Raw genomic sequence first — 72,089 nt, 5'->3', positions numbered from 1 at the left:
TGTGGATAAACAGCTGATCAAAGCCGCTTTTCTTGTGGATAAACAGCTGATCAAATCCACTTTTCTTGTGGATAAACAGCTGATCAAATCCACTTTTCTTGTGGATAAACAACTGATCAAATCCACTTTTCTTGTGGATAAACATCGGATCAAATCCACTTTTCTTGTGGTAAAACAGCTGATCAAATCCACTTTTCTTGTTCATAAACAGCTGATCAAATCCACTTTTCTTGAGGATAAACAGCTTATCAAATCCACTTTTCTTGTGGTTAAACAGCTGATCAAATCCGCTTTTCTTGTGGATAAACATCGGATCAAATCCACTTTTCTTGTGGTAAAACAGCTGATCAAATCCACTTTTCTTGTTCATAAACACCTGATCAAATCCACTTTTCTTGTGGATAAACAGCTGATCAAATCCACTTTTCTTGAGGATAAACAGCTTATCAAATCCACTTTTCTTGTGGATAAACAGCTGATCAAAGCCACTTTTCTTGTGGTAAAACAGCTGATCAAATCCACTTTTCTTGAGGATAAACAGCTGATCAAAGCCACTTTTCTTGTGGGAAAACAGCTGATCAAAGCCACTTTTCTTGTGGTAAAACAGCCGATCAAATCCACTTTTCTTGTGGATAAACAGCCGATCAAATCCACTTTTCTTGTGGTTAAACAGCCGATCAAATCCACTTTTCTTGTGGTTAAACAGCTGATCAAATCCACTTTTCTTGTTCATAAACAGCTGATCAAATCCACTTTTCTTGTGGTTAAACAACTGATCAAAGCCACTTTTCTTGTGGATAAAGTGCTGATCAAATCTGCTTCTCTTGAGGACAAACAGCTGATCAAAGCCACTTTTCTTGTGGATAAACAGCTGATCAAATCTGCTTCTCTTGTGGTTAAACTGCTGATCAAATCTGCTTCTCTTGTAGATAAACTGCTGATCAAATCTGCTTCTCTTGTGGATAAACTGCTGATCAAATCTACTTCTCTTGTGGATAAACTGCTGATCAAATCTGCTTCTCTTGTGGATAAACTGTTGATCAAATCTGTTTCTCTTGTGGATAAACAGCTGATCAAATCCACTTTTCTTGTGGGAAAACAGCTGATCAAAGCCGCTTTTCTTGTGGTAAAACAGCTGATCAAATCCGCTTTTCTTGTGGATAAACAGCTGATCAAATCCGCTTTTCTTGTGGGAAAACAGCTGATCAAATCCACTTTTCTTGTGGATAAACAGCTGATCAAAGCCACTTTTCTTGTGGTAAAACAGCTGATCAAATCCACTTTTCTTGTGGGAAAACAGCTGATCAAATCCACTTTTCTTGTGGATAAACAGCTGATCAAATCCACTTTTCTTGTGGTAAAACAGCTGATCAAATCCATTTTTCTTGAGGATAAACAGCTTATCAAATCCACTTTTCTTGTGGATAAACAGCTGATCAAATCCACTTTTCTTGTGGTTAAACAGCTGATCAAATCCACTTTTCTTGTTCATAAACAGCTGATCAAATCCACTTTTCTTGTGGTTAAACAGCCGATCAAATTCGCTTCTCTTGTGAATAAACTGCTGATCAAATCTGCTTCTCTTGTGGGAAAACAGCTGATCAAATCCACTTTTCTTGTGGATAAACAGCTGATCAAATCCAATTTCCTTGTGGATAAACAGCTGATCAAACCCGCTTTTCTTGTGGATAAACAGCTGATCAAAGCCGCTTTTCTTGTGGATAAACAGCTGATCAAATCCACTTTTCTTGTGGATAAACAGCTGATCAAATCCACTTTTCTTGTGGATAAACAACTGATCAAATCCACTTTTCTTGTGGATAAACATCGGATCAAATCCACTTTTCTTGTGGTAAAACAGCTGATCAAATCCACTTTTCTTGTTCATAAACAGCTGATCAAATCCACTTTTCTTGAGGATAAACAGCTTATCAAATCCACTTTTCTTGTGGTTAAACAGCTGATCAAATCCGCTTTTCTTGTGGATAAACATCGGATCAAATCCACTTTTCTTGTGGTAAAACAGCTGATCAAATCCACTTTTCTTGTTCATAAACAGCTGATCAAATCCACTTTTCTTGAGGATAAACAGCTGATCAAAGCCACTTTTCTTGTGGTAAAACAACTGATCAAATCCACTTTTCTTGTGGATAAACATCGGATCAAATCCACTTTTCTTGTGGTAAAACAGCTGATCAAATCCACTTTTCTTGTTCATAAACAGCTGATCAAATCCACTTTTCTTGTGGATAAACAGCTGATCAAATCCACTTTTCTTGTGGTAAAACAGCTGATCAAATCCGCTTTTCTTGTGGATAAACATCGGATCAAATCCACTTTTCTTGTGGTAAAACAGCTGATCAAATCCACTTTTCTTGTTCATAAACAGCTGATCAAATCCACTTTTCTTGAGGATAAACAGCTGATCAAAGCCACTTTTCTTGTGGTAAAACAGCTGATCAAAGCCACTTTTCTTGTGGGAAAACAGCTGATCAAAGCCACTTTTCTTGTGGTTAAACAGCTGATCACATCCACTTTTCTTGTGGTTAAACAGCTTATCAAATCCACTTTTCTTGTGGTTAAACAGCTGATCAAAGCCACTTTTCTTGTGGGAAAACAGCTGATCAAATCCACTTTTCTTGTGGGAAAACAGCTGATCAAATCCGCTTTTCTTGTGGTTAAACAGCTGATCAAATCCACTTTTCTTGTCGGAAAACAGCTGATCAAATCCACTTTTCTTGTGGGAAAACAGCTGATCAAATCCGCTTTTCTTGTGGATAAACACCTGATCAAATCCACTTTTCTTGTGGATAAACAGCTGATCAAATCCACTTTTCTTGAGGATAAACAGCTTATCAAATCCACTTTTCTTGTGGATAAACAGCTGATCAAAGCCACTTTTCTTGTGGTAAAACAGCTGATCAAATCCACTTTTCTTGAGGATAAACAGCTTATCAAATCCACTTTTCTTGTGGATAAACAGCTGATCAAAGCCACTTTTCTTGTGGTAAAACAGCTGATCAAATCCACTTTTCTTGTGGATAAACAACTGATCAAATCCACTTTTCTTGTGGTAAAACAGCTGATCAAATCCACTTTTCTTGAGGATAAACAGCTGATCAAAGCCACTTTTCTTGTGGGAAAACAGCCGAACAAATCCACTTTTCTTGTGGATAAACAGCCGATCAAATCCACTTTTCTTGTGGTTAAACAGCTGATCAAATCCACTTTTCTTGTTCATAAACAGCTGATCAAATCCACTTTTCTTGTGGTTAAACAGCTGATCAAAGCCACTTTTCTTGTTCATAAACAGCTGATCAAATCCACTTTTCTTGTGGATAAACAGCCGATCAAATCCACTTTTCTTGTTCATAAACAGCTGATCAAATCCACTTTTCTTGTGGTTAAACAACTGATCAAATTCGCTTCTCTTGTGGATAAACTGCTGATCAAATCTGCTTCTCTTGTGGGAAAACAGCTGATCAAATCCACTTTTCTTGTGGATAAACAGCTCATCAAAGCCGCTTTTCTTGTGGATAAACAGCTGATCAAATCCACTTTTCTTGTGGTAAAACAGCTGATCAAATCCAATTTCCTTGTGGATAAACAGCTCATCAAAGCCACTTTTCTTGTGGATAAACAACTGATCAAATCCACTTTTCTTGTGGATAAACAGCTGATCAAATCCACTTTTCTTGTGGATAAACAACTGATCAAATCCACTTTTCTTGTGGATAAACAGCTGATCAAATCCACTTTTCTTGTGGATAAACAGCTGATCAAATCCACTTTTATTGTGGATAAACAACTGATCAAATCCACTTTTCTTGTGGATAAACAGCTGATCAAATCCACTTTTCTTGTGGATAAACAGCTGATCAAATCCACTTTTCTTGTGGATAAACAGCTCATCAAAGCCGCTTTTCTTGTGGATAAACAGCTGATCAAATCCACTTTTCTTGTGGATAAACAGCTGATCAAATCCACTTTTCTTGTGGATAAACAACTGATCAAATCCACTTTTCTTGTGGATAAACAGCTGATCAAATCCACTTTTCTTGTGGTTAAACAGCTGATCAAATCCACTTTTCTTGTTCATAAACAGCTGATCAAATCCACTTTTCTTGAGGATAAACAGCTGATCAAATCCACTTTTCTTGTTCATAAACAGCTGATCAAATCCACTTTTCTTGAGGATAAACAGCTTATCAAATCCACTTTTCTTGTGGGAAAACAGCTGATCAAATCCACTTTTCTTGTGGTTAAACAGCTGATCAAATCCACTTTTCTTGTTCATAAACAGCTGATCAAATCCACTTTTCTTGAGGATAAAAAGCTTATCAAATCCACTTTTCTTGTGGGAAAACAGCTGATCAAAGCCACTTTTCTTGTGGTTAAACAGCTGATCGCATCCACTTTTCTTGTGGTTAAACAGCTTATCAAATCCACTTTTCTTGTGGTTAAACAGCTGATCAAAGCCACTTTTCTTGTGGGAAAACAGCTGATCAAATCCACTTTTCTTGTGGGAAAACAGCTGATCAAATCCGCTTTTCTTGAGGATAAACAGCTTATCAAATCCACTTTTCTTTTGGGAAAACAGCTGATCAAATCCGCTTTTCTTGAGGATAAACAGCTTATCAAATCCACTTTTCTTGTGGTTAAACAGCCGATCAAATCCGCTTTTCTTGTGGATAAACACCTGATCAAATCCACTTTTCTTGTGGATAAACAGCTGATCAAATCCACTTTTCTTGAGAATAAACAGCTTATCAAATCCACTTTTCTTGTGGATAAACAGCTGATCAAAGCCACTTTTCTTGTGGTAAAACAGCTGATCAAATCCACTTTTCTTGAGGATAAACAGCTCATCAAAGCCGCTTTTCTTGTGGATAAACAGCTGATCAAATCCACTTTTCTTGTGGATAAACAGCTGATCAAAGCCGCTTTTCTTGTGGATAAACAGCTGATCAAATCCACTTTTCTTGTGGATAAACAGCTGATCAAAGCCGCTTTTCTTGTGGATAAACAGCTGATCAAATCCACTTTTCTTGTGGATAAACAGCTGATCAAATCCACTTTTCTTGTGGATAAACAACTGATCAAATCCACTTTTCTTGTGGATAAACATCGGATCAAATCCACTTTTCTTGTGGTACAACAGCTGATCAAATCCACTTTTCTTGTTCATAAACAGCTGATCAAATCCACTTTTCTTGAGGATAAACAGCTGATCAAATCCACTTTTCTTGTTCATAAACAGCTGATCAAATCCGCTTTTCTTGTGGTTAAACACCTGATCAAATCCACTTTTCTTGTGGTTAAACAGCTGATCAAATCCACTTTTCTTGTGGTTAAACATCTGATCAAATCCACTTTTCTTGTTCATAAACAGCTGATCAAATCCACTTTTCTTGAGGATAAACAGCTTATCAAATCCACTTTTCTTGTGGTTAAACAGCTGATCAAATCCACTTTTCTTGTCAGAAAACAGCTGATCAAATCCACTTTTCTTGTGGGAAAACAGCTGATCAAATCCGCTTTTCTTGTGGATAAACACCTGATCAAATCCACTTTTCTTGTGGATAAACAGCTGATCAAATCCACTTTTCTTGAGGATAAACAGCTTATCAAATCCACTTTTCTTGTGGATAAACAGCTGATCAAAGCCACTTTTCTTGTGGTAAAACAGCTGATCAAATCCACTTTTCTTGAGGATAAACAGCTGATCAAAGCCACTTTTCTTGTGGGAAAACAGCTGATCAAAGCCACTTTTCTTGTGGTAAAACAGCCGATCAAATCCACTTTTCTTGTGGATAAACAGCCGATCAAATCCACTTTTCTTGTGGTTAAACAGCCGATCAAATCCACTTTTCTTGTGGTTAAACAGCTGATCAAATCCACTTTTCTTGTTCATAAACAGCTGATCAAATCCACTTTTCTTGTGGTTAAACAACTGATCAAATTCGCTTCTCTTGTGGATAAACAGCTGATCAAATCCACTTTTCTTGTGGGAAAACAGCTGATCAAATCCGCTTTTCTTGTGGTTAAACAGCCGATCAAATTCGCTTTTCTTGTGGATAAACACCTGATCAAATCCACTTTTCTTGTGGATAAACAGCTGATCAAATCCACTTTTCTTGAGGATAAACAGCTTATCAAATCCACTTTTCTTGTGGATAAACAGCTGATCAAAGCCACTTTTCTTGTGATAAAACAGCTGATCAAATCCACTTTTCTTGAGGATAAACAGCTGATCAAAGCCACTTTTCTTGTGGGAAAACAGCTGATCAAAGCCACTTTTCTTGTGGTAAAACAGCCGATCAAATCCACTTTTCTTGTGGATAAACAGCCGATCAAATCCACTTTTCTTGTGGTTAAACAGCCGATCAAATCCACTTTTCTTGTGGTTAAACAGCTGATCAAATCCACTTTTCTTGTTCATAAACAGCTGATCAAATCCACTTTTCTTGTGGTTAAACAACTGATCAAAGCCACTTTTCTTGTGGATAAAGTGCTGATCAAATCTGCTTCTCTTGAGGACAAACAGCTGATCAAAGCCACTTTTCTTGTGGATAAACAGCTGATCAAATCTGCTTCTCTTGTGGTTAAACTGCTGATCAAATCTGCTTCTCTTGTAGATAAACTGCTGATCAAATCTGCTTCTCTTGTGGATAAACTGCTGATCAAATCTACTTCTCTTGTGGATAAACTGCTGATCAAATCTGCTTCTCTTGTGGATAAACTGTTGATCAAATCTGTTTCTCTTGTGGATAAACAGCTGATCAAATCCACTTTTCTTGTGGGAAAACAGCTGATCAAAGCCGCTTTTCTTGTGGTAAAACAGCTGATCAAATCCGCTTTTCTTGTGGATAAACAGCTGATCAAATCCGCTTTTCTTGTGGGAAAACAGCTGATCAAATCCACTTTTCTTGTGGATAAACAGCTGATCAAAGCCACTTTTCTTGTGGTAAAACAGCTGATCAAATCCACTTTTCTTGTGGGAAAACAGCTGATCAAATCCACTTTTCTTGTGGATAAACAGCTGATCAAATCCACTTTTCTTGAGGATAAACAGCTTATCAAATCCACTTTTCTTGTGGATAAACAGCTGATCAAATCCACTTTTCTTGTGGTTAAACAGCTGATCAAATCCACTTTTCTTGTTCATAAACAGCTGATCAAATCCACTTTTCTTGTGGTTAAACAGCCGATCAAATTCGCTTCTCTTGTGGATAAACTGCTGATCAAATCTGCTTCTCTTGTGGGAAAACAGCTGATCAAATCCACTTTTCTTGTGGATAAACAGCTGATCAAATCCAATTTCCTTGTGGATAAACAGCTGATCAAACCCGCTTTTCTTGTGGATAAACAGCTGATCAAATCTACTTTTCTTGTGGTAAAACAGCTGATCAAATCTGCTTCTCTTGAGGACAAACAGCTGATCAAAGCCACTTTTCTTGTGGATAAACAGCTCATCAAAGCCGCTTTTCTTGTGGTAAAACAGCTGATCAAATCTACTTTTCTTGTGGTAAAACAGCTGATCAAATCTGCTTCTCTTGTGGATAAACTGCTGATCAAATCTACTTCTCTTGTGGATAAACTGCTGATCAAATCTGCTTCTCTTGTGGATAAACTGTTGATCAAATCTGTTTCTCTTGTGGATAAACAGCTGATCAAATCCACTTTTCTTGTGGGAAAACAGCTGATCAAAGCCGCTTTTCTTGTGGTAAAACAGCTGATCAAATCCGCTTTTCTTGTGGATAAACAGCTGATCAAATCCACTTTTCTTGAGGATAAACAGCTTATCAAATCCACTTTTCTTGTGGGAAAACAGCTGATCAAAGCCACTTTTCTTGTGGTTAAACAGCTGATCGCATCCACTTTTCTTGTGGTTAAACAGCTTATCAAATCCACTTTTCTTGTGGTTAAACAGCTGATCAAAGCCACTTTTCTTGTGGGAAAACAGCCGATCAAATCCACTTTTCTTGTGGGAAAACAGCTGATCAAATCCGCTTTTCTTGAGGATAAACAGCTTATCAAATCCACTTTTCTTGTGGGAAAACAGCTGATCAAATCCGCTTTTCTTGAGGATAAACAGCTTATCAAATCCACTTTTCTTGTGGTTAAACAGCCGATCAAATCCGCTTTTCTTGTGGATAAACACCTGATCAAATCCACTTTTCTTGTGGATAAACAGCTGATCAAATCCACTTTTCTTGAGGATAAACAGCTTATCAAATCCACTTTTCTTGTGGATAAACAGCTGATCAAAGCCACTTTTCTTGTGGTAAAACAGCTGATCAAATCCACTTTTCTTGAGGATAAACAGCTCATCAAAGCCGCTTTTCTTGTGGATAAACAGCTGATCAAATCCACTTTTCTTGTGGATAAACAGCTGATCAAAGCCGCTTTTCTTGTGGATAAACAGCTGATCAAATCCACTTTTCTTGTGGATAAACAGCTGATCAAAGCCGCTTTTCTTGTGGATAAACAGCTGATCAAATCCACTTTTCTTGTGGATAAACAGCTGATCAAATCCACTTTTCTTGTGGATAAACATCGGATCAAATCCACTTTTCTTGAGGATAAACAGCTGATCAAATCCACTTTTCTTGTTCATAAACAGCTGATCAAATCCACTTTTCTTGAGGATAAACAGCTTATCAAATCCACTTTTCTTGTGGATAAACACCTGATCAAATCCACTTTTCTTGTGGATAAACAGCTGATCAAATCCACTTTTCTTGAGGATAAACAGCTTATCAAATCCACTTTTCTTGTGGATAAACAGCTGATCAAAGCCACTTTTCTTGTGGTAAAACAGCTGATCAAATCCACTTTTCTTGAGGATAAACAGCTGATCAAAGCCACTTTTGTTGTGGGAAAACAGCTGATCAAAGCCACTTTTCTTGTGGTAAAACAGCCGATCAAATCCACTTTTCTTGTGGATAAACAGCCGATCAAATCCACTTTTGTTGTGGTTAAACAGCCGATCAAATCCACTTTTCTTGTGGTTAAACAGCTGATCAAATCCACTTTTCTTGTTCATAAACAGCTGATCAAATCCACTTTTCTTGTGGTTAAACAACTGATCAAAGCCACTTTTCTTGTGGATAAAGTGCTGATCAAATCTGCTTCTCTTGAGGACAAACAGCTGATCAAAGCCACTTTTCTTGTGGCTAAACAGCTGATCAAATCTGCTTCTCTTGTGGTTAAACTGCTGATCAAATCTGCTTCTCTTGTAGATAAACTGCTGATCAAATCTGCTTCTCTTGTGGATAAACTGCTGATCAAATCTACTTCTCTTGTGGATAAACTGCTGATCAAATCTGCTTCTCTTGTGGATAAACTGTTGATCAAATCTGTTTCTCTTGTGGATAAACAGCTGATCAAATCCACTTTTCTTGTGGGAAAACAGCTGATCAAAGCCGCTTTTCTTGTGGTAAAACAGCTGATCAAATCCGCTTTTCTTGTGGATAAACAGCTGATCAAATCCGCTTTTCTTGTGGGAAAACAGCTGATCAAATCCACTTTTCTTGTGGATAAACAGCTGATCAAAGCCACTTTTCTTGTGGTAAAACAGCTGATCAAATCCACTTTTCTTGTGGGAAAACAGCTGATCAAATCCACTTTTCTTGTGGATAAACAGCTGATCAAATCCACTTTTCTTGTGGTAAAACAGCTGATCAAATCCACTTTTCTTGAGGATAAACAGCTTATCAAATCCACTTTTCTTGTGGATAAACAGCTGATCAAATCCACTTTTCTTGTGGTTAAACAGCTGATCAAATCCACTTTTCTTGTTCATAAACAGCTGATCAAATCCACTTTTCTTGTGGTTAAACAGCCGATCAAATCCACTTTTCTTGTGGTTAAACAGCCGATCAAATTCGCTTCTCTTGTGGATAAACTGCTGATCAAATCTGCTTCTCTTGTGGGAAAACAGCTGATCAAATCCACTTTTCTTGTGGATAAACAGCTGATCAAATCCAATTTCCTTGTGGATAAACAGCTGATCAAACCCGCTTTTCTTGTGGATAAACAGCTGATCAAAGCCGCTTTTCTTGTGGATAAACAGCTGATCAAATCCACTTTTCTTGTGGATAAACAGCTGATCAAATCCACTTTTCTTGTGGATAAACAACTGATCAAATCCACTTTTCTTGTGGATAAACATCGGATCAAATCCACTTTTCTTGTGGTAAAACAGCTGATCAAATCCACTTTTCTTGTTCATAAACAGCTGATCAAATCCACTTTTCTTGAGGATAAACAGCTTATCAAATCCACTTTTCTTGTGGTTAAACAGCTGATCAAATCCGCTTTTCTTGTGGATAAACATCGGATCAAATCCACTTTTCTTGTGGTAAAACAGCTGATCAAATCCACTTTTCTTGTTCATAAACAGCTGATCAAATCCACTTTTCTTGAGGATAAACAGCTGATCAAAGCCACTTTTCTTGTGGTAAAACAACTGATCAAATCCACTTTTCTTGTGGATAAACATCGGATCAAATCCACTTTTCTTGTGGTAAAACAGCTGATCAAATCCACTTTTCTTGTTCATAAACACCTGATCAAATCCACTTTTCTTGTGGCTAAACAGCTGATCAAATCCACTTTTCTTGTGGTAAAACAGCTGATCAAATCCGCTTTTCTTGTGGATAAACATCGGATCAAATCCACTTTTCTTGTGGTAAAACAGCTGATCAAATCCACTTTTCTTGTTCATAAACAGCTGATCAAATCCACTTTTCTTGAGGATAAACAGCTGATCAAACCCACTTTTCTTGTGGTAAAACAGCTGATCAAAGCCACTTTTATTGTGGGAAAACAGCTGATCAAAGCCACTTTTCTTGTGGTTAAACAGCTGATCACATCCACTTTTCTTGTGGATAAACAGCTGATCAAATCCACTTTTCTTGTGGATAAACAACTGATCAAATCCACTTTTCTTGTGGATAAACAGCTGATCAAATCCACTTTTCTTGTGGATAAACAGCTGATCAAATCCACTTTTCTTGTGGATAAACAACTGATCAAATCCACTTTTCTTGTGGATAAACAGCTGATCAAATCCACTTTTCTTGTGGATAAACAGCTGATCAAATCCACTTTTCTTGTGGATAAACAGCTCATCAAAGCCGCTTTTCTTGTGGATAAACAGCTGATCAAATCCACTTTTCTTGTGGATAAACAGCTGATCAAATCCACTTTTCTTGTGGATAAACAACTGATCAAATCCACTTTTCTTGTGGATAAACAGCTGATCAAATCCACTTTTCTTGTGGTTAAACAGCTGATCAAATCCACTTTTCTTGTTCATAAACAGCTGATCAAATCCACTTTTCTTGAGGATAAACAGCTGATCAAATCCACTTTTCTTGTTCATAAACAGCTGATCAAATCCACTTTTCTTGAGGATAAACAGCTTATCAAATCCACTTTTCTTGTGGGAAAACAGCTGATCAAATCCACTTTTCTTGTGGTTAAACAGCTGATCAAATCCACTTTTCTTGTTCATAAACAGCTGATCAAATCCACTTTTCTTGAGGATAAACAGCTTATCAAATCCACTTTTCTTGTGGGAAAACAGCTGATCAAAGCCACTTTTCTTGTGGTTAAACAGCTGATCGCATCCACTTTTCTTGTGGTTAAACAGCTTATCAAATCCACTTTTCTTGTGGTTAAACAGCTGATCAAAGCCACTTTTCTTGTGGGAAAACAGCTGATCAAATCCACTTTTCTTGTGGGAAAACAGCTGATCAAATCCGCTTTTCTTGAGGATAAACAGCTTATCAAATCCACTTTTCTTGTGGGAAAACAGCTGATCAAATCCGCTTTTCTTGAGGATAAACAGCTTATCAAATCCACTTTTCTTGTGGTTAAACAGCCGATCAAATCCGCTTTTCTTGTGGATAAACACCTGATCAAATCCACTTTTCTTGTGGATAAACAGCTGATCAAATCCACTTTTCTTGAGGATAAACAGCTTATCAAATCCACTTTTCTTGTGGATAAACAGCTGATCAAAGCCACTTTTCTTGTGGTAAAACAGCTGATCAAATCCACTTTTCTTGAGGATAAACAGCTCATCAAAGCCGCTTTTCTTGTGGATAAACAGCTGATCAAATCCACTTTTCTTGTGGATAAACAGCTGATCAAAGCCGCTTTTCTTGTGGATAAACAGCTGATCAAATCCACTTTTCTTGTGGATAAACAGCTGATCAAAGCCGCTTTTCTTGTGGATAAACAGCTGATCAAATCCACTTTTCTTGTGGATAAACAGCTGATCAAATCCACTTTTCTTGTGGATAAACAACTGATCAAATCCACTTTTCTTGTGGATAAACATCGGATCAAATCCACTTTTCTTGTGGTACAACAGCTGATCAAATCCACTTTTCTTGTTCATAAACAGCTGATCAAATCCACTTTTCTTGAGGATAAACAGCTGATCAAATCCACTTTTCTTGTTCATAAACAGCTGATCAAATCCACTTTTCTTGAGGATAAACAGCTTATCAAATCCACTTTTCTTGTGGTTAAACAGCTGATCACATCCACTTTTCTTGTGGTTAAACAGCTTATCAAATCCACTTTTCTTGTGGTTAAACAGCTGATCAAATCCACTTTTCTTGTGGTTAAACAGCTTATCAAATCCACTTTTCTTGTGGTTAAACAGCTGATCAAAGCCACTTTTCTTGTGGGAAAACAGCTGATCAAATCCACTTTTCTTGTGGGAAAACAGCTGATCAAATCCGCTTTTCTTGTGGTTAAACACCTGATCAAATCCACTTTTCTTGTGGTTAAACAGCTGATCAAATCCACTTTTCTTGTCAGAAAACAGCTGATCAAATCCACTTTTCTTGTGGGAAAACAGCTGATCAAATCCGCTTTTCTTGTGGATAAACACCTGATCAAATCCACTTTTCTTGTGGATAAACAGCTGATCAAATCCACTTTTCTTGAGGATAAACAGCTTATCAAATCCACTTTTCTTGTGGATAAACAGCTGATCAAAGCCACTTTTCTTGTGGTAAAACAGCTGATCAAATCCACTTTTCTTGAGGATAAACAGCTGATCAAAGCCACTTTTCTTGTGGGAAAACAGCTGATCAAAGCCACTTTTCTTGTGGTAAAACAGCCGATCAAATCCACTTTTCTTGTGGATAAACAGCCGATCAAATCCACTTTTCTTGTGGTTAAACAGCCGATCAAATCCACTTTTCTTGTGGTTAAACAGCTTCTCAAATCCACTTTTCTTGTGGTTAAACAGCTGATCAAATCCACTTTTCTTGTGGTTAAACAGCTTATCAAATCCACTTTTCTTGTGGTTAAACAGCTGATCAAAGCCACTTTTCTTGTGGATAAACAGCCGATCAAATCCACTTTTCTTGTGGTTAAACAGCCGATCAAATCCACTTTTCTTGTGGTTAAACAGCTGATCAAATCCACTTTTCTTGTTCATAAACAGCTGATCAAATCCACTTTTCTTGTGGTTAAACAACTGATCAAAGCCACTTTTCTTGTGGATAAACAGCTGATCAAATCTGCTTCTCTTGTGGTTAAACTGCTGATCAAATCTGCTTCTCTTGTAGATAAACTGCTGATCAAATCTGCTTCTCTTGTGGATAAACTGCTGATCAAATCTACTTCTCTTGTGGATAAACTGCTGATCAAATCTGCTTCTCTTGTGGATAAACTGTTGATCAAATCTGTTTCTCTTGTGGATAAACAGCTGATCAAATCCACTTTTCTTGTGGGAAAACAGCTGATCAAAGCCGCTTTTCTTGTGGTAAAACAGCTGATCAAATCCGCTTTTCTTGTGGATAAACAGCTGATCAAATCCGCTTTTCTTGTGGGAAAACAGCTGATCAAATCCACTTTTCTTGTGGATAAACAGCTGATCAAAGCCACTTTTCTTGTGGTAAAACAGCTGATCAAATCCACTTTTCTTGAGGATAAACAGCTTATCAAATCCACTTTTCTTGTGGATAAACAGCTGATCAAAGCCACTTTTCTTGTGGTAAAACAGCTGATCAAATCCACTTTTCTTGAGGATAAACAGCTGATCAAAGCCACTTTTCTTGTGGGAAAACAGCTGATCAAAGCCACTTTTCTTGTGGTAAAACAGCCGATCAAATCCACTTTTCTTGTGGATAAACAGCCGATCAAATCCACTTTTCTTGTGGTTAAACAGCCGATCAAATCCACTTTTCTTGTGGTTAAACAGCTGATCAAATCCACTTTTCTTGTTCATAAACAGCTGATCAAATCCACTTTTCTTGTGGTTAAACAACTGATCAAATTCGCTTCTTTTGTGGATAAACAGCTGATCAAATCCACTTTTCTTGTGGGAAAACAGCTGATCAAATCCGCTTTTCTTGTGGTTAAACAGCCGATCAAATTCGCTTTTCTTGTGGATAAACACCTGATCAAATCCACTTTTCTTGTGGATAAACAGCTGATCAAATCCACTTTTCTTGAGGATAAACAGCTTATCAAATCCACTTTTCTTGTGGATAAACAGCTGATCAAAGCCACTTTTCTTGTGGTAAAACAGCTGATCAAATCCACTTTTCTTGAGGATAAACAGCTGATCAAAGCCACTTTTCTTGTGGGAAAACAGCTGATCAAAGCCACTTTTCTTGTGGTAAAACAGCCGATCAAATCCACTTTTCTTGTGGATAAACAGCCGATCAAATCCACTTTTCTTGTGGTTAAACAGCCGATCAAATCCACTTTTCTTGTGGTTAAACAGCTGATCAAATCCACTTTTCTTGTTCATAAACAGCTGATCAAATCCACTTTTCTTGTGGTTAAACAACTGATCAAAGCCACTTTTCTTGTGGATAAAGTGCTGATCAAATCTGCTTCTCTTGAGGACAAACAGCTGATCAAAGCCACTTTTCTTGTGGCTAAACAGCTGATCAAATCTGCTTCTCTTGTGGTTAAACTGCTGATCAAATCTGCTTCTCTTGTAGATAAACTGCTGATCAAATCTGCTTCTCTTGTGGATAAACTGCTGATCAAATCTACTTCTCTTGTGGATAAACTGCTGATCAAATCTGCTTCTCTTGTGGATAAACTGTTGATCAAATCTGTTTCTCTTGTGGATAAACAGCTGATCAAATCCACTTTTCTTGTGGGAAAACAGCTGATCAAAGCCGCTTTTCTTGTGGTAAAACAGCTGATCAAATCCGCTTTTCTTGTGGATAAACAGCTGATCAAATCCGCTTTTCTTGTGGGAAAACAGCTGATCAAATCCACTTTTCTTGTGGATAAACAGCTGATCAAAGCCACTTTTCTTGTGGTAAAACAGCTGATCAAATCCACTTTTCTTGTGGGAAAACAGCTGATCAAATCCACTTTTCTTGTGGATAAACAGCTGATCAAATCCACTTTTCTTGTGGTAAAACAGCTGATCAAATCCACTTTTCTTGAGGATAAACAGCTTATCAAATCCACTTTTCTTGTGGATAAACAGCTGATCAAATCCACTTTTCTTGTGGTTAAACAGCTGATCAAATCCACTTTTCTTGTTCATAAACAGCTGATCAAATCCACTTTTCTTGTGGTTAAACAGCCGATCAAATCCACTTTTCTTGTGGTTAAACAGCCGATCAAATTCGCTTCTCTTGTGGATAAACTGCTGATCAAATCTGCTTCTCTTGTGGGAAAACAGCTGATCAAATCCACTTTTCTTGTGGATAAACAGCTGATCAAATCCAATTTCCTTGTGGATAAACAGCTGATCAAACCCGCTTTTCTTGTGGATAAACAGCTGATCAAAGCCGCTTTTCTTGTGGATAAACAGCTGATCAAATCCACTTTTCTTGTGGATAAACAGCTGATCAAATCCACTTTTCTTGTGGATAAACAACTGATCAAATCCACTTTTCTTGTGGATAAACATCGGATCAAATCCACTTTTCTTGTGGTAAAACAGCTGATCAAATCCACTTTTCTTGTTCATAAACAGCTGATCAAATCCACTTTTCTTGAGGATAAACAGCTTATCAAATCCACTTTTCTTGTGGTTAAACAGCTGATCAAATCCGCTTTTCTTGTGGATAAACATCGGATCAAATCCACTTTTCTTGTGGTAAAACAGCTGATCAAATCCACTTTTCTTGTTCATAAACAGCTGATCAAATCCACTTTTCTTGAGGATAAACAGCTGATCAAAGCCACTTTTCTTGTGGTAAAACAACTGATCAAATCCACTTTTCTTGTGGATAAACATCGGATCAAATCCACTTTTCTTGTGGTAAAACAGCTGATCAAATCCACTTTTCTTGTTCATAAACAGCTGATCAAATCCACTTTTCTTGTGGCTAAACAGCTGATCAAATCCACTTTTCTTGTGGTAAAACAGCTGATCAAATCCGCTTTTCTTGTGGATAAACATCGGATCAAATCCACTTTTCTTGTGGTAAAACAGCTGATCAAATCCACTTTTCTTGTTCATAAACAGCTGATCAAATCCACTTTTCTTGAGGATAAACAGCTGATCAAACCCACTTTTCTTGTGGTAAAACAGCTGATCAAAGCCACTTTTATTGTGGGAAAACAGCTGATCAAAGCCACTTTTCTTGTGGTTAAACAGCTGATCACATCCACTTTTCTTGTGGTTAAACAGCTTATCAAATCCACTTTTCTTGTGGTTAAACAGCTGATCAAAGCCACTTTTCTTGTGGGAAAACAGCTGATCAAATCCACTTTTCTTGTGGGAAAACAGCTGATCAAATCCGCTTTCCTTGTGGTTAAACAGCTGATCAAATCCACTTTTCTTGTCGGAAAACAGCTGATCAAATCCACTTTTCTTGTGGGAAAACAGCTGATCAAATCCGCTTTTCTTGTGGATAAACACCTGATCAAATCCACTTTTCTTGTGGATAAACAGCTGATCAAATCCACTTTTCTTGAGGATAAACAGCTTATCAAATCCACTTTTCTTGTGGATAAACAGCTGATCAAAGCCACTTTTCTTGTGGTAAAACAGCTGATCAAATCCACTTTTCTTGAGGATAAACAGCTTATCAAATCCACTTTTCTTGTGGATAAACAGCTGATCAAAGCCACTTTTCTTGTGGTAAAACAGCTGATCAAATCCACTTTTCTTGTGGATAAACAACTGATCAAATCCACTTTTCTTGTGGTAAAACAGCTGATCAAATCCACTTTTCTTGAGGATAAACAGCTGATCAAAGCCACTTTTCTTGTGGGAAAACAGCCGAACAAATCCACTTTTCTTGTGGATAAACAGCCGATCAAATCCACTTTTCTTGTGGTTAAACAGCTGATCAAATCCACTTTTCTTGTTCATAAACAGCTGATCAAATCCACTTTTCTTGTGGTTAAACAGCTGATCAAAGCCACTTTTCTTGTTCATAAACAGCTGATCAAATCCACTTTTCTTGTGGATAAACAGCCGATCAAATCCACTTTTCTTGTTCATAAACAGCTGATCAAATCCACTTTTCTTGTGGTTAAACAACTGATCAAATTCGCTTCTCTTGTGGATAAACTGCTGATCAAATCTGCTTCTCTTGTGGGAAAACAGCTGATCAAATCCACTTTTCTTGTGGATAAACAGCTCATCAAAGCCACTTTTCTTGTGGATAAACAGCTGATCAAATCCACTTTTCTTGTGGTAAAACAGCTGATCAAATCCAATTTCCTTGTGGATAAACAGCTCATCAAAGCCACTTTTCTTGTGGATAAACAACTGATCAAATCCACTTTTCTTGTGGATAAACAGCTGATCAAATCCACTTTTCTTGTGGATAAACAACTGATCAAATCCACTTTTCTTGTGGATAAACAGCTGATCAAATCCACTTTTCTTGTGGATAAACAGCTGATCAAATCCACTTTTCTTGTGGATAAACAACTGATCAAATCCACTTTTCTTGTGGATAAACAGCTGATCAAATCCACTTTTCTTGTGGATAAACAGCTGATCAAATCCACTTTTCTTGTGGATAAACAGCTCATCAAAGCCGCTTTTCTTGTGGATAAACAGCTGATCAAATCCACTTTTCTTGTGGATAAACAGCTGATCAAATCCACTTTTCTTGTGGATAAACAACTGATCAAATCCACTTTTCTTGTGGATAAACAGCTGATCAAATCCACTTTTCTTGTGGTTAAACAGCTGATCAAATCCACTTTTCTTGTTCATAAACAGCTGATCAAATCCACTTTTCTTGAGGATAAACAGCTGATCAAATCCACTTTTCTTGTTCATAAACAGCTGATCAAATCCACTTTTCTTGAGGATAAACAGCTTATCAAATCCACTTTTCTTGTGGGAAAACAGCTGATCAAATCCACTTTTCTTGTGGTTAAACAGCTGATCAAATCCACTTTTCTTGTTCATAAACAGCTGATCAAATCCACTTTTCTTGAGGATAAACAGCTTATCAAATCCACTTTTCTTGTGGGAAAACAGCTGATCAAAGCCACTTTTCTTGTGGTTAAACAGCTGATCGCATCCACTTTTCTTGTGGTTAAACAGCTTATCAAATCCACTTTTCTTGTGGTTAAACAGCTGATCAAAGCCACTTTTCTTGTGGGAAAACAGCTGATCAAATCCACTTTTCTTGTGGGAAAACAGCTGATCAAATCCGCTTTTCTTGAGGATAAACAGCTTATCAAATCCACTTTTCTTGTGGGAAAACAGCTGATCAAATCCGCTTTTCTTGAGGATAAACAGCTTATCAAATCCACTTTTCTTGTGGTTAAACAGCCGATCAAATCCGCTTTTCTTGTGGATAAACACCTGATCAAATCCACTTTTCTTGTGGATAAACAGCTGATCAAATCCACTTTTCTTGAGGATAAACAGCTTATCAAATCCACTTTTCTTGTGGATAAACAGCTGATCAAAGCCACTTTTCTTGTGGTAAAACAGCTGATCAAATCCACTTTTCTTGAGGATAAACAGCTCATCAAAGCCGCTTTTCTTGTGGATAAACAGCTGATCAAATCCACTTTTCTTGTGGATAAACAGCTGATCAAAGCCGCTTTTCTTGTGGATAAACAGCTGATCAAATCCACTTTTCTTGTGGATAAACAGCTGATCAAAGCCGCTTTTCTTGTGGATAAACAGCTGATCAAATCCACTTTTCTTGTGGATAAACAGCTGATCAAATCCACTTTTCTTGTGGATAAACAACTGATCAAATCCACTTTTCTTGTGGATAAACATCGGATCAAATCCACTTTTCTTGTGGTACAACAGCTGATCAAATCCACTTTTCTTGTTCATAAACAGCTGATCAAATCCACTTTTCTTGAGGATAAACAGCTGATCAAATCCACTTTTCTTGTTCATAAACAGCTGATCAAATCCACTTTTCTTGAGGATAAACAGCTTATCAAATCCACTTTTCTTGTGGTTAAACAGCTGATCACATCCACTTTTCTTGTGGTTAAACAGCTTATCAAATCCACTTTTCTTGTGGTTAAACAGCTGATCAAATCCACTTTTCTTGTGGTTAAACAGCTTATCAAATCCACTTTTCTTGTGGTTAAACAGCTGATCAAAGCCACTTTTCTTGTGGGAAAACAGCTGATCAAATCCACTTTTCTTGTGGGAAAACAGCTGATCAAATCCGCTTTTCTTGTGGTTAAACACCTGATCAAATCCACTTTTCTTGTGGTTAAACAGCTGATCAAATCCACTTTTCTTGTCAGAAAACAGCTGATCAAATCCACTTTTCTTGTGGGAAAACAGCTGATCAAATCCGCTTTTCTTGTGGATAAACACCTGATCAAATCCACTTTTCTTGTGGATAAACAGCTGATCAAATCCACTTTTCTTGAGGATAAACAGCTTATCAAATCCACTTTTCTTGTGGATAAACAGCTGATCAAAGCCACTTTTCTTGTGGTAAAACAGCTGATCAAATCCACTTTTCTTGAGGATAAACAGCTGATCAAAGCCACTTTTCTTGTGGGAAAACAGCTGATCAAAGCCACTTTTCTTGTGGTAAAACAGCCGATCAAATCCACTTTTCTTGTGGATAAACAGCCGATCAAATCCACTTTTCTTGTGGTTAAACAGCCGATCAAATCCACTTTTCTTGTGGTTAAACAGCTGATCAAATCCACTTTTCTTGTTCATACACAGCTGATCAAATCCACTTTTCTTGTGGTTAAACAACTGATCAAATTCGCTTCTCTTGTGGATAAACAGCTGATCAAATCCACTTTTCTTGTGGGAAAACAGCTGATCAAATCCGCTTTTCTTGTGGTTAAACAGCCGATCAAATTCGCTTTTCTTGTGGATAAACACCTGATCAAATCCACTTTTCTTGTGGATAAACAGCTGATCAAATCCACTTTTCTTGAGGATAAACAGCTTATCAAATCCACTTTTCTTGTGGATAAACAGCTGATCAAAGCCACTTTTCTTGTGGTAAAACAGCTGATCAAATCCACTTTTCTTGAGGATAAACAGCTGATCAAAGCCACTTTTCTTGTGGGAAAACAGCTGATCAAAGCCACTTTTCTTGTGGTAAAACAGCCGATCAAATCCACTTTTCTTGTGGATAAACAGCCGATCAAATCCACTTTTCTTGTGGTTAAACAGCCGATCAAATCCACTTTTCTTGTGGTTAAACAGCTGATCAAATCCACTTTTCTTGTTCATAAACAGCTGATCAAATCCACTTTTCTTGTGGTTAAACAACTGATCAAAGCCACTTTTCTTGTGGATAAAGTGCTGATCAAATCTGCTTCTCTTGAGGACAAACAGCTGATCAAAGCCACTTTTCTTGTGGATAAACAGCTGATCAAATCTGCTTCTCTTGTGGTTAAACTGCTGATCAAATCTGCTTCTCTTGTAGATAAACTGCTGATCAAATCTGCTTCTCTTGTGGATAAACTGCTGATCAAATCTACTTCTCTTGTGGATAAACTGTTGATCAAATCTGCTTCTCTTGTGGATAAACTGTTGATCAAATCTGTTTCTCTTGTGGATAAACAGCTGATCAAATCCACTTTTCTTGTGGGAAAACAGCTGATCAAAGCCGCTTTTCTTGTGGTAAAACAGCTGATCAAATCCGCTTTTCTTGTGGATAAACAGCTGATCAAATCCGCTTTTCTTGTGGGAAAACAGCTGATCAAATCTACTTTTCTTGTGGATAAACAGCTGATCAAAGCCACTTTTCTTGTGGTAAAACAGCTGATCAAATCCACTTTTCTTGTGGGAAAACAGCTGATCAAATCCACTTTTCTTGTGGATAAACAGCTGATCAAATCCACTTTTCTTGAGGATAAACAGCTTATCAAATCCACTTTTCTTGTGGATAAACAGCTGATCAAATCCACTTTTCTTGTGGTTAAACAGCTGATCAAATCCACTTTTCTTGTTCATAAACAGCTGATCAAATCCACTTTTCTTGTGGTTAAACAGCCGATCAAATTCGCTTCTCTTGTGGATAAACTGCTGATCAAATCTGCTTCTCTTGTGGGAAAACAGCTGATCAAATCCACTTTTCTTGTGGATAAACAGCTGATCAAATCCAATTTCCTTGTGGATAAACAGCTGATCAAACCCGCTTTTCTTGTGGATAAACAGCTGATCAAATCTACTTTTCTTGTGGTAAAACAGCTGATCAAATCTGCTTCTCTTGTGGGAAAACAGCTGATCAAATCCACTTTTCTTGTGGATAAACAGCTCATCAAAGCCGCTTTTCTTGTGGTAAAACAGCTGATCAAATCTACTTTTCTTGTGGTAAAACAGCTGATCAAAGCCGTTTTTCTTGAGGATAAACATCTGATCAAATCCACTTTTCTTGTGGTTAAACAGCTGATCAAATCCACTTTTCTTGTGGTTAAACAGCTGATCAAATCCACTTTTCTTGTTCATAAACAGCTGATCAAATCCACTTTTCTTGAGGATAAACAGCTTATCAAATCCACTTTTCTTGTGGGAAAACAGCTGATCAAAGCCACTTTTCTTGTGGTTAAACAGCTGATCGCATCCACTTTTCTTGTGGTTAAACAGCTTATCAAATCCACTTTTCTTGTGGTTAAACAGCTGATCAAAGCCACTTTTCTTGTGGGAAAACAGCTGATCAAATCCACTTTTCTTGTGGGAAAACAGCTGATCAAATCCGCTTTTCTTGAGGATAAACAGCTTATCAAATCCACTTTTCTTGTGGGAAAACAGCTGATCAAATCCGCTTTTCTTGAGGATAAACAGCTTATCAAATCCACTTTTCTTGTGGTTAAACAGCCGATCAAATCCGCTTTTCTTGTGGATAAACACCTGATCAAATCCACTTTTCTTGTGGATAAACAGCTGATCAAATCCACTTTTCTTGAGGATAAACAGCTTATCAAATCCACTTTTCTTGTGGATAAACAGCTGATCAAAGCCACTTTTCTTGTGGTAAAACAGCTGATCAAATCCACTTTTCTTGAGGATAAACAGCTCATCAAAGCCGCTTTTCTTGTGGATAAACAGCTGATCAAATCCACTTTTCTTGTGGATAAACAGCTGATCAAAGCCGCTTTTCTTGTGGATAAACAGCTGATCAAATCCACTTTTCTTGTGGATAAACAGCTGATCAAAGCCGCTTTTCTTGTGGATAAACAGCTGATCAAATCCACTTTTCTTGTGGATAAACAGCTGATCAAATCCACTTTTCTTGTGGATAAACAACTGATCAAATCCACTTTTCTTGTGGATAAACATCGGATCAAATCCACTTTTCTTGTGGTACAACAGCTGATCAAATCCACTTTTCTTGTTCATAAACAGCTGATCAAATCCACTTTTCTTGAGGATAAACAGCTGATCAAATCCACTTTTCTTGTTCATAAACAGCTGATCAAATCCACTTTTCTTGAGGATAAACAGCTTATCAAATCCACTTTTCTTGTGGTTAAACAGCTGATCACATCCACTTTTCTTGTGGTTAAACAGCTTATCAAATCCACTTTTCTTGTGGTTAAACAGCTGATCAAATCCACTTTTCTTGTGGTTAAACAGCTTATCAAATCCACTTTTCTTGTGGTTAAACAGCTGATCAAAGCCACTTTTCTTGTGGGAAAACAGCTGATCAAATCCACTTTTCTTGTGGGAAAACAGCTGATCAAATCCGCTTTTCTTGTGGTTAAACACCTGATCAAATCCACTTTTCTTGTGGTTAAACAGCTGATCAAATCCACTTTTCTTGTGGATAAACAACTGATCAAATCCACTTTTCTTGTGGTAAAACAGCTGATCAAATCCACTTTTCTTGAGGATAAACAGCTGATCAAAGCCACTTTTCTTGTGGGAAAACAGCCGAACAAATCCACTTTTCTTGTGGATAAACAGCCGATCAAATCCACTTTTCTTGTGGTTAAACAGCTGATCAAATCCACTTTTCTTGTTCATAAACAGCTGATCAAATCCACTTTTCTTGTGGTTAAACAGCTGATCAAAGCCACTTTTCTTGTTCATAAACAGCTGATCAAATCCACTTTTCTTGTGGATAAACAGCCGATCAAATCCACTTTTCTTGTTCATAAACAGCTGATCAAATCCACTTTTCTTGTGGTTAAACAACTGATCAAATTCGCTTCTCTTGTGGATAAACTGCTGATCAAATCTGCTTCTCTTGTGGGAAAACAGCTGATCAAATCCACTTTTCTTGTGGATAAACAGCTCATCAAAGCCGCTTTTCTTGTGGATAAACAGCTGATCAAATCCACTTTTCTTGTGGTAAAACAGCTGATCAAATCCAATTTCCTTGTGGATAAACAGCTCATCAAAGCCACTTTTCTTGTGGATAAACAGCTGATCAAATCCACTTTTCTTGTGGTAAAACAGCTGATCAAATCCAATTTCCTTGTGGATAAACAGCTCATCAAAGCCACTTTTCTTGTGGATAAACAACTGATCAAATCCACTTTTCTTGTGGATAAACAGCTGATCAAATCCACTTTTCTTGTGGATAAACAACTGATCAAATCCACTTTTCTTGTGGATAAACAGCTGATCAAATCCACTTTTCTTGTGGATAAACAGCTGATCAAATCCACTTTTCTTGTGGATAAACAACTGATCAAATCCACTTTTCTTGTGGATAAACAGCTGATCAAATCCACTTTTCTTGTGGATAAACAGCTGATCAAATCCACTTTTCTTGTGGATAAACAGCTCATCAAAGCCGCTTTTCTTGTGGATAAACAGCTGATCAAATCCACTTTTCTTGTGGATAAACAGCTGATCAAATCCACTTTTCTTGTGGATAAACAACTGATCAAATCCACTTTTCTTGTGGATAAACAGCTGATCAAATCCACTTTTCTTGTGGTTAAACAGCTGATCAAATCCACTTTTCTTGTTCATAAACAGCTGATCAAATCCACTTTTCTTGAGGATAAACAGCTGATCAAATCCACTTTTCTTGTTCATAAACAGCTGATCAAATCCACTTTTCTTGAGGATAAACAGCTTATCAAATCCACTTTTCTTGTGGGAAAACAGCTGATCAAATCCACTTTTCTTGTGGTTAAACAGCTGATCAAATCCACTTTTCTTGTTCATAAACAGCTGATCAAATCCACTTTTCTTGAGGATAAACAGCTTATCAAATCCACTTTTCTTGTGGGCAAACAGCTGATCAAAGCCACTTTTCTTGTGGTTAAACAGCTGATCGCATCCACTTTTCTTGTGGTTAAACAGCTTATCAAATCCACTTTTCTTGTGGTTAAACAGCTGATCAAAGCCACTTTTCTTGTGGGAAAACAGCTGATCAAATCCACTTTTCTTGTGGGAAAACAGCTGATCAAATCCGCTTTTCTTGAGGATAAACAGCTTATCAAATCCACTTTTCTTGTGGGAAAACAGCTGATCAAATCCGCTTTTCTTGAGGATAAACAGCTTATCAAATCCACTTTTCTTGTGGTTAAACAGCCGATCAAATCCGCTTTTCTTGTGGATAAACACCTGATCAAATCCACTTTTCTTGTGGATAAACAGCTGATCAAATCCACTTTTCTTGAGGATAAACAGCTTATCAAATCCACTTTTCTTGTGGATAAACAGCTGATCAAAGCCACTTTTCTTGTGGTAAAACAGCTGATCAAATCCACTTTTCTTGAGGATAAACAGCTCATCAAAGCCGCTTTTCTTGTGGATAAACAGCTGATCAAATCCACTTTTCTTGTGGATAAACAGCTGATCAAAGCCGCTTTTCTTGTGGATAAACAGCTGATCAAATCCACTTTTCTTGTGGATAAACAGCTGATCAAAGCCGCTTTTCTTGTGGATAAACAGCTGATCAAATCCACTTTTCTTGTGGATAAACAGCTGATCAAATCCACTTTTCTTGTGGATAAACAACTGATCAAATCCACTTTTCTTGTGGATAAACATCGGATCAAATCCACTTTTCTTGTGGTACAACAGCTGATCAAATCCACTTTTCTTGTTCATAAACAGCTGATCAAATCCACTTTTCTTGAGGATAAACAGCTGATCAAATCCACTTTTCTTGTTCATAAACAGCTGATCAAATCCACTTTTCTTGAGGATAAACAGCTTATCAAATCCACTTTTCTTGTGGTTAAACAGCTGATCACATCCACTTTTCTTGTGGTTAAACAGCTTATCAAATCCACTTTTCTTGTGGTTAAACAGCTGATCAAATCCACTTTTCTTGTGGTTAAACAGCTTATCAAATCCACTTTTCTTGTGGTTAAACAGCTGATCAAAGCCACTTTTCTTGTGGGAAAACAGCTGATCAAATCCACTTTTCTTGTGGGAAAACAGCTGATCAAATCCGCTTTTCTTGTGGTTAAACACCTGATCAAATCCACTTTTCTTGTGGTTAAACAGCTGATCAAATCCACTTTTCTTGTCAGAAAACAGCTGATCAAATCCACTTTTCTTGTGGGAAAACAGCTGATCAAATCCGCTTTTCTTGTGGATAAACACCTGATCAAATCCACTTTTCTTGTGGATAAACAGCTGATCAAATCCACTTTTCTTGAGGATAAACAGCTTATCAAATCCACTTTTCTTGTGGATAAACAGCTGATCAAAGCCACTTTTCTTGTGGTAAAACAGCTGATCAAATCCACTTTTCTTGAGGATAAACAGCTGATCAAAGCCACTTTTCTTGTGGGAAAACAGCTGATCAAAGCCACTTTTCTTGTGGTAAAACAGCCGATCAAATCCACTTTTCTTGTGGATAAACAGCCGATCAAATCCACTTTTCTTGTGGTTAAACAGCCGATCAAATCCACTTTTCTTGTGGTTAAACAGCTGATCAAATCCACTTTTCTTGTTCATAAACAGCTGATCAAATCCACTTTTCTTGTGGTTAAACAACTGATCAAATTCGCTTCTCTTGTGGATAAACAGCTGATCAAATCCACTTTTCTTGTGGGAAAACAGCTGATCAAATCCGCTTTTCTTGTGGTTAAACAGCCGATCAAATTCGCTTTTCTTGTGGATAAACACCTGATCAAATCCACTTTTCTTGTGGATAAACAGCTGATCAAATCCACTTTTCTTGAGGATAAACAGCTTATCAAATCCACTTTTCTTGTGGATAAACAGCTGATCAAAGCCACTTTTCTTGTGGTAAAACAGCTGATCAAATCCACTTTTCTTGAGGATAAACAGCTGATCAAAGCCACTTTTCTTGTGGGAAAACAGCTGATCAAAGCCACTTTTCTTGTGGTAAAACAGCCGATCAAATCCACTTTTCTTGTGGATAAACAGCCGATCAAATCCACTTTTCTTGTGGTTAAACAGCCGATCAAATCCACTTTTCTTGTGGTTAAACAGCTGATCAAATCCACTTTTCTTGTTCATAAACAGCTGATCAAATCCACTTTTCTTGTGGTTAAACAACTGATCAAAGCCACTTTTCTTGTGGATAAAGTGCTGATCAAATCTGCTTCTCTTGAGGACAAACAGCTGATCAAAGCCACTTTTCTTGTGGATAAACAGCTGATCAAATCTGCTTCTCTTGTGGTTAAACTGCTGATCAAATCTGCTTCTCTTGTAGATAAACTGCTGATCAAATCTGCTTCTCTTGTGGATAAACTGCTGATCAAATCTACTTCTCTTGTGGATAAACTGCTGATCAAATCTGCTTCTCTTGTGGATAAACTGTTGATCAAATCTGTTTCTCTTGTGGATAAACAGCTGATCAAATCCACTTTTCTTGTGGGAAAACAGCTGATCAAAGCCGCTTTTCTTGTGGTAAAACAGCTGATCAAATCCGCTTTTCTTGTGGATAAACAGCTGATCAAATCCGCTTTTCTTGTGGGAAAACAGCTGATCAAATCCACTTTTCTTGTGGATAAACAGCTGATCAAAGCCACTTTTCTTGTGGTAAAACAGCTGATCAAATCCACTTTTCTTGTGGGAAAACAGCTGATCAAATCCACTTTTCTTGTGGATAAACAGCTGATCAAATCCACTTTTCTTGAGGATAAACAGCTTATCAAATCCACTTTTCTTGTGGTTAAACAGCCGATCAAATTCGCTTCTCTTGTGGATAAACTGCTGATCAAATCTGCTTCTCTTGTGGGAAAACAGCTGATCAAATCCACTTTTCTTGTGGATAAACAGCTGATCAAATCCAATTTCCTTGTGGATAAACAGCTGATCAAACCCGCTTTTCTTGTGGATAAACAGCTGATCAAATCTACTTTTCTTGTGGTAAAACAGCTGATCAAATCTGCTTCTCTTGTGGGAAAACAGCTGATCAAATCCACTTTTCTTGTGGATAAACAGCTCATCAAAGCCGCTTTTCTTGTGGTAAAACAGCTGATCAAATCTACTTTTCTTGTGGTAAAACAGCTGATCAAAGCCGTTTTTCTTGAGGATAAACATCTGATCAAATCCACTTTTCTTGTGGTTAAACAGCTGATCAAATCTACTTTTCTTGTGGTTAAACAGCTGATCAAATCCACTTTTCTTGTTCATAAACAGCTGATCAAATCCACTTTTCTTGAGGATAAACAGCTTATCAAATCCACTTTTCTTGTGGGAAAACAGCTGATCAAAGCCACTTTTCTTGTGGTTAAACAGCTGATCGCATCCACTTTTCTTGTGGTTAAACAGCTTATCAAATCCACTTTTCTTGTGGTTAAACAGCTGATCAAAGCCACTTTTCTTGTGGGAAAACAGCTGATCAAATCCACTTTTCTTGTGGGAAAACAGCTGATCAAATCCGCTTTTCTTGAGGATAAACAGCTTATCAAATCCACTTTTCTTGTGGGAAAACAGCTGATCAAATCCGCTTTTCTTGAGGATAAACAGCTTATCAAATCCACTTTTCTTGTGGTTAAACAGCTGATCAAATCCACTTTTCTTGTCAGAAAACAGCTGATCAAATCCACTTTTCTTGTGGGAAAACAGCTGATCAAATCCGCTTTTCTTGTGGATAAACACCTGATCAAATCCACTTTTCTTGTGGATAAACAGCTGATCAAATCCACTTTTCTTGAGGATAAACAGCTTATCAAATCCACTTTTCTTGTGGATAAACAGCTGATCAAAGCCACTTTTCTTGTGGTAAAACAGCTGATCAAATCCACTTTTCTTGAGGATAAACAGCTGATCAAAGCCACTTTTCTTGTGGGAAAACAGCTGATCAAAGCCACTTTTCTTGTGGTAAAACAGCCGATCAAATCCACTTTTCTTGTGGATAAACAGCCGATCAAATCCACTTTTCTTGTGGTTAAACAGCCGATCAAATCCACTTTTCTTGTGGTTAAACAGCTGATCAAATCCACTTTTCTTGTTCATAAACAGCTGATCAAATCCACTTTTCTTGTGGTTAAACAACTGATCAAATTCGCTTCTCTTGTGGATAAACAGCTGATCAAATCCACTTTTCTTGTGGGAAAACAGCTGATCAAATCCGCTTTTCTTGTGGTTAAACAGCCGATCAAATTCGCTTTTCTTGTGGATAAACACCTGATCAAATCCACTTTTCTTGTGGATAAACAGCTGATCAAATCCACTTTTCTTGAGGATAAACAGCTTATCAAATCCACTTTTCTTGTGGATAAACAGCTGATCAAAGCCACTTTTCTTGTGGTAAAACAGCTGATCAAATCCACTTTTCTTGAGGATAAACAGCTGATCAAAGCCACTTTTCTTGTGGGAAAACAGCTGATCAAAGCCACTTTTCTTGTGGTAAAACAGCCGATCAAATCCACTTTTCTTGTGGATAAACAGCCGATCAAATCCACTTTTCTTGTGGTTAAACAGCCGATCAAATCCACTTTTCTTGTGGTTAAACAGCTGATCAAATCCACTTTTCTTGTTCATAAACAGCTGATCAAATCCACTTTTCTTGTGGTTAAACAACTGATCAAAGCCACTTTTCTTGTGGATAAAGTGCTGATCAAATCTGCTTCTCTTGAGGACAAACAGCTGATCAAAGCCACTTTTCTTGTGGATAAACAGCTGATCAAATCTGCTTCTCTTGTGGTTAAACTGCTGATCAAATCTGCTTCTCTTGTAGATAAACTGCTGATCAAATCTGCTTCTCTTGTGGATAAACTGCTGATCAAATCTACTTCTCTTGTGGATAAACTGCTGATCAAATCTGCTTCTCTTGTGGATAAACTGTTGATCAAATCTGTTTCTCTTGTGGATAAACAGCTGATCAAATCCACTTTTCTTGTGGGAAAACAGCTGATCAAAGCCGCTTTTCTTGTGGTAAAACAGCTGATCAAATCCGCTTTTCTTGTGGATAAACAGCTGATCAAATCCGCTTTTCTTGTGGGAAAACAGCTGATCAAATCCACTTTTCTTGTGGATAAACAGCTGATCAAAGCCACTTTTCTTGTGGTAAAACAGCTGATCAAATCCACTTTTCTTGTGGGAAAACAGCTGATCAAATCCACTTTTCTTGTGGATAAACAGCTGATCAAATCCACTTTTCTTGAGGATAAACAGCTTATCAAATCCACTTTTCTTGTGGATAAACAGCTGATCAAATCCACTTTTCTTGTGGTTAAACAGCTGATCAAATCCACTTTTCTTGTTCATAAACAGCTGATCAAATCCACTTTTCTTGTGGTTAAACAGCCGATCAAATTCGCTTCTCTTGTGGATAAACTGCTGATCAAATCTGCTTCTCTTGTGGGAAAACAGCTGATCAAATCCACTTTTCTTGTGGATAAACAGCTGATCAAATCCAATTTCCTTGTGGATAAACAGCTGATCAAACCCGCTTTTCTTGTGGATAAACAGCTGATCAAATCTACTTTTCTTGTGGTAAAACAGCTGATCAAATCTGCTTCTCTTGTGGGAAAACAGCTGATCAAATCCACTTTTCTTGTGGATAAACAGCTCATCAAAGCCGCTTTTCTTGTGGTAAAACAGCTGATCAAATCTACTTTTCTTGTGGTAAAACAGCTGATCAAAGCCGTTTTTCTTGAGGATAAACATCTGATCAAATCCACTTTTCTTGTGGTTAAACAGCTGATCAAATCCACTTTTCTTGTGGTTAAACAGCTGATCAAATCCACTTTTCTTGTTCATAAACAGCTGATCAAATCCACTTTTCTTGAGGATAAACAGCTTATCAAATCCACTTTTCTTGTGGGAAAACAGCTGATCAAAGCCACTTTTCTTGTGGTTAAACAGCTGATCGCATCCACTTTTCTTGTGGTTAAACAGCTTATCAAATCCACTTTTCTTGTGGTTAAACAGCTGATCAAAGCCACTTTTCTTGTGGGAAAACAGCTGATCAAATCCACTTTTCTTGTGGGAAAACAGCTGATCAAATCCGCTTTTCTTGAGGATAAACAGCTTATCAAATCCACTTTTCTTGTGGGAAAACAGCTGATCAAATCCGCTTTTCTTGAGGATAAACAGCTTATCAAATCCACTTTTCTTGTGGTTAAACAGCCGATCAAATCCGCTTTTCTTGTGGATAAACACCTGATCAAATCCACTTTTCTTGTGGATAAACAGCTGATCAAATCCACTTTTCTTGAGGATAAACAGCTTATCAAATCCACTTTTCTTGTGGATAAACAGCTGATCAAAGCCACTTTTCTTGTGGTAAAACAGCTGATCAAATCCACTTTTCTTGAGGATAAACAGCTCATCAAAGCCGCTTTTCTTGTGGATAAACAGCTGATCAAATCCACTTTTCTTGTGGATAAACAGCTGATCAAAGCCGCTTTTCTTGTGGATAAACAGCTGATCAAATCCACTTTTCTTGTGGATAAACAGCTGATCAAAGCCGCTTTTCTTGTGGATAAACAGCTGATCAAATCCACTTTTCTTGTGGATAAACAGCTGATCAAATCCACTTTTCTTGTGGATAAACAACTGATCAAATCCACTTTTCTTGTGGATAAACATCGGATCAAATCCACTTTTCTTGTGGTACAACAGCTGATCAAATCCACTTTTCTTGTTCATAAACAGCTGATCAAATCCACTTTTCTTGTGGATAAACAGCTGATCAAAGCCGCTTTTCTTGTGGATAAACAGCTGATCAAATCCACTTTTCTTGTGGATAAACAGCTGATCAAATCCACTTTTCTTGTGGATAAACATCGGATCAAATCCACTTTTCTTGAGGATAAACAGCTGATCAAATCCACTTTTCTTGTTCATAAACAGCTGATCAAATCCACTTTTCTTGAGGATAAACAGCTTATCAAATCCACTTTTCTTGTGGATAAACACCTGATCAAATCCACTTTTCTTGTGGATAAACAGCTGATCAAATCCACTTTTCTTGAGGATAAACAGCTTATCAAATCCACTTTTCTTGTGGATAAACAGCTGATCAAAGCCACTTTTCTTGTGGTAAAACAGCTGATCAAATCCACTTTTCTTGAGGATAAACAGCTGATCAAAGCCACTTTTCTTGTGGGAAAACAGCTGATCAAAGCCACTTTTCTTGTGGTAAAACAGCCGATCAAATCCACTTTTCTTGTGGATAAACAGCCGATCAAATCCACTTTTCTTGTGGTTAAACAGCCGATCAAATCCACTTTTCTTGTGGTTAAACAGCTGATCAAATCCACTTTTCTTGTTCATAAACAGCTGATCAAATCCACTTTTCTTGTGGTTAAACAACTGATCAAAGCCACTTTTCTTGTGGATAAAGTGCTGATCAAATCTGCTTCTCTTGAGGACAAACAGCTGATCAAAGCCACTTTTCTTGTGGCTAAACAGCTGATCAAATCTGCTTCTCTTGTGGTTAAACTGCTGATCAAATCTGCTTCTCTTGTAGATAAACTGCTGATCAAATCTGCTTCTCTTGTGGATAAACTGCTGATCAAATCTACTTCTCTTGTGGATAAACTGCTGATCAAATCTGCTTCTCTTGTGGATAAACTGTTGATCAAATCTGTTTCTCTTGTGGATAAACAGCTGATCAAATCCACTTTTCTTGTGGGAAAACAGCTGATCAAAGCCGCTTTTCTTGTGGTAAAACAGCTGATCAAATCCGCTTTTCTTGTGGATAAACAGCTGATCAAATCCGCTTTTCTTGTGGGAAAACAGCTGATCAAATCCACTTTTCTTGTGGATAAACAGCTGATCAAAGCCACTTTTCTTGTGGTAAAACAGCTGATCAAATCCACTTTTCTTGTGGGAAAACAGCTGATCAAATCCACTTTTCTTGTGGATAAACAGCTGATCAAATCCACTTTTCTTGTGGTAAAACAGCTGATCAAATCCACTTTTCTTGAGGATAAACAGCTTATCAAATCCACTTTTCTTGTGGATAAACAGCTGATCAAATCCACTTTTCTTGTGGTTAAACAGCTGATCAAATCCACTTTTCTTGTTCATAAACAGCTGATCAAATCCACTTTTCTTGTGGTTAAACAGCCGATCAAATCCACTTTTCTTGTGGTTAAACAGCCGATCAAATTCGCTTCTCTTGTGGATAAACTGCTGATCAAATCTGCTTCTCTTGTGGGAAAACAGCTGATCAAATCCACTTTTCTTGTGGATAAACAGCTGATCAAATCCAATTTCCTTGTGGATAAACAGCTGATCAAACCCGCTTTTCTTGTGGATAAACAGCTGATCAAAGCCGCTTTTCTTGTGGATAAACAGCTGATCAAATCCACTTTTCTTGTGGATAAACAGCTGATCAAATCCACTTTTCTTGTGGATAAACAACTGATCAAATCCACTTTTCTTGTGGATAAACATCGGATCAAATCCACTTTTCTTGTGGTAAAACAGCTGATCAAATCCACTTTTCTTGTTCATAAACAGCTGATCAAATCCACTTTTCTTGAGGATAAACAGCTTATCAAATCCACTTTTCTTGTGGTTAAACAGCTGATCAAATCCGCTTTTCTTGTGGATAAACATCGGATCAAATCCACTTTTCTTGTGGTAAAACAGCTGATCAAATCCACTTTTCTTGTTCATAAACAGCTGATCAAATCCACTTTTCTTGAGGATAAACAGCTGATCAAAGCCACTTTTCTTGTGGTAAAACAACTGATCAAATCCACTTTTCTTGTGGATAAACATCGGATCAAATCCACTTTTCTTGTGGTAAAACAGCTGATCAAATCCACTTTTCTTGTTCATAAACACCTGATCAAATCCACTTTTCTTGTGGCTAAACAGCTGATCAAATCCACTTTTCTTGTGGTAAAACAGCTGATCAAATCCGCTTTTCTTGTGGATAAACATCGGATCAAATCCACTTTTCTTGTGGTAAAACAGCTGATCAAATCCACTTTTCTTGTTCATAAACAGCTGATCAAATCCACTTTTCTTGAGGATAAACAGCTGATCAAACCCACTTTTCTTGTGGTAAAACAGCTGATCAAAGCCACTTTTATTGTGGGAAAACAGCTGATCAAAGCCACTTTTCTTGTGGTTAAACAGCTGATCACATCCACTTTTCTTGTGGATAAACAGCTGATCAAATCCACTTTTCTTGTGGATAAACAACTGATCAAATCCACTTTTCTTGTGGATAAACAGCTGATCAAATCCACTTTTCTTGTGGATAAACAGCTGATCAAATCCACTTTTCTTGTGGATAAACAACTGATCAAATCCACTTTTCTTGTGGATAAACAGCTGATCAAATCCACTTTTCTTGTGGATAAACAGCTGATCAAATCCACTTTTCTTGTGGATAAACAGCTCATCAAAGCCGCTTTTCTTGTGGATAAACAGCTGATCAAATCCACTTTTCTTGTGGATAAACAGCTGATCAAATCCACTTTTCTTGTGGATAAACAACTGATCAAATCCACTTTTCTTGTGGATAAACAGCTGATCAAATCCACTTTTCTTGTGGTTAAACAGCTGATCAAATCCACTTTTCTTGTTCATAAACAGCTGATCAAATCCACTTTTCTTGAGGATAAACAGCTGATCAAATCCACTTTTCTTGTTCATAAACAGCTGATCAAATCCACTTTTCTTGAGGATAAACAGCTTATCAAATCCACTTTTCTTGTGGGAAAACAGCTGATCAAATCCACTTTTCTTGTGGTTAAACAGCTGATCAAATCCACTTTTCTTGTTCATAAACAGCTGATCAAATCCACTTTTCTTGAGGATAAACAGCTTATCAAATCCACTTTTCTTGTGGGAAAACAGCTGATCAAAGCCACTTTTCTTGTGGTTAAACAGCTGATCGCATCCACTTTTCTTGTGGTTAAACAGCTTATCAAATCCACTTTTCTTGTGGTTAAACAGCTGATCAAAGCCACTTTTCTTGTGGGAAAACAGCTGATCAAATCCACTTTTCTTGTGGGAAAACAGCTGATCAAATCCGCTTTTCTTGAGGATAAACAGCTTATCAAATCCACTTTTCTTGTGGGAAAACAGCTGATCAAATCCGCTTTTCTTGAGGATAAACAGCTTATCAAATCCACTTTTCTTGTGGTTAAACAGCCGATCAAATCCGCTTTTCTTGTGGATAAACACCTGATCAAATCCACTTTTCTTGTGGATAAACAGCTGATCAAATCCACTTTTCTTGAGGATAAACAGCTTATCAAATCCACTTTTCTTGTGGATAAACAGCTGATCAAAGCCACTTTTCTTGTGGTAAAACAGCTGATCAAATCCACTTTTCTTGAGGATAAACAGCTCATCAAAGCCGCTTTTCTTGTGGATAAACAGCTGATCAAATCCACTTTTCTTGTGGATAAACAGCTGATCAAAGCCGCTTTTCTTGTGGATAAACAGCTGATCAAATCCACTTTTCTTGTGGATAAACAGCTGATCAAAGCCGCTTTTCTTGTGGATAAACAGCTGATCAAATCCACTTTTCTTGTGGATAAACAGCTGATCAAATCCACTTTTCTTGTGGATAAACAACTGATCAAATCCACTTTTCTTGTGGATAAACATCGGATCAAATCCACTTTTCTTGTGGTACAACAGCTGATCAAATCCACTTTTCTTGTTCATAAACAGCTGATCAAATCCACTTTTCTTGAGGATAAACAGCTGATCAAATCCACTTTTCTTGTTCATAAACAGCTGATCAAATCCACTTTTCTTGAGGATAAACAGCTTATCAAATCCACTTTTCTTGTGGTTAAACAGCTGATCACATCCACTTTTCTTGTGGTTAAACAGCTTATCAAATCCACTTTTCTTGTGGTTAAACAGCTGATCAAATCCACTTTTCTTGTGGTTAAACAGCTTATCAAATCCACTTTTCTTGTGGTTAAACAGCTGATCAAAGCCACTTTTCTTGTGGGAAAACAGCTGATCAAATCCACTTTTCTTGTGGGAAAACAGCTGATCAAATCCGCTTTTCTTGTGGTTAAACACCTGATCAAATCCACTTTTCTTGTGGTTAAACAGCTGATCAAATCCACTTTTCTTGTCAGAAAACAGCTGATCAAATCCACTTTTCTTGTGGGAAAACAGCTGATCAAATCCGCTTTTCTTGTGGATAAACACCTGATCAAATCCACTTTTCTTGTGGATAAACAGCTGATCAAATCCACTTTTCTTGAGGATAAACAGCTTATCAAATCCACTTTTCTTGTGGATAAACAGCTGATCAAAGCCACTTTTCTTGTGGTAAAACAGCTGATCAAATCCACTTTTCTTGAGGATAAACAGCTGATCAAAGCCACTTTTCTTGTGGGAAAACAGCTGATCAAAGCCACTTTTCTTGTGGTAAAACAGCCGATCAAATCCACTTTTCTTGTGGATAAACAGCCGATCAAATCCACTTTTCTTGTGGTTAAACAGCCGATCAAATCCACTTTTCTTGTGGTTAAACAGCTTCTCAAATCCACTTTTCTTGTGGTTAAACAGCTGATCAAATCCACTTTTCTTGTGGTTAAACAGCTTATCAAATCCACTTTTCTTGTGGTTAAACAGCTGATCAAAGCCACTTTTCTTGTGGATAAACAGCCGATCAAATCCACTTTTCTTGTGGTTAAACAGCCGATCAAATCCACTTTTCTTGTGGTTAAACAGCTGATCAAATCCACTTTTCTTGTTCATAAACAGCTGATCAAATCCACTTTTCTTGTGGTTAAACAACTGATCAAAGCCACTTTTCTTGTGGATAAAGTGCTGATCAAATCTGCTTCTCTTGAGGACAAACAGCTGATCAAAGCCACTTTTCTTGTGGATAAACAGCTGATCAAATCTGCTTCTCTTGTGGTTAAACTGCTGATCAAATCTGCTTCTCTTGTAGATAAACTGCTGATCAAATCTGCTTCTCTTGTGGATAAACTGCTGATCAAATCTACTTCTCTTGTGGATAAACTGCTGATCAAATCTGCTTCTCTTGTGGATAAACTGTTGATCAAATCTGTTTCTCTTGTGGATAAACAGCTGATCAAATCCACTTTTCTTGTGGGAAAACAGCTGATCAAAGCCGCTTTTCTTGTGGTAAAACAGCTGATCAAATCCGCTTTTCTTGTGGATAAACAGCTGCTCAAATCCGCTTTTCTTGTGGGAAAACAGCTGATCAAATCCACTTTTCTTGTGGATAAACAGCTGATCAAAGCCACTTTTCTTGTGGTAAAACAGCTGATCAAATCCACTTTTCTTGAGGATAAACAGCTTATCAAATCCACTTTTCTTGTGGATAAACAGCTGATCAAAGCCACTTTTCTTGTGGTAAAACAGCTGATCAAATCCACTTTTCTTGAGGATAAACAGCTGATCAAAGCCACTTTTCTTGTGGGAAAACAGCTGATCAAAGCCACTTTTCTTGTGGTAAAACAGCCGATCAAATCCACTTTTCTTGTGGATAAACAGCCGATCAAATCCACTTTTCTTGTGGTTAAACAGCCGATCAAATCCACTTTTCTTGTGGTTAAACAGCTGATCAAATCCACTTTTCTTGTTCATAAACAGCTGATCAAATCCACTTTTCTTGTGGTTAAACAACTGATCAAATTCGCTTCTTTTGTGGATAAACAGCTGATCAAATCCACTTTTCTTGTGGGAAAACAGCTGATCAAATCCGCTTTTCTTGTGGTTAAACAGCCGATCAAATTCGCTTTTCTTGTGGATAAACACCTGATCAAATCCACTTTTCTTGTGGATAAACAGCTGATCAAATCCACTTTTCTTGAGGATAAACAGCTTATCAAATCCACTTTTCTTGTGGATAAACAGCTGATCAAAGCCACTTTTCTTGTGGTAAAACAGCTGATCAAATCCACTTTTCTTGAGGATAAACAGCTGATCAAAGCCACTTTTCTTGTGGGAAAACAGCTGATCAAAGCCACTTTTCTTGTGGTAAAACAGCCGATCAAATCCACTTTTCTTGTGGATAAACAGCCGATCAAATCCACTTTTCTTGTGGTTAAACAGCCGATCAAATCCACTTTTCTTGTGGTTAAACAGCTGATCAAATCCACTTTTCTTGTTCATAAACAGCTGATCAAATCCACTTTTCTTGTGGTTAAACAACTGATCAAAGCCACTTTTCTTGTGGATAAAGTGCTGATCAAATCTGCTTCTCTTGAGGACAAACAGCTGATCAAAGCCACTTTTCTTGTGGCTAAACAGCTGATCAAATCTGCTTCTCTTGTGGTTAAACTGCTGATCAAATCTGCTTCTCTTGTAGATAAACTGCTGATCAAATCTGCTTCTCTTGTGGATAAACTGCTGATCAAATCTACTTCTCTTGTGGATAAACTGCTGATCAAATCTGCTTCTCTTGTGGATAAACTGTTGATCAAATCTGTTTCTCTTGTGGATAAACAGCTGATCAAATCCACTTTTCTTGTGGGAAAACAGCTGATCAAAGCCGCTTTTCTTGTGGTAAAACAGCTGATCAAATCCGCTTTTCTTGTGGATAAACAGCTGATCAAATCCGCTTTTCTTGTGGGAAAACAGCTGATCAAATCCACTTTTCTTGTGGATAAACAGCTGATCAAAGCCACTTTTCTTGTGGTAAAACAGCTGATCAAATCCACTTTTCTTGTGGGAAAACAGCTGATCAAATCCACTTTTCTTGTGGATAAACAGCTGATCAAATCCACTTTTCTTGTGGTAAAACAGCTGATCAAATCCACTTTTCTTGAGGATAAACAGCTTATCAAATCCACTTTTCTTGTGGATAAACAGCTGATCAAATCCACTTTTCTTGTGGTTAAACAGCTGATCAAATCCACTTTTCTTGTTCATAAACAGCTGATCAAATCCACTTTTCTTGTGGTTAAACAGCCGATCAAATCCACTTTTCTTGTGGTTAAACAGCCGATCAAATTCGCTTCTCTTGTGGATAAACTGCTGATCAAATCTGCTTCTCTTGTGGGAAAACAGCTGATCAAATCCACTTTTCTTGTGGATAAACAGCTGATCAAATCCAATTTCCTTGTGGATAAACAGCTGATCAAACCCGCTTTTCTTGTGGATAAACAGCTGATCAAAGCCGCTTTTCTTGTGGATAAACAGCTGATCAAATCCACTTTTCTTGTGGATAAACAGCTGATCAAATCCACTTTTCTTGTGGATAAACAACTGATCAAATCCACTTTTCTTGTGGATAAACATCGGATCAAATCCACTTTTCTTGTGGTAAAACAGCTGATCAAATCCACTTTTCTTGTTCATAAACAGCTGATCAAATCCACTTTTCTTGAGGATAAACAGCTTATCAAATCCACTTTTCTTGTGGTTAAACAGCTGATCAAATCCGCTTTTCTTGTGGATAAACATCGGATCAAATCCACTTTTCTTGTGGTAAAACAGCTGATCAAATCCACTTTTCTTGTTCATAAACAGCTGATCAAATCCACTTTTCTTGAGGATAAACAGCTGATCAAAGCCACTTTTCTTGTGGTAAAACAACTGATCAAATCCACTTTTCTTGTGGATAAACATCGGATCAAATCCACTTTTCTTGTGGTAAAACAGCTGATCAAATCCACTTTTCTTGTTCATAAACAGCTGATCAAATCCACTTTTCTTGTGGCTAAACAGCTGATCAAATCCACTTTTCTTGTGGTAAAACAGCTGATCAAATCCGCTTTTCTTGTGGATAAACATCGGATCAAATCCACTTTTCTTGTGGTAAAACAGCTGATCAAATCCACTTTTCTTGTTCATAAACAGCTGATCAAATCCACTTTTCTTGAGGATAAACAGCTGATCAAACCCACTTTTCTTGTGGTAAAACAGCTGATCAAAGCCACTTTTATTGTGGGAAAACAGCTGATCAAAGCCACTTTTCTTGTGGTTAAACAGCTGATCACATCCACTTTTCTTGTGGTTAAACAGCTTATCAAATCCACTTTTCTTGTGGTTAAACAGCTGATCAAAGCCACTTTTCTTGTGGGAAAACAGCTGATCAAATCCACTTTTCTTGTGGGAAAACAGCTGATCAAATCCGCTTTTCTTGTGGTTAAACAGCTGATCAAATCCACTTTTCTTGTCGGAAAACAGCTGATCAAATCCACTTTTCTTGTGGGAAAACAGCTGATCAAATCCGCTTTTCTTGTGGATAAACACCTGATCAAATCCACTTTTCTTGTGGATAAACAGCTGATCAAATCCACTTTTCTTGAGGATAAACAGCTTATCAAATCCACTTTTCTTGTGGATAAACAGCTGATCAAAGCCACTTTTCTTGTGGTAAAACAGCTGATCAAATCCACTTTTCTTGAGGATAAACAGCTTATCAAATCCACTTTTCTTGTGGATAAACAGCTGATCAAAGCCACTTTTCTTGTGGTAAAACAGCTGATCAAATCCACTTTTCTTGTGGATAAACAACTGATCAAATCCACTTTTCTTGTGGTAAAACAGCTGATCAAATCCACTTTTCTTGAGGATAAACAGCTGATCAAAGCCACTTTTCTTGTGGGAAAACAGCCGAACAAATCCACTTTTCTTGTGGATAAACAGCCGATCAAATCCACTTTTCTTGTGGTTAAACAGCTGATCAAATCCACTTTTCTTGTTCATAAACAGCTGATCAAATCCACTTTTCTTGTGGTTAAACAGCTGATCAAAGCCACTTTTCTTGTTCATAAACAGCTGATCAAATCCACTTTTCTTGTGGATAAACAGCCGATCAAATCCACTTTTCTTGTTCATAAACAGCTGATCAAATCCACTTTTCTTGTGGTTAAACAACTGATCAAATTCGCTTCTCTTGTGGATAAACTGCTGATCAAATCTGCTTCTCTTGTGGGAAAACAGCTGATCAAATCCACTTTTCTTGTGGATAAACAGCTCATCAAAGCCACTTTTCTTGTGGATAAACAGCTGATCAAATCCACTTTTCTTGTGGTAAAACAGCTGATCAAATCCAATTTCCTTGTGGATAAACAGCTCATCAAAGCCACTTTTCTTGTGGATAAACAACTGATCAAATCCACTTTTCTTGTGGATAAACAGCTGATCAAATCCACTTTTCTTGTGGATAAACAACTGATCAAATCCACTTTTCTTGTGGATAAACAGCTGATCAAATCCACTTTTCTTGTGGATAAACAGCTGATCAAATCCACTTTTCTTGTGGATAAACAACTGATCAAATCCACTTTTCTTGTGGATAAACAGCTGATCAAATCCACTTTTCTTGTGGATAAACAGCTGATCAAATCCACTTTTCTTGTGGATAAACAGCTCATCAAAGCCGCTTTTCTTGTGGATAAACAGCTGATCAAATCCACTTTTCTTGTGGATAAACAGCTGATCAAATCCACTTTTCTTGTGGATAAACAACTGATCAAATCCACTTTTCTTGTGGATAAACAGCTGATCAAATCCACTTTTCTTGTGGTTAAACAGCTGATCAAATCCACTTTTCTTGTTCATAAACAGCTGATCAAATCCACTTTTCTTGAGGATAAACAGCTGATCAAATCCACTTTTCTTGTTCATAAACAGCTGATCAAATCCACTTTTCTTGAGGATAAACAGCTTATCAAATCCACTTTTCTTGTGGGAAAACAGCTGATCAAATCCACTTTTCTTGTGGTTAAACAGCTGATCAAATCCACTTTTCTTGTTCATAAACAGCTGATCAAATCCACTTTTCTTGAGGATAAACAGCTTATCAAATCCACTTTTCTTGTGGGAAAACAGCTGATCAAAGCCACTTTTCTTGTGGTTAAACAGCTGATCGCATCCACTTTTCTTGTGGTTAAACAGCTTATCAAATCCACTTTTCTTGTGGTTAAACAGCTGATCAAAGCCACTTTTCTTGTGGGAAAACAGCTGATCAAATCCACTTTTCTTGTGGGAAAACAGCTGATCAAATCCGCTTTTCTTGAGGATAAACAGCTTATCAAATCCACTTTTCTTGTGGGAAAACAGCTGATCAAATCCGCTTTTCTTGAGGATAAACAGCTTATCAAATCCACTTTTCTTGTGGTTAAACAGCCGATCAAATCCGCTTTTCTTGTGGATAAACACCTGATCAAATCCACTTTTCTTGTGGATAAACAGCTGATCAAATCCACTTTTCTTGAGGATAAACAGCTTATCAAATCCACTTTTCTTGTGGATAAACAGCTGATCAAAGCCACTTTTCTTGTGGTAAAACAGCTGATCAAATCCACTTTTCTTGAGGATAAACAGCTCATCAAAGCCGCTTTTCTTGTGGATAAACAGCTGATCAAATCCACTTTTCTTGAGGATAAACAGCTTATCAAATCCACTTTTCTTGTGGATAAACAGCTGATCAAAGCCACTTTTCTTGTGGTAAAACAGCTGATCAAATCCACTTTTCTTGTGGATAAACAGCTGATCAAAGCCGCTTTTCTTGTGGATAAACAGCTGATCAAATCCACTTTTCTTGTGGATAAACAGCTGATCAAAGCCGCTTTTCTTGTGGATAAACAGCTGATCAAATCCACTTTTCTTGTGGATAAACAGCTGATCAAATCCACTTTTCTTGTGGATAAACAACTGATCAAATCCACTTTTCTTGTGGATAAACATCGGATCAAATCCACTTTTCTTGTGGTACAACAGCTGATCAAATCCACTTTTCTTGTTCATAAACAGCTGATCAAATCCACTTTTCTTGAGGATAAACAGCTGATCAAATCCACTTTTCTTGTTCATAAACAGCTGATCAAATCCACTTTTCTTGAGGATAAACAGCTTATCAAATCCACTTTTCTTGTGGTTAAACAGCTGATCACATCCACTTTTCTTGTGGTTAAACAGCTTATCAAATCCACTTTTCTTGTGGTTAAACAGCTGATCAAATCCACTTTTCTTGTGGTTAAACAGCTTATCAAATCCACTTTTCTTGTGGTTAAACAGCTGATCAAAGCCACTTTTCTTGTGGGAAAACAGCTGATCAAATCCACTTTTCTTGTGGGAAAACAGCTGATCAAATCCGCTTTTCTTGTGGTTAAACACCTGATCAAATCCACTTTTCTTGTGGTTAAACAGCTGATCAAATCCACTTTTCTTGTCAGAAAACAGCTGATCAAATCCACTTTTCTTGTGGGAAAACAGCTGATCAAATCCGCTTTTCTTGTGGATAAACACCTGATCAAATCCACTTTTCTTGTGGATAAACAGCTGATCAAATCCACTTTTCTTGAGGATAAACAGCTTATCAAATCCACTTTTCTTGTGGATAAACAGCTGATCAAAGCCACTTTTCTTGTGGTAAAACAGCTGATCAAATCCACTTTTCTTGAGGATAAACAGCTGATCAAAGCCACTTTTCTTGTGGGAAAACAGCTGATCAAAGCCACTTTTCTTGTGGTAAAACAGCCGATCAAATCCACTTTTCTTGTGGATAAACAGCCGATCAAATCCACTTTTCTTGTGGTTAAACAGCCGATCAAATCCACTTTTCTTGTGGTTAAACAGCTGATCAAATCCACTTTTCTTGTTCATACACAGCTGATCAAATCCACTTTTCTTGTGGTTAAACAACTGATCAAATTCGCTTCTCTTGTGGATAAACAGCTGATCAAATCCACTTTTCTTGTGGGAAAACAGCTGATCAAATCCGCTTTTCTTGTGGTTAAACAGCCGATCAAATTCGCTTTTCTTGTGGATAAACACCTGATCAAATCCACTTTTCTTGTGGATAAACAGCTGATCAAATCCACTTTTCTTGAGGATAAACAGCTTATCAAATCCACTTTTCTTGTGGATAAACAGCTGATCAAAGCCACTTTTCTTGTGGTAAAACAGCTGATCAAATCCACTTTTCTTGAGGATAAACAGCTGATCAAAGCCACTTTTCTTGTGGGAAAACAGCTGATCAAAGCCACTTTTCTTGTGGTAAAACAGCCGATCAAATCCACTTTTCTTGTGGATAAACAGCCGATCAAATCCACTTTTCTTGTGGTTAAACAGCCGATCAAATCCACTTTTCTTGTGGTTAAACAGCTGATCAAATCCACTTTTCTTGTTCATAAACAGCTGATCAAATCCACTTTTCTTGTGGTTAAACAACTGATCAAAGCCACTTTTCTTGTGGATAAAGTGCTGATCAAATCTGCTTCTCTTGAGGACAAACAGCTGATCAAAGCCACTTTTCTTGTGGATAAACAGCTGATCAAATCTGCTTCTCTTGTGGTTAAACTGCTGATCAAATCTGCTTCTCTTGTAGATAAACTGCTGATCAAATCTGCTTCTCTTGTGGATAAACTGCTGATCAAATCTACTTCTCTTGTGGATAAACTGCTGATCAAATCTGCTTCTCTTGTGGATAAACTGTTGATCAAATCTGTTTCTCTTGTGGATAAACAGCTGATCAAATCCACTTTTCTTGTGGGAAAACAGCTGATCAAAGCCGCTTTTCTTGTGGTAAAACAGCTGATCAAATCCGCTTTTCTTGTGGATAAACAGCTGATCAAATCCGCTTTTCTTGTGGGAAAACAGCTGATCAAATCCACTTTTCTTGTGGATAAACAGCTGATCAAAGCCACTTTTCTTGTGGTAAAACAGCTGATCAAATCCACTTTTCTTGTGGGAAAACAGCTGATCAAATCCACTTTTCTTGTGGATAAACAGCTGATCAAATCCACTTTTCTTGAGGATAAACAGCTTATCAAATCCACTTTTCTTGTGGATAAACAGCTGATCAAATCCACTTTTCTTGTTCATAAACAGCTGATCAAATCCACTTTTCTTGTTCATAAACAGCTGATCAAATCCACTTTTCTTGTGGTTAAACAGCCGATCAAATTCGCTTCTCTTGTGGATAAACTGCTGATCAAATCTGCTTCTCTTGTGGGAAAACAGCTGATCAAATCCACTTTTCTTGTGGATAAACAGCTGATCAAATCCAATTTCCTTGTGGATAAACAGCTGATCAAACCCGCTTTTCTTGTGGATAAACAGCTGATCAAATCTACTTTTCTTGTGGTAAAACAGCTGATCAAATCTGCTTCTCTTGTGGGAAAACAGCTGATCAAATCCACTTTTCTTGTGGATAAACAGCTCATCAAAGCCGCTTTTCTTGTGGTAAAACAGCTGATCAAATCTACTTTTCTTGTGGTAAAACAGCTGATCAAAGCCGTTTTTCTTGAGGATAAACATCTGATCAAATCCACTTTTCTTGTGGTTAAACAGCTGATCAAATCCACTTTTCTTGTGGTTAAACAGCTGATCAAATCCACTTTTCTTGTTCATAAACAGCTGATCAAATCCACTTTTCTTGAGGATAAACAGCTTATCAAATCCACTTTTCTTGTGGGAAAACAGCTGATCAAAGCCACTTTTCTTGTGGTTAAACAGCTGATCGCATCCACTTTTCTTGTGGTTAAACAGCTTATCAAATCCACTTTTCTTGTGGTTAAACAGCTGATCAAAGCCACTTTTCTTGTGGGAAAACAGCTGATCAAATCCACTTTTCTTGTGGGAAAACAGCTGATCAAATCCGCTTTTCTTGAGGATAAACAGCTTATCAAATCCACTTTTCTTGTGGGAAAACAGCTGATCAAATCCGCTTTTCTTGAGGATAAACAGCTTATCAAATCCACTTTTCTTGTGGTTAAACAGCCGATCAAATCCGCTTTTCTTGTGGATAAACACCTGATCAAATCCACTTTTCTTGTGGATAAACAGCTGATCAAATCCACTTTTCTTGAGGATAAACAGCTTATCAAATCCACTTTTCTTGTGGATAAACAGCTGATCAAAGCCACTTTTCTTGTGGTAAAACAGCTGATCAAATCCACTTTTCTTGAGGATAAACAGCTCATCAAAGCCGCTTTTCTTGTGGATAAACAGCTGATCAAATCCACTTTTCTTGTGGATAAACAGCTGATCAAAGCCGCTTTTCTTGTGGATAAACAGCTGATCAAATCCACTTTTCTTGTGGATAAACAGCTGATCAAAGCCGCTTTTCTTGTGGATAAACAGCTGATCAAATCCACTTTTCTTGTGGATAAACAGCTGATCAAATCCACTTTTCTTGTGGATAAACAACTGATCAAATCCACTTTTCTTGTGGATAAACATCGGATCAAATCCACTTTTCTTGTGGTACAACAGCTGATCAAATCCACTTTTCTTGTTCATAAACAGCTGATCAAATCCACTTTTCTTGAGGATAAACAGCTGATCAAATCCACTTTTCTTGTTCATAAACAGCTGATCAAATCCACTTTTCTTGAGGATAAACAGCTTATCAAATCCACTTTTCTTGTGGTTAAACAGCTGATCACATCCACTTTTCTTGTGGTTAAACAGCTTATCAAATCCACTTTTCTTGTGGTTAAACAGCTGATCAAATCCACTTTTCTTGTGGTTAAACAGCTTATCAAATCCACTTTTCTTGTGGTTAAACAGCTGATCAAAGCCACTTTTCTTGTGGGAAAACAGCTGATCAAATCCACTTTTCTTGTGGGAAAACAGCTGATCAAATCCGCTTTTCTTGTGGTTAAACACCTGATCAAATCCACTTTTCTTGTGGTTAAACAGCTGATCAAATCCACTTTTCTTGTGGATAAACAACTGATCAAATCCACTTTTCTTGTGGTAAAACAGCTGATCAAATCCACTTTTCTTGAGGATAAACAGCTGATCAAAGCCACTTTTCTTGTGGGAAAACAGCCGAACAAATCCACTTTTCTTGTGGATAAACAGCCGATCAAATCCACTTTTCTTGTGGTTAAACAGCTGATCAAATCCACTTTTCTTGTTCATAAACAGCTGATCAAATCCACTTTTCTTGTGGTTAAACAGCTGATCAAAGCCACTTTTCTTGTTCATAAACAGCTGATCAAATCCACTTTTCTTGTGGATAAACAGCCGATCAAATCCACTTTTCTTGTTCATAAACAGCTGATCAAATCCACTTTTCTTGTGGTTAAACAACTGATCAAATTCGCTTCTCTTGTGGATAAACTGCTGATCAAATCTGCTTCTCTTGTGGGAAAACAGCTGATCAAATCCACTTTTCTTGTGGATAAACAGCTCATCAAAGCCGCTTTTCTTGTGGATAAACAGCTGATCAAATCCACTTTTCTTGTGGTAAAACAGCTGATCAAATCCAATTTCCTTGTGGATAAACAGCTCATCAAAGCCACTTTTCTTGTGGATAAACAGCTGATCAAATCCACTTTTCTTGTGGTAAAACAGCTGATCAAATCCAATTTCCTTGTGGATAAACAGCTCATCAAAGCCACTTTTCTTGTGGATAAACAACTGATCAAATCCACTTTTCTTGTGGATAAACAGCTGATCAAATCCACTTTTCTTGTGGATAAACAACTGATCAAATCCACTTTTCTTGTGGATAAACAGCTGATCAAATCCACTTTTCTTGTGGATAAACAGCTGATCAAATCCACTTTTCTTGTGGATAAACAACTGATCAAATCCACTTTTCTTGTGGATAAACAGCTGATCAAATCCACTTTTCTTGTGGATAAACAGCTGATCAAATCCACTTTTCTTGTGGATAAACAGCTCATCAAAGCCGCTTTTCTTGTGGATAAACAGCTGATCAAATCCACTTTTCTTGTGGATAAACAGCTGATCAAATCCACTTTTCTTGTGGATAAACAACTGATCAAATCCACTTTTCTTGTGGATAAACAGCTGATCAAATCCACTTTTCTTTTGGTTAAACAGCTGATCAAATCCACTTTTCTTGTTCATAAACAGCTGATCAAATCCACTTTTCTTGAGGATAAACAGCTGATCAAATCCACTTTTCTTGTTCATAAACAGCTGATCAAATCCACTTTTCTTGAGGATAAACAGCTTATCAAATCCACTTTTCTTGTGGGAAAACAGCTGATCAAATCCACTTTTCTTGTGGTTAAACAGCTGATCAAATCCACTTTTCTTGTTCATAAACAGCTGATCAAATCCACTTTTCTTGAGGATAAACAGCTTATCAAATCCACTTTTCTTGTGGGAAAACAGCTGATCAAAGCCACTTTTCTTGTGGTTAAACAGCTGATCGCATCCACTTTTCTTGTGGTTAAACAGCTTATCAAATCCACTTTTCTTGTGGTTAAACAGCTGATCAAAGCCACTTTTCTTGTGGGAAAACAGCTGATCAAATCCACTTTTCTTGTGGGAAAACAGCTGATCAAATCCGCTTTTCTTGAGGATAAACAGCTTATCAAATCCACTTTTCTTGTGGGAAAACAGCTGATCAAATCCGCTTTTCTTGAGGATAAACAGCTTATCAAATCCACTTTTCTTGTGGTTAAACAGCCGATCAAATCCGCTTTTCTTGTGGATAAACACCTGATCAAATCCACTTTTCTTGTGGATAAACAGCTGATCAAATCCACTTTTCTTGAGGATAAACAGCTTATCAAATCCACTTTTCTTGTGGATAAACAGCTGATCAAAGCCACTTTTCTTGTGGTAAAACAGCTGATCAAATCCACTTTTCTTGAGGATAAACAGCTCATCAAAGCCGCTTTTCTTGTGGATAAACAGCTGATCAAATCCACTTTTCTTGTGGATAAACAGCTGATCAAAGCCGCTTTTCTTGTGGATAAACAGCTGATCAAATCCACTTTTCTTGTGGATAAACAGCTGATCAAAGCCGCTTTTCTTGTGGATAAACAGCTGATCAAATCCACTTTTCTTGTGGATAAACAGCTGATCAAATCCACTTTTCTTGTGGATAAACAACTGATCAAATCCACTTTTCTTGTGGATAAACATCGGATCAAATCCACTTTTCTTGTGGTACAACAGCTGATCAAATCCACTTTTCTTGTTCATAAACAGCTGATCAAATCCACTTTTCTTGAGGATAAACAGCTGATCAAATCCACTTTTCTTGTTCATAAACAGCTGATCAAATCCACTTTTCTTGAGGATAAACAGCTTATCAAATCCACTTTTCTTGTGGTTAAACAGTTGATCACATCCACTTTTCTTGTGGTTAAACAGCTTATCAAATCCACTTTTCTTGTGGTTAAACAGCTGATCAAATCCACTTTTCTTGTGGTTAAACAGCTTATCAAATCCACTTTTCTTGTGGTTAAACAGCTGATCAAAGCCACTTTTCTTGTGGGAAAACAGCTGATCAAATCCACTTTTCTTGTGGGAAAACAGCTGATCAAATCCGCTTTTCTTGTGGTTAAACACCTGATCAAATCCACTTTTCTTGTGGTTAAACAGCTGATCAAATCCACTTTTCTTGTCAGAAAACAGCTGATCAAATCCACTTTTCTTGTGGGAAAACAGCTGATCAAATCCGCTTTTCTTGTGGATAAACACCTGATCAAATCCACTTTTCTTGTGGATAAACAGCTGATCAAATCCACTTTTCTTGAGGATAAACAGCTTATCAAATCCACTTTTCTTGTGGATAAACAGCTGATCAAAGCCACTTTTCTTGTGGTAAAACAGCTGATCAAATCCACTTTTCTTGAGGATAAACAGCTGATCAAAGCCACTTTTCTTGTGGGAAAACAGCTGATCAAAGCCACTTTTCTTGTGGTAAAACAGCCGATCAAATCCACTTTTCTTGTGGATAAACAGCCGATCAAATCCACTTTTCTTGTGGTTAAACAGCCGATCAAATCCACTTTTCTTGTGGTTAAACAGCTGATCAAATCCACTTTTCTTGTTCATAAACAGCTGATCAAATCCACTTTTCTTGTGGTTAAACAACTGATCAAATTCGCTTCTCTTGTGGATAAACAGCTGATCAAATCCACTTTTCTTGTGGGAAAACAGCTGATCAAATCCGCTTTTCTTGTGGTTAAACAGCCGATCAAATTCGCTTTTCTTGTGGATAAACACCTGATCAAATCCACTTTTCTTGTGGATAAACAGCTGATCAAATCCACTTTTCTTGAGCATAAACAGCTTATCAAATCCACTTTTCTTGTGGATAAACAGCTGATCAAAGCCACTTTTCTTGTGGTAAAACAGCTGATCAAATCCACTTTTCTTGAGGATAAACAGCTGATCAAAGCCACTTTTCTTGTGGGAAAACAGCTGATCAAAGCCACTTTTCTTGTGGTAAAACAGCCGATCAAATCCACTTTTCTTGTGGATAAACACCCGATCAAATCCACTTTTCTTGTGGTTAAACAGCCGATCAAATCCACTTTTCTTGTGGTTAAACAGCTGATCAAATCCACTTTTCTTGTTCATAAACAGCTGATCAAATCCACTTTTCTTGTGGTTAAACAACTGATCAAAGCCACTTTTCTTGTGGATAAAGTGCTGATCAAATCTGCTTCTCTTGAGGACAAACAGCTGATCAAAGCCACTTTTCTTGTGGATAAACAGCTGATCAAATCTGCTTCTCTTGTGGTTAAACTGCTGATCAAATCTGCTTCTCTTGTAGATAAACTGCTGATCAAATCTGCTTCTCTTGTGGATAAACTGCTGATCAAATCTACTTCTCTTGTGGATAAACTGCTGATCAAATCTGCTTCTCTTGTGGATAAACTGTTGATCAAATCTGTTTCTCTTGTGGATAAACAGCTGATCAAATCCACTTTTCTTGTGGGAAAACAGCTGATCAAAGCCGCTTTTCTTGTGGTAAAACAGCTGATCAAATCCGCTTTTCTTGTGGATAAACAGCTGATCAAATCCGCTTTTCTTGTGGGAAAACAGCTGATCAAATCCACTTTTCTTGTGGATAAACAGCTGATCAAAGCCACTTTTCTTGTGGTAAAACAGCTGATCAAATCCACTTTTCTTGTGGGAAAACAGCTGATCAAATCCACTTTTCTTGTGGATAAACAGCTGATCAAATCCACTTTTCTTGAGGATAAACAGCTTATCAAATCCACTTTTCTTGTGGATAAACAGCTGATCAAATCCACTTTTCTTGTGGTTAAACAGCTGATCAAATCCACTTTTCTTGTTCATAAACAGCTGATCAAATCCACTTTTCTTGTGGTTAAACAGCCGATCAAATTCGCTTCTCTTGTGGATAAACTGCTGATCAAATCTGCTTCTCTTGTGGGAAAACAGCTGATCAAATCCACTTTTCTTGTGGATAAACAGCTGATCAAATCCAATTTCCTTGTGGATAAACAGCTGATCAAACCCGCTTTTCTTGTGGATAAACAGCTGATCAAATCTACTTTTCTTGTGGTAAAACAGCTGATCAAATCTGCTTCTCTTGTGGGAAAACAGCTGATCAAATCCACTTTTCTTGTGGATAAACAGCTCATCAAAGCCGCTTTTCTTGTGGTAAAACAGCTGATCAAATCTACTTTTCTTGTGGTAAAACAGCTGATCAAAGCCGTTTTTCTTGAGGATAAACATCTGATCAAATCCACTTTTCTTGTGGTTAAACAGCTGATCAAATCTACTTTTCTTGTGGTTAAACAGCTGATCAAATCCACTTTTCTTGTTCATAAACAGCTGATCAAATCCACTTTTCTTGAGGATAAACAGCTTATCAAATCCACTTTTCTTGTGGGAAAACAGCTGATCAAAGCCACTTTTCTTGTGGTTAAACAGCTGATCGCATCCACTTTTCTTGTGGTTAAACAGCTTATCAAATCCACTTTTCTTGTGGTTAAACAGCTGATCAAAGCCACTTTTCTTGTGGGAAAACAGCTGATCAAATCCACTTTTCTTGTGGGAAAACAGCTGATCAAATCCGCTTTTCTTGAGGATAAACAGCTTATCAAATCCACTTTTCTTGTGGGAAAACAGCTGATCAAATCCGCTTTTCTTGAGGATAAACAGCTTATCAAATCCACTTTTCTTGTGGTTAAACAGCTGATCAAATCCACTTTTCTTGTCAGAAAACAGCTGATCAAATCCACTTTTCTTGTGGGAAAACAGCTGATCAAATCCGCTTTTCTTGTGGATAAACACCTGATCAAATCCACTTTTCTTGTGGATAAACAGCTGATCAAATCCACTTTTCTTGAGGATAAACAGCTTATCAAATCCACTTTTCTTGTGGATAAACAGCTGATCAAAGCCACTTTTCTTGTGGTAAAACAGCTGATCAAATCCACTTTTCTTGAGGATAAACAGCTGATCAAAGCCACTTTTCTTGTGGGAAAACAGCTGATCAAAGCCACTTTTCTTGTGGTAAAACAGCCGATCAAATCCACTTTTCTTGTGGATAAACAGCCGATCAAATCCACTTTTCTTGTGGTTAAACAGCCGATCAAATCCACTTTTCTTGTGGTTAAACAGCTGATCAAATCCACTTTTCTTGTTCATAAACAGCTGATCAAATCCACTTTTCTTGTGGTTAAACAACTGATCAAATTCGCTTCTCTTGTGGATAAACAGCTGATCAAATCCACTTTTCTTGTGGGAAAACAGCTGATCAAATCCGCTTTTCTTGTGGTTAAACAGCCGATCAAATTCGCTTTTCTTGTGGATAAACACCTGATCAAATCTGCTTCTCTTGTGGTTAAACTGCTGATCAAATCTGCTTCTCTTGTAGATAAACTGCTGATCAAATCTGCTTCTCTTGTGGATAAACTGCTGATCAAATCTACTTCTCTTGTGGATAAACTGCTGATCAAATCTGCTTCTCTTGTGGATAAACTGTTGATCAAATCTGTTTCTCTTGTGGATAAACAGCTGATCAAATCCACTTTTCTTGTGGGAAAACAGCTGATCAAAGCCGCTTTTCTTGTGGTAAAACAGCTGATCAAATCCGCTTTTCTTGTGGATAAACAGCTGATCAAATCCGCTTTTCTTGTGGGAAAACAGCTGATCAAATCCACTTTTCTTGTGGATAAACAGCTGATCAAAGCCACTTTTCTTGTGGTAAAACAGCTGATCAAATCCACTTTTCTTGTGGGAAAACAGCTGATCAAATCCACTTTTCTTGTGGATAAACAGCTGATCAAATCCACTTTTCTTGAGGATAAACAGCTTATCAAATCCACTTTTCTTGTGGATAAACAGCTGATCAAATCCACTTTTCTTGTGGTTAAACAGCTGATCAAATCCACTTTTCTTGTTCATAAACAGCTGATCAAATCCACTTTTCTTGTGGTTAAACAGCCGATCAAATTCGCTTCTCTTGTGGATAAACTGCTGATCAAATCTGCTTCTCTTGTGGGAAAACAGCTGATCAAATCCACTTTTCTTGTGGATAAACAGCTGATCAAATCCAATTTCCTTGTGGATAAACAGCTGATCAAACCCGCTTTTCTTGTGGATAAACAGCTGATCAAATCTACTTTTCTTGTGGTAAAACAGCTGATCAAATCTGCTTCTCTTGTGGGAAAACAGCTGATCAAATCCACTTTTCTTGTGGATAAACAGCTCATCAAAGCCGCTTTTCTTGTGGTAAAACAGCTGATCAAATCTACTTTTCTTGTGGTAAAACAGCTGATCAAAGCCGTTTTTCTTGAGGATAAACATCTGATCAAATCCACTTTTCTTGTGGTTAAACAGCTGATCAAATCTACTTTTCTTGTGGTTAAACAGCTGATCAAATCCACTTTTCTTGTTCATAAACAGCTGATCAAATCCACTTTTCTTGAGGATAAACAGCTTATCAAATCCACTTTTCTTGTGGGAAAACAGCTGATCAAAGCCACTTTTCTTGTGGTTAAACAGCTGATCGCATCCACTTTTCTTGTGGTTAAACAGCTTATCAAATCCACTTTTCTTGTGGTTAAACAGCTGATCAAAGCCACTTTTCTTGTGGGAAAACAGCTGATCAAATCCACTTTTCTTGTGGGAAAACAGCTGATCAAATCCGCTTTTCTTGAGGATAAACAGCTTATCAAATCCACTTTTCTTGTGGGAAAACAGCTGATCAAATCCGCTTTTCTTGAGGATAAACAGCTTATCAAATCCACTTTTCTTGTGGTTAAACAGCTGATCAAATCCACTTTTCTTGTCAGAAAACAGCTGATCAAATCCACTTTTCTTGTGGGAAAACAGCTGATCAAATCCGCTTTTCTTGTGGATAAACACCTGATCAAATCCACTTTTCTTGTGGATAAACAGCTGATCAAATCCACTTTTCTTGAGGATAAACAGCTTATCAAATCCACTTTTCTTGTGGATAAACAGCTGATCAAAGCCACTTTTCTTGTGGTAAAACAGCTGATCAAATCCACTTTTCTTGAGGATAAACAGCTGATCAAAGCCACTTTTCTTGTGGGAAAACAGCTGATCAAAGCCACTTTTCTTGTGGTAAAACAGCCGATCAAATCCACTTTTCTTGTGGATAAACAGCCGATCAAATCCACTTTTCTTGTGGTTAAACAGCCGATCAAATCCACTTTTCTTGTGGTTAAACAGCTGATCAAATCCACTTTTCTTGTTCATAAACAGCTGATCAAATCCACTTTTCTTGTGGTTAAACAACTGATCAAATTCGCTTCTCTTGTGGATAAACAGCTGATCAAATCCACTTTTCTTGTGGGAAAACAGCTGATCAAATCCGCTTTTCTTGTGGTTAAACAGCCGATCAAATTCGCTTTTCTTGTGGATAAACACCTGATCAAATCCACTTTTCTTGTGGATAAACAGCTGATCAAATCCACTTTTCTTGAGGATAAACAGCTTATCAAATCCACTTTTCTTGTGGATAAACAGCTGATCAAAGCCACTTTTCTTGTGGTAAAACAGCTGATCAAATCCACTTTTCTTGAGGATAAACAGCTGATCAAAGCCACTTTTCTTGTGGGAAAACAGCTGATCAAAGCCACTTTTCTTGTGGTAAAACAGCCGATCAAATCCACTTTTCTTGTGGATAAACAGCCGATCAAATCCACTTTTCTTGTGGTTAAACAGCCGATCAAATCCACTTTTCTTGTGGTTAAACAGCTGATCAAATCCACTTTTCTTGTTCATAAACAGCTGATCAAATCCACTTTTCTTGTGGTTAAACAACTGATCAAAGCCACTTTTCTTGTGGATAAAGTGCTGATCAAATCTGCTTCTCTTGAGGACAAACAGCTGATCAAAGCCACTTTTCTTGTGGATAAACAGCTGATCAAATCTGCTTCTCTTGTGGTTAAACTGCTGATCAAATCTGCTTCTCTTGTAGATAAACTGCTGATCAAATCTGCTTCTCTTGTGGATAAACTGCTGATCAAATCTACTTCTCTTGTGGATAAACTGCTGATCAAATCTGCTTCTCTTGTGGATAAACTGTTGATCAAATCTGTTTCTCTTGTGGATAAACAGCTGATCAAATCCACTTTTCTTGTGGGAAAACAGCTGATCAAAGCCGCTTTTCTTGTGGTAAAACAGCTGATCAAATCCGCTTTTCTTGTGGATAAACAGCTGATCAAATCCGCTTTTCTTGTGGGAAAACAGCTGATCAAATCCACTTTTCTTGTGGATAAACAGCTGATCAAAGCCACTTTTCTTGTGGTAAAACAGCTGATCAAATCCACTTTTCTTGTGGGAAAACAGCTGATCAAATCCACTTTTCTTGTGGATAAACAGCTGATCAAATCCACTTTTCTTGAGGATAAACAGCTTATCAAATCCACTTTTCTTGTGGATAAACAGCTGATCAAATCCACTTTTCTTGTGGTTAAACAGCTGATCAAATCCACTTTTCTTGTTCATAAACAGCTGATCAAATCCACTTTTCTTGTGGTTAAACAGCCGATCAAATTCGCTTCTCTTGTGGATAAACTGCTGATCAAATCTGCTTCTCTTGTGGGAAAACAGCTGATCAAATCCACTTTTCTTGTGGATAAACAGCTGATCAAATCCAATTTCCTTGTGGATAAACAGCTGATCAAACCCGCTTTTCTTGTGGATAAACAGCTGATCAAATCTACTTTTCTTGTGGTAAAACAGCTGATCAAATCTGCTTCTCTTGTGGGAAAACAGCTGATCAAATCCACTTTTCTTGTGGATAAACAGCTCATCAAAGCCGCTTTTCTTGTGGTAAAACAGCTGATCAAATCTACTTTTCTTGTGGTAAAACAGCTGATCAAAGCCGTTTTTCTTGAGGATAAACATCTGATCAAATCCACTTTTCTTGTGGTTAAACAGCTGATCAAATCCACTTTTCTTGTGGTTAAACAGCTGATCAAATCCACTTTTCTTGTTCATAAACAGCTGATCAAATCCACTTTTCTTGAGGATAAACAGCTTATCAAATCCACTTTTCTTGTGGGAAAACAGCTGATCAAAGCCACTTTTCTTGTGGTTAAACAGCTGATCGCATCCACTTTTCTTGTGGTTAAACAGCTTATCAAATCCACTTTTCTTGTGGTTAAACAGCTGATCAAAGCCACTTTTCTTGTGGGAAAACAGCTGATCAAATCCACTTTTCTTGTGGGAAAACAGCTGATCAAATCCGCTTTTCTTGAGGATAAACAGCTTATCAAATCCACTTTTCTTGTGGGAAAACAGCTGATCAAATCCGCTTTTCTTGAGGATAAACAGCTTATCAAATCCACTTTTCTTGTGGTTAAACAGCCGATCAAATCCGCTTTTCTTGTGGATAAACACCTGATCAAATCCACTTTTCTTGTGGATAAACAGCTGATCAAATCCACTTTTCTTGAGGATAAACAGCTTATCAAATCCACTTTTCTTGTGGATAAACAGCTGATCAAAGCCACTTTTCTTGTGGTAAAACAGCTGATCAAATCCACTTTTCTTGAGGATAAACAGCTCATCAAAGCCGCTTTTCTTGTGGATAAACAGCTGATCAAATCCACTTTTCTTGTGGATAAACAGCTGATCAAAGCCGCTTTTCTTGTGGATAAACAGCTGATCAAATCCACTTTTCTTGTGGATAAACAGCTGATCAAAGCCGCTTTTCTTGTGGATAAACAGCTGATCAAATCCACTTTTCTTGTGGATAAACAGCTGATCAAATCCACTTTTCTTGTGGATAAACAACTGATCAAATCCACTTTTCTTGTGGATAAACATCGGATCAAATCCACTTTTCTTGTGGTACAACAGCTGATCAAATCCACTTTTCTTGTTCATAAACAGCTGATCAAATCCACTTTTCTTGAGGATAAACAGCTGATCAAATCCACTTTTCTTGTTCATAAACAGCTGATCAAATCCACTTTTCTTGAGGATAAACAGCTTATCAAATCCACTTTTCTTGTGGTTAAACAGCTGATCACATCCACTTTTCTTGTGGTTAAACAGCTTATCAAATCCACTTTTCTTGTGGTTAAACAGCTGATCAAATCCACTTTTCTTGTGGTTAAACAGCTTATCAAATCCACTTTTCTTGTGGTTAAACAGCTGATCAAAGCCACTTTTCTTGTGGGAAAACAGCTGATCAAATCCACTTTTCTTGTGGGAAAACAGCTGATCAAATCCGCTTTTCTTGTGGTTAAACACCTGATCAAATCCACTTTTCTTGTGGTTAAACAGCTGATCAAATCCACTTTTCTTGTCAGAAAACAGCTGATCAAATCCACTTTTCTTGTGGGAAAACAGCTGATCAAATCCGCTTTTCTTGTGGATAAACACCTGATCAAATCCACTTTTCTTGTGGATAAACAGCTGATCAAATCCACTTTTCTTGAGGATAAACAGCTTATCAAATCCACTTTTCTTGTGGATAAACAGCTGATCAAAGCCACTTTTCTTGTGGTAAAACAGCTGATCAAATCCACTTTTCTTGAGGATAAACAGCTGATCAAAGCCACTTTTCTTGTGGGAAAACAGCTGATCAAAGCCACTTTTCTTGTGGTAAAACAGCCGATCAAATCCACTTTTCTTGTGGATAAACAGCCGATCAAATCCACTTTTCTTGTGGTTAAACAGCCGATCAAATCCACTTTTCTTGTGGTTAAACAGCTGATCAAATCCACTTTTCTTGTTCATAAACAGCTGATCAAATCCACTTTTCTTGTGGTTAAACAACTGATCAAATTCGCTTCTCTTGTGGATAAACAGCTGATCAAATCCACTTTTCTTGTGGGAAAACAGCTGATCAAATCCGCTTTTCTTGTGGTTAAACAGCCGATCAAATTCGCTTTTCTTGTGGATAAACACCTGATCAAATCCACTTTTCTTGTGGATAAACAGCTGATCAAATCCACTTTTCTTGAGGATAAACAGCTTATCAAATCCACTTTTCTTGTGGATAAACAGCTGATCAAAGCCACTTTTCTTGTGGTAAAACAGCTGATCAAATCCACTTTTCTTGAGGATAAACAGCTGATCAAAGCCACTTTTCTTGTGGGAAAACAGCTGATCAAAGCCACTTTTCTTGTGGTAAAACAGCCGATCAAATCCACTTTTCTTGTGGATAAACAGCCGATCAAATCCACTTTTCTTGTGGTTAAACAGCCGATCAAATCCACTTTTCTTGTGGTTAAACAGCTGATCAAATCCACTTTTCTTGTTCATAAACAGCTGATCAAATCCACTTTTCTTGTGGTTAAACAACTGATCAAAGCCACTTTTCTTGTGGATAAAGTGCTGATCAAATCTGCTTCTCTTGAGGACAAACAGCTGATCAAAGCCACTTTTCTTGTGGATAAACAGCTGATCAAATCTGCTTCTCTTGTGGTTAAACTGCTGATCAAATCTGCTTCTCTTGTAGATAAACTGCTGATCAAATCTGCTTCTCTTGTGGATAAACTGCTGATCAAATCTACTTCTCTTGTGGATAAACTGCTGATCAAATCTGCTTCTCTTGTGGATAAACTGTTGATCAAATCTGTTTCTCTTGTGGATAAACAGCTGATCAAATCCACTTTTCTTGTGGGAAAACAGCTGATCAAAGCCGCTTTTCTTGTGGTAAAACAGCTGATCAAATCCGCTTTTCTTGTGGATAAACAGCTGATCAAATCCGCTTTTCTTGTGGGAAAACAGCTGATCAAATCCACTTTTCTTGTGGATAAACAGCTGATCAAAGCCACTTTTCTTGTGGTAAAACAGCTGATCAAATCCACTTTTCTTGTGGGAAAACAGCTGATCAAATCCACTTTTCTTGTGGATAAACAGCTGATCAAATCCACTTTTCTTGAGGATAAACAGCTTATCAAATCCACTTTTCTTGTGGATAAACAGCTGATCAAATCCACTTTTCTTGTTCATAAACAGCTGATCAAATCCACTTTTCTTGTTCATAAACAGCTGATCAAATCCACTTTTCTTGTGGTTAAACAGCCGATCAAATTCGCTTCTCTTGTGGATAAACTGCTGATCAAATCTGCTTCTCTTGTGGGAAAACAGCTGATCAAATCCACTTTTCTTGTGGATAAACAGCTGATCAAATCCAATTTCCTTGTGGATAAACAGCTGATCAAACCCGCTTTTCTTGTGGATAAACAGCTGATCAAATCTACTTTTCTTGTGGTAAAACAGCTGATCAAATCTGCTTCTCTTGTGGGAAAACAGCTGATCAAATCCACTTTTCTTGTGGATAAACAGCTCATCAAAGCCGCTTTTCTTGTGGTAAAACAGCTGATCAAATCTACTTTTCTTGTGGTAAAACAGCTGATCAAAGCCGTTTTTCTTGAGGATAAACATCTGATCAAATCCACTTTTCTTGTGGTTAAACAGCTGATCAAATCCACTTTTCTTGTGGTTAAACAGCTGATCAAATCCACTTTTCTTGTTCATAAACAGCTGATCAAATCCACTTTTCTTGAGGATAAACAGCTTATCAAATCCACTTTTCTTGTGGGAAAACAGCTGATCAAAGCCACTTTTCTTGTGGTTAAACAGCTGATCGCATCCACTTTTCTTGTGGTTAAACAGCTTATCAAATCCACTTTTCTTGTGGTTAAACAGCTGATCAAAGCCACTTTTCTTGTGGGAAAACAGCTGATCAAATCCACTTTTCTTGTGGGAAAACAGCTGATCAAATCCGCTTTTCTTGAGGATAAACAGCTTATCAAATCCACTTTTCTTGTGGGAAAACAGCTGATCAAATCCGCTTTTCTTGAGGATAAACAGCTTATCAAATCCACTTTTCTTGTGGTTAAACAGCCGATCAAATCCGCTTTTCTTGTGGATAAACACCTGATCAAATCCACTTTTCTTGTGGATAAACAGCTGATCAAATCCACTTTTCTTGAGGATAAACAGCTTATCAAATCCACTTTTCTTGTGGATAAACAGCTGATCAAAGCCACTTTTCTTGTGGTAAAACATCTGATCAAATCCACTTTTCTTGAGGATAAACAGCTCATCAAAGCCGCTTTTCTTGTGGATAAACAGCTGATCAAATCCACTTTTCTTGTGGATAAACAGCTGATCAAAGCCGCTTTTCTTGTGGATAAACAGCTGATCAAATCCACTTTTCTTGTGGATAAACAGCTGATCAAAGCCGCTTTTCTTGTGGATAAACAGCTGATCAAATCCACTTTTCTTGTGGATAAACAGCTGATCAAATCCACTTTTCTTGTGGATAAACAACTGATCAAATCCACTTTTCTTGTGGATAAACATCGGATCAAATCCACTTTTCTTGTGGTACAACAGCTGATCAAATCCACTTTTCTTGTTCATAAACAGCTGATCAAATCCACTTTTCTTGAGGATAAACAGCTGATCAAATCCACTTTTCTTGTTCATAAACAGCTGATCAAATCCACTTTTCTTGAGGATAAACAGCTTATCAAATCCACTTTTCTTGTGGTTAAACAGCTGATCACATCCACTTTTCTTGTGGTTAAACAGCTTATCAAATCCACTTTTCTTGTGGTTAAACAGCTGATCAAATCCACTTTTCTTGTGGTTAAACAGCTTATCAAATCCACTTTTCTTGTGGTTAAACAGCTGATCAAAGCCACTTTTCTTGTGGGAAAACAGCTGATCAAATCCACTTTTCTTGTGGGAAAACAGCTGATCAAATCCGCTTTTCTTGTGGTTAAACACCTGATCAAATCCACTTTTCTTGTGGTTAAACAGCTGATCAAATCCACTTTTCTTGTCAGAAAACAGCTGATCAAATCCACTTTTCTTGTGGGAAAACAGCTGATCAAATCCGCTTTTCTTGTGGATAAACACCTGATCAAATCCACTTTTCTTGTGGATAAACAGCTGATCAAATCCACTTTTCTTGAGGATAAACAGCTTATCAAATCCACTTTTCTTGTTCATAAACAGCTGATCAAATCCACTTTTCTTGAGGATAAACAGCTTATCAAATCCACTTTTCTTGTGGTTAAACAGCTGATCACATCCACTTTTCTTGTGGTTAAACAGCTTATCAAATCCACTTTTCTTGTGGTTAAACAGCTGATCAAATCCACTTTTCTTGTGGTTAAACAGCTTATCAAATCCACTTTTCTTGTGGTTAAACAGCTGATCAAAGCCACTTTTCTTGTGGGAAAACAGCTGATCAAATCCACTTTTCTTGTGGGAAAACAGCTGATCAAATCCGCTTTTCTTGTGGTTAAACACCTGATCAAATCCACTTTTCTTGTGGTTAAACAGCTGATCAAATCCACTTTTCTTGTCAGAAAACAGCTGATCAAATCCACTTTTCTTGTGGGAAAACAGCTGATCAAATCCGCTTTTCTTGTGGATAAACACCTGATCAAATCCACTTTTCTTGTGGATAAACAGCTGATCAAATCCACTTTTCTTGAGGATAAACAGCTTATCAAATCCACTTTTCTTGTGGATAAACAGCTGATCAAAGCCACTTTTCTTGTGGTAAAACAGCTGATCAAATCCACTTTTCTTGAGGATAAACAGCTGATCAAAGCCACTTTTCTTGTGGGAAAACAGCTGATCAAAGCCACTTTTCTTGTGGTAAAACAGCCGATCAAATCCGCTTTTCTTGTGGATAAACACCTGATCAAATCCACTTTTCTTGTGGTTAAACAACTGATCAAAGCCACTTTTCTTGTGGATAAAGTGCTGATCAAATCTGCTTCTCTTGAGGACAAACAGCTGATCAAAGCCACTTTTCTTGTGGATAAACAGCTGATCAAATCTGCTTCTCTTGTGGTTAAACTGCTGATCAAATCTGCTTCTCTTGTAGATAAACTGCTGATCAAATCTGCTTCTCTTGTGGATAAACTGCTGATCAAATCTACTTCTCTTGTGGATAAACTGCTGATCAAATCTGCTTCTCTTGTGGATAAACTGTTGATCAAATCTGTTTCTCTTGTGGATAAACAGCTGATCAAATCCACTTTTCTTGTGGGAAAACAGCTGATGAAAGCCGCTTTTCTTGTGGTAAAACAGCTGATCAAATCCGCTTTTCTTGTGGATAAACAGCTGATCAAATCCGCTTTTCTTGTGGGAAAACAGCTGATCAAATCCACTTTTCTTGTGGATAAACAGCTGATCAAAGCCACTTTTCTTGTGGTAAAACAGCTGATCAAATCCACTTTTCTTGTGGGAAAACAGCTGATCAAATCCACTTTTCTTGTGGATAAACAGCTGATCAAATCCACTTTTCTTGAGGATAAACAGCTTATCAAATCCACTTTTCTTGTGGATAAACAGCTGATCAAATCCACTTTTCTTGTTCATAAACAGCTGATCAAATCCACTTTTCTTGTTCATAAACAGCTGATCAAATCCACTTTTCTTGTGGTTAAACAGCCGATCAAATTCGCTTCTCTTGTGGATAAACTGCTGATCAAATCTGCTTCTCTTGTGGGAAAACAGCTGATCAAATCCACTTTTCTTGTGGATAAACAGCTGATCAAATCCAATTTCCTTGTGGATAAACAGCTGATCAAACCCGCTTTTCTTGTGGATAAACAGCTGATCAAATCTACTTTTCTTGTGGTAAAACAGCTGATCAAATCTGCTTCTCTTGTGGGAAAACAGCTGATCAAATCCACTTTTCTTGTGGATAAACAGCTCATCAAAGCCGCTTTTCTTGTGGTAAAACAGCTGATCAAATCTACTTTTCTTGTGGTAAAACAGCTGATCAAAGCCGTTTTTCTTGAGGATAAACATCTGATCAAATCCACTTTTCTTGTGGTTAAACAGCTGATCAAATCCACTTTTCTTGTGGTTAAACAGCTGATCAAATCCACTTTTCTTGTTCATAAACAGCTGATCAAATCCACTTTTCTTGAGGATAAACAGCTTATCAAATCCACTTTTCTTGTGGGAAAACAGCTGATCAAAGCCACTTTTCTTGTGGTTAAACAGCTGATCGCATCCACTTTTCTTGTGGTTAAACAGCTTATCAAATCCACTTTTCTTGTGGTTAAACAGCTGATCAAAGCCACTTTTCTTGTGGGAAAACAGCTGATCAAATCCACTTTTCTTGTGGGAAAACAGCTGATCAAATCCGCTTTTCTTGAGGATAAACAGCTTATCAAATCCACTTTTCTTGTGGTTAAACAGCCGATCAAATCCGCTTTTCTTGTGGATAAACACCTGATCAAATCCACTTTTCTTGTGGATAAACAGCTGATCAAATCCACTTTTCTTGAGGATAAACAGCTTATCAAATCCACTTTTCTTGTGGATAAACAGCTGATCAAAGCCACTTTTCTTGTGAATAAACAGCTGATCAAATCTACTTTTCTTGTGGTAAAACAGCTGATCAAATCTGCTTCTCTTGTGGGAAAACAGCTGATCAAAGCCACTTTTCTTGTGGGAAAACAGCTGATCAAATCCACTTTTCTTGTGGATAAACAGCTCATCAAAGCCGCTTTTCTTGTGGTAAAACAGCTGATCAAATCTACTTTTCTTGTGGTAAAACAGCTGATCAAAGCCGTTTTTCTTGAGGATAAACATCTGATCAAATCCACTTTTCTTGTGGTTAAACAGCTGATCAAATCCACTTTTCTTGTGGTTAAACAGCTGATCAAATCCACTTTTCTTGTTCATAAACAGCTGATCAAATCCACTTTTCTTGAGGATAAACAGCTTATCAAATCCACTTTTCTTGTGGGAAAACAGCTGATCAAAGCCACTTTTCTTGTGGTTAAACAGCTGATCGCATCCACTTTTCTTGTGGTTAAACAGCTTATCAAATCCACTTTTCTTGTGGTAAAACAGCCGATCAAATCCACTTTTCTTGTGGATAAACAGCCGATCAAATCCACTTTTCTTGTGGTTAAACAGCCGATCAAATCCACTTTTCTTGTGGTTAAACAGCTGATCAAATCCACTTTTCTTGTTCATAAACAGCTGATCAAATCCACTTTTCTTGTGGTTAAACAACTGATCAAATTCGCTTCTCTTGTGGATAAACAGCTGATCAAATCCACTTTTCTTGTGGGAAAACAGCTGATCAAATCCGCTTTTCTTGTGGTTAAACAGCCGATCAAATTCGCTTTTCTTGTGGATAAACACCTGATCAAATCCACTTTTCTTGTGGATAAACAGCTGATCAAATCCACTTTTCTTGAGGATAAACAGCTTATCAAATCCACTTTTCTTGTGGATAAACAGCTGATCAAAGCCACTTTTCTTGTGGTAAAACAGCTGATCAAATCCACTTTTCTTGAGGATAAACAGCTGATCAAAGCCACTTTTCTTGTGGGAAAACAGCTGATCAAAGCCACTTTTCTTGTGGTAAAACAGCCGATCAAATCCACTTTTCTTGTGGATAAACAGCCGATCAAATCCACTTTTCTTGTGGTTAAACAGCCGATCAAATCCACTTTTCTTGTGGTTAAACAGCTGATCAAATCCACTTTTCTTGTTCATAAACAGCTGATCAAATCCACTTTTCTTGTGGTTAAACAACTGATCAAAGCCACTTTTCTTGTGGATAAAGTGCTGATCAAATCTGCTTCTCTTGAGGACAAACAGCTGATCAAAGCCACTTTTCTTGTGGATAAACAGCTGATCAAATCTGCTTCTCTTGTGGTTAAACTGCTGATCAAATCTGCTTCTCTTGTAGATAAACTGCTGATCAAATCTGCTTCTCTTGTGGATAAACTGCTGATCAAATCTACTTCTCTTGTGGATAAACTGCTGATCAAATCTGCTTCTCTTGTGGATAAACTGTTGATCAAATCTGTTTCTCTTGTGGATAAACAGCTGATCAAATCCACTTTTCTTGTGGGAAAACAGCTGATCAAAGCCGCTTTTCTTGTGGTAAAACAGCTGATCAAATCCGCTTTTCTTGTGGATAAACAGCTGATCAAATCCGCTTTTCTTGTGGGAAAACAGCTGATCAAATCCACTTTTCTTGTGGATAAACAGCTGATCAAAGCCACTTTTCTTGTGGTAAAACAGCTGATCAAATCCACTTTTCTTGTGGGAAAACAGCTGATCAAATCCACTTTTCTTGTGGATAAACAGCTGATCAAATCCACTTTTCTTGAGGATAAACAGCTTATCAAATCCACTTTTCTTGTGGATAAACAGCTGATCAAATCCACTTTTCTTGTTCATAAACAGCTGATCAAATCCACTTTTCTTGTTCATAAACAGCTGATCAAATCCACTTTTCTTGTGGTTAAACAGCCGATCAAATTCGCTTCTCTTGTGGATAAACTGCTGATCAAATCTGCTTCTCTTGTGGGAAAACAGCTGATCAAATCCACTTTTCTTGTGGATAAACAGCTGATCAAATCCAATTTCCTTGTGGATAAACAGCTGATCAAACCCGCTTTTCTTGTGGATAAACAGCTGATCAAATCTACTTTTCTTGTGGTAAAACAGCTGATCAAATCTGCTTCTCTTGTGGGAAAACAGCTGATCAAATCCACTTTTCTTGTGGATAAACAGCTCATCAAAGCCGCTTTTCTTGTGGTAAAACAGCTGATCAAATCTACTTTTCTTGTGGTAAAACAGCTGATCAAAGCCGTTTTTCTTGAGGATAAACATCTGATCAAATCCACTTTTCTTGTGGTTAAACAGCTGATCAAATCCACTTTTCTTGTGGTTAAACAGCTGATCAAATCCACTTTTCTTGTTCATAAACAGCTGATCAAATCCACTTTTCTTGAGGATAAACAGCTTATCAAATCCACTTTTCTTGTGGGAAAACAGCTGATCAAAGCCACTTTTCTTGTGGTTAAACAGCTGATCGCATCCACTTTTCTTGTGGTTAAACAGCTTATCAAATCCACTTTTCTTGTGGTTAAACAGCTGATCAAAGCCACTTTTCTTGTGGTTAAACAGCTGATCGCATCCACTTTTCTTGAGGATAAACAGCTTATCAAATCCACTTTTCTTGTGGGAAAACAGCTGATCAAAGCCACTTTTCTTGTGGTTAAACAGCTGATCGCATCCACTTTTCTTGTGGTTAAACAGCTTATCAAATCCACTTTTCTTGTGGTTAAACAGCTGATCAAAGCCACTTTTCTTGTGGGAAAACAGCTGATCAAATCCACTTTTCTTGTGGGAAAACAGCTGATCAAATCCGCTTTTCTTGAGGATAAACAGCTTATCAAATCCACTTTTCTTGTGGGAAAACAGCTGATCAAATCCGCTTTTCTTGAGGATAAACAGCTTATCAAATCCACTTTTCTTGTGGTTAAACAGCCGATCAAATCCGCTTTTCTTGTGGATAAACACCTGATCAAATCCACTTTTCTTGTGGATAAACAGCTGATCAAATCCACTTTTCTTGAGGATAAACAGCTGATCAAAGCCACTTTTCTTGTGGATAAACAGCTGATCAAAGCCACTTTTCTTGTGGTAAAACAGCTGATCAAATCCACTTTTCTTGAGGATAAACAGCTCATCAAAGCCGCTTTTCTTGTGGATAAACAGCTGATCAAATCCACTTTTCTTGTGGATAAACAGCTGATCAAAGCCGCTTTTCTTGTGGATAAACAGCTGATCAAATCCACTTTTCTTGTGGATAAACAGCTGATCAAAGCCGCTTTTCTTGTGGATAAACAGCTGATCAAATCCACTTTTCTTGTGGATAAACAGCTGATCAAATCCACTTTTCTTGTGGATAAACAACTGATCAAATCCACTTTTCTTGTGGATAAACATCGGATCAAATCCACTTTTCTTGTGGTACAACAGCTGATCAAATCCACTTTTCTTGTTCATAAACAGCTGATCAAATCCACTTTTCTTGAGGATAAACAGCTGATCAAATCCACTTTTCTTGTTCATAAACAGCTGATCAAATCCACTTTTCTTGAGGATAAACAGCTTATCAAATCCACTTTTCTTGTGGTTAAACAGCTGATCACATCCACTTTTCTTGTGGTTAAACAGCTTATCAAATCCACTTTTCTTGTGGTTAAACAGCTGATCAAATCCACTTTTCTTGTGGTTAAACAGCTTATCAAATCCACTTTTCTTGTGGTTAAACAGCTGATCAAAGCCACTTTTCTTGTGGGAAAACAGCTGATCAAATCCACTTTTCTTGTGGGAAAACAGCTGATCAAATCCGCTTTTCTTGTGGTTAAACACCTGATCAAATCCACTTTTCTTGTGGTTAAACAGCTGATCAAATCCACTTTTCTTGTCAGAAAACAGCTGATCAAATCCACTTTTCTTGTGGGAAAACAGCTGATCAAATCCGCTTTTCTTGTGGATAAACACCTGATCAAATCCACTTTTCTTGTGGATAAACAGCTGATCAAATCCACTTTTCTTGAGGATAAACAGCTTATCAAATCCACTTTTCTTGTTCATAAACAGCTGATCAAATCCACTTTTCTTGAGGATAAACAGCTTATCAAATCCACTTTTCTTGTGGTTAAACAGCTGATCACATCCACTTTTCTTGTGGTTAAACAGCTTATCAAATCCACTTTTCTTGTGGTTAAACAGCTGATCAAATCCACTTTTCTTGTGGTTAAACAGCTTATCAAATCCACTTTTCTTGTGGTTAAACAGCTGATCAAAGCCACTTTTCTTGTGGGAAAACAGCTGATCAAATCCACTTTTCTTGTGGGAAAACAGCTGATCAAATCCGCTTTTCTTGTGGTTAAACACCTGATCAAATCCACTTTTCTTGTGGTTAAACAGCTGATCAAATCCACTTTTCTTGTCAGAAAACAGCTGATCAAATCCACTTTTCTTGTGGGAAAACAGCTGATCAAATCCGCTTTTCTTGTGGATAAACACCTGATCAAATCCACTTTTCTTGTGGATAAACAGCTGATCAAATCCACTTTTCTTGAGGATAAACAGCTTATCAAATCCACTTTTCTTGTGGATAAACAGCTGATCAAAGCCACTTTTCTTGTGGTAAAACAGCTGATCAAATCCACTTTTCTTGAGGATAAACAGCTGATCAAAGCCACTTTTCTTGTGGGAAAACAGCTGATCAAAGCCACTTTTCTTGTGGTAAAACAGCCGATCAAATCCGCTTTTCTTGTGGATAAACACCTGATCAAATCCACTTTTCTTGTGGTTAAACAACTGATCAAAGCCACTTTTCTTGTGGATAAAGTGCTGATCAAATCTGCTTCTCTTGAGGACAAACAGCTGATCAAAGCCACTTTTCTTGTGGATAAACAGCTGATCAAATCTGCTTCTCTTGTGGTTAAACTGCTGATCAAATCTGCTTCTCTTGTAGATAAACTGCTGATCAAATCTGCTTCTCTTGTGGATAAACTGCTGATCAAATCTACTTCTCTTGTGGATAAACTGCTGATCAAATCTGCTTCTCTTGTGGATAAACTGTTGATCAAATCTGTTTCTCTTGTGGATAAACAGCTGATCAAATCCACTTTTCTTGTGGGAAAACAGCTGATGAAAGCCGCTTTTCTTGTGGTAAAACAGCTGATCAAATCCGCTTTTCTTGTGGATAAACAGCTGATCAAATCCGCTTTTCTTGTGGGAAAACAGCTGATCAAATCCACTTTTCTTGTGGATAAACAGCTGATCAAAGCCACTTTTCTTGTGGTAAAACAGCTGATCAAATCCACTTTTCTTGTGGGAAAACAGCTGATCAAATCCACTTTTCTTGTGGATAAACAGCTGATCAAATCCACTTTTCTTGAGGATAAACAGCTTATCAAATCCACTTTTCTTGTGGATAAACAGCTGATCAAATCCACTTTTCTTGTTCATAAACAGCTGATCAAATCCACTTTTCTTGTTCATAAACAGCTGATCAAATCCACTTTTCTTGTGGTTAAACAGCCGATCAAATTCGCTTCTCTTGTGGATAAACTGCTGATCAAATCTGCTTCTCTTGTGGGAAAACAGCTGATCAAATCCACTTTTCTTGTGGATAAACAGCTGATCAAATCCAATTTCCTTGTGGATAAACAGCTGATCAAACCCGCTTTTCTTGTGGATAAACAGCTGATCAAATCTACTTTTCTTGTGGTAAAACAGCTGATCAAATCTGCTTCTCTTGTGGGAAAACAGCTGATCAAATGCACTTTTCTTGTGGATAAACAGCTCATCAAAGCCGCTTTTCTTGTGGTAAAACAGCTGATCAAATCTACTTTTCTTGTGGTAAAACAGCTGATCAAAGCCGTTTTTCTTGAGGATAAACATCTGATCAAATCCACTTTTCTTGTGGTTAAACAGCTGATCAAATCCACTTTTCTTGTGGTTAAACAGCTGATCAAATCCACTTTTCTTGTTCATAAACAGCTGATCAAATCCACTTTTCTTGAGGATAAACAGCTTATCAAATCCACTTTTCTTGTGGGAAAACAGCTGATCAAAGCCACTTTTCTTGTGGTTAAACAGCTGATCGCATCCACTTTTCTTGTGGTTAAACAGCTTATCAAATCCACTTTTCTTGTGGTTAAACAGCTGATCAAAGCCACTTTTCTTGTGGGAAAACAGCTGATCAAATCCACTTTTCTTGTGGGAAAACAGCTGATCAAATCCGCTTTTCTTGAGGATAAACAGCTTATCAAATCCACTTTTCTTGTGGTTAAACAGCCGATCAAATCCGCTTTTCTTGTGGATAAACACCTGATCAAATCCACTTTTCTTGTGGATAAACAGCTGATCAAATCCACTTTTCTTGAGGATAAACAGCTTATCAAATCCACTTTTCTTGTGGATAAACAGCTGATCAAAGCCACTTTTCTTGTGAATAAACAGCTGATCAAATCTACTTTTCTTGTGGTAAAACAGCTGATCAAATCTGCTTCTCTTGTGGGAAAACAGCTGATCAAAGCCACTTTTCTTGTGGGAAAACAGCTGATCAAATCCACTTTTCTTGTGGATAAACAGCTCATCAAAGCCGCTTTTCTTGTGGTAAAACAGCTGATCAAATCTACTTTTCTTGTGGTAAAACAGCTGATCAAAGCCGTTTTTCTTGAGGATAAACATCTGATCAAATCCACTTTTCTTGTGGTTAAACAGCTGATCAAATCCACTTTTCTTGTGGTTAAACAGCTGATCAAATCCACTTTTCTTGTTCATAAACAGCTGATCAAATCCACTTTTCTTGAGGATAAACAGCTTATCAAATCCACTTTTCTTGTGGGAAAACAGCTGATCAAAGCCACTTTTCTTGTGGTTAAACAGCTGATCGCATCCACTTTTCTTGTGGTTAAACAGCTTATCAAATCCACTTTTCTTGTGGTTAAACAGCTGATCAAAGCCACTTTTCTTGTGGGAAAACAGCTGATCAAATCCACTTTTCTTGTGGGAAAACAGCTGATCAAATCCGCTTTTCTTGAGGATAAACAGCTTATCAAATCCACTTTTCTTGTGGGAAAACAGCTGATCAAATCCGCTTTTCTTGAGGATAAACAGCTTATCAAATCCACTTTTCTTGTGGTTAAACAGCCGATCAAATCCGCTTTTCTTGTGGATAAACACCTGATCAAATCCACTTTTCTTGTGGATAAACAGCTGATCAAATCCACTTTTCTTGAGGATAAACAGCTTATCAAATCCACTTTTCTTGTGGATAAACAGCTGATCAAAGCCACTTTTCTTGTGGTAAAACAGCTGATCAAATCCACTTTTCTTGAGGATAAACAGCTCATCAAAGCCGCTTTTCTTGTGGATAAACAGCTGATCAAATCCACTTTTCTTGTGGATAAACAGCTGATCAAAGCCGCTTTTCTTGTGGATAAACAGCTGATCAAATCCACTTTTCTTGTGGATAAACAGCTGATCAAAGCCGCTTTTCTTGTGGATAAACAGCTGATCAAATCCACTTTTCTTGTGGATAAACAGCTGATCAAATCCACTTTTCTTGTGGATAAACAACTGATCAAATCCACTTTTCTTGTGGATAAACATCGGATCAAATCCACTTTTCTTGTGGTACAACAGCTGATCAAATCCACTTTTCTTGTTCATAAACAGCTGATCAAATCCACTTTTCTTGAGGATAAACAGCTGATCAAATCCACTTTTCTTGTTCATAAACAGCTGATCAAATCCACTTTTCTTGAGGATAAACAGCTTATCAAATCCACTTTTCTTGTGGTTAAACAGCTGATCACATCCACTTTTCTTGTGGTTAAACAGCTTATCAAATCCACTTTTCTTGTGGTTAAACAGCTGATCAAATCCACTTTTCTTGTGGTTAAACAGCTTATCAAATCCACTTTTCTTGTGGTTAAACAGCTGATCAAAGCCACTTTTCTTGTGGGAAAACAGCTGATCAAATCCACTTTTCTTGTGGGAAAACAGCTGATCAAATCCGCTTTTCTTGTGGTTAAACACCTGATCAAATCCACTTTTCTTGTGGTTAAACAGCTGATCAAATCCACTTTTCTTGTCAGAAAACAGCTGATCAAATCCACTTTTCTTGTGGGAAAACAGCTGATCAAATCCGCTTTTCTTGTGGATAAACACCTGATCAAATCCACTTTTCTTGTGGATAAACAGCTGATCAAATCCACTTTTCTTGAGGATAAACAGCTTATCAAATCCACTTTTCTTGTGGATAAACAGCTGATCAAAGCCACTTTTCTTGTGGTAAAACAGCTGATCAAATCCACTTTTCTTGAGGATAAACAGCTGATCAAAGCCACTTTTCTTGTGGGAAAACAGCTGATCAAAGCCACTTTTCTTGTGGTAAAACAGCCGATCAAATCCACTTTTCTTGTGGATAAACAGCCGATCAAATCCACTTTTCTTGTGGTTAAACAGCCGATCAAATCCACTTTTCTTGTGGTTAAACAGCTGATCAAATCCACTTTTCTTGTTCATAAACAGCTGATCAAATCCACTTTTCTTGTGGTTAAACAACTGATCAAATTCGCTTCTCTTGTGGATAAACAGCTGATCAAATCCACTTTTCTTGTGGGAAAACAGCTGATCAAATCCGCTTTTCTTGTGGTTAAACAGCCGATCAAATTCGCTTTTCTTGTGGATAAACACCTGATCAAATCCACTTTTCTTGTGGATAAACAGCTGATCAAATCCACTTTTCTTGAGGATAAACAGCTTATCAAATCCACTTTTCTTGTGGATAAACAGCTGATCAAAGCCACTTTTCTTGTGGTAAAACAGCTGATCAAATCCACTTTTCTTGAGGATAAACAGCTGA

The sequence above is a fragment of the Myxine glutinosa genome, chromosome 4 (assembly GCF_964187855.1).
Source record: "Myxine glutinosa chromosome 4, kmMyxGlut1.1, whole genome shotgun sequence".
NCBI lineage: Eukaryota > Metazoa > Chordata > Myxini > Myxiniformes > Myxinidae > Myxine > Myxine glutinosa.
The sequence above is the reverse complement of the archived record's forward strand: the minus strand, read 5'-3'. Positions refer to the sequence as shown.